The sequence below is a fragment of the Podarcis pityusensis genome (assembly GCF_964106645.2).
Source record: "Podarcis pityusensis genome assembly, chromosome: 7".
Taxonomy (NCBI): Eukaryota; Metazoa; Chordata; class Lepidosauria; order Squamata; family Lacertidae; genus Podarcis; species Podarcis pityusensis.
The window spans coordinates 1,413,104-1,468,131 of record NC_138031.1 but is presented as its reverse complement, the minus strand read 5'-3'; the positions used below and the strand labels follow the sequence as shown (position 1 = coordinate 1,468,131).

The 55,028-nt window shown below is 50.1% G+C and overlaps 4 protein-coding genes across 4 annotated transcripts in view; 2 read left to right on the top strand and 2 right to left on the bottom strand.

The window, feature by feature from the left end:
* Positions 1–4,735, top strand: part of LOC308480911 (fucolectin-like) — a 7,678-nt gene extending 2,943 nt beyond the window's left edge. Inside the window, exons 3-4 of the mRNA XM_081012892.1 lie at positions 15–306; positions 2,432–4,735. Of these exons, the coding sequence (XP_080869018.1) occupies positions 15–306; positions 2,432–2,588 (449 nt within the window). The 3' untranslated portion in view covers positions 2,589–4,735. The remainder of the gene's footprint in view (positions 1–14; positions 307–2,431) is intronic.
* A 6,393-nt stretch (positions 4,736–11,128) lies between these two features.
* Positions 11,129–15,474, top strand: LOC308480897 (fucolectin-like). Its single transcript, XM_081012866.1, has 5 exons — positions 11,129–11,223; positions 11,536–11,627; positions 11,972–12,049; positions 14,107–14,410; positions 15,226–15,474. The coding sequence occupies exons 2-5, from the start codon at positions 11,537–11,539 to the stop codon at positions 15,389–15,391; spliced, it is 639 nt and encodes a 212-aa protein (XP_080868992.1). The 5' UTR covers positions 11,129–11,223; position 11,536; the 3' UTR covers positions 15,392–15,474.
* A 7,494-nt stretch (positions 15,475–22,968) lies between these two features.
* LOC308480903 (fucolectin-like) lies at positions 22,969–27,462 on the bottom strand. The gene is made up of 4 exons (XM_081012875.1): positions 27,149–27,462; positions 26,762–26,853; positions 24,764–25,058; positions 22,969–23,195 (listed from the first exon to the last, which is right to left on the bottom strand). The coding sequence occupies exons 2-4, from the start codon at positions 26,850–26,852 to the stop codon at positions 23,036–23,038; spliced, it is 546 nt and encodes a 181-aa protein (XP_080869001.1). The 5' UTR covers position 26,853; positions 27,149–27,462; the 3' UTR covers positions 22,969–23,035.
* A 17,126-nt stretch (positions 27,463–44,588) lies between these two features.
* LOC308480910 (fucolectin-like) lies at positions 44,589–51,424 on the bottom strand. Its single transcript, XM_081012891.1, has 4 exons — positions 51,331–51,424; positions 48,976–49,064; positions 46,556–46,847; positions 44,589–44,790 (listed from the first exon to the last, which is right to left on the bottom strand). Exons 2-4 carry the CDS (start codon positions 49,061–49,063, stop codon positions 44,634–44,636), a joined length of 537 nt encoding a protein of 178 aa, XP_080869017.1. The 5' UTR covers position 49,064; positions 51,331–51,424; the 3' UTR covers positions 44,589–44,633.
* Positions 51,425–55,028: the final 3,604 nt, after the last annotated feature.

Genomic DNA, 55,028 nt, shown 5'->3' with positions numbered 1-55,028 from the left:
TCCTGTGACTCTAGTACTGAACTTGGCCAAGGGACGACGAGCTTATCAGTCCTCCGTATATCCACATACGATCCGTGGATCAGCAGACAAAGCTGTGGACGGGTTCTATGCTGGGGACTTCCACCAGGGCTCCTGCACCCACACCAACGCTGAGAAGAACCCCTGGTGGCTGGTGGATCTGGACTCAGAGTACGCCATCGCAGCTGTCTTGGTGAAAAACCGTGGCGACTGCTGTGGCGACAGGCTGCTGGGAGCCGAGGTCCGTGTGGGGAACACCATTGTGGACCATGGCAAATCCAACGCTCTGTACAGTTCCAGCTGCCAACCATCCCTTGGTCCCTGAACCTGAATGATCTCTGGGGGTTCACAGAACACTTCAGGAACACTGGCGGGGAGGGGCTCCTTCTTAGTCTCCTCTTGTATTTGTGATAACAGGGAAGAAAGTAGGAAAGAGGCAGGTGCTGTGCGCATACCACCAGTGAAAGCACCCTGTTATGTACTGAGTTGAATAGGATCCAAAAGGCAGCAGTCTGATTGGTCCTAGAACAATAGGATTCAGAATGCAGTAGTCTGATTGTCCTAAAACAATAGGGTCCAGAATGCAGCAGTCTGATTGGTCCACAGGAGCCACCCAATCCAGCTCCAGTTGGAAGTGAACCCGCAACCTGATTGGCCTACAGGTGAATCCCGGAATTAGCCAATCACGTGGGGCCCATTGTGAAAATAATGTATATAAAGCAGACATTCTGGGGGAACTTCCATTCCTCCTCACCACTATGAGCTCAGTAAAGAGCATGAAATCCACTCTCAACTCCGAGTATATTTCACCCGCCCCAAAAAAATCATGGGAACTGTAGTTTGCGAAGTGTACTGGGAATTGCAGTTCTGTGAGGGGCAAACTATCATTCCCAGAATTCTTGTGAGAGGTGGTAGGAGCTTTAAAAGGTAAAGGGACCCCTGGCAGTTAAGTTCAGTCGCGAATGACTCTGGAGTTGAGGCACTCATCTTGTTTTACCTGCCGAGGTCCCTGGGCTGGATAAGGCCCAAGGGACTCATTTATCCAGCCTGCGGCGACCCCCGCTGCCACCGCCCACTCTTACTGGTGCTGCGCTGCCACAGCTGCCCACCTCTGGGTCGGAGGGAGCACTGGAAATAGCTTGTGTGCATGCGCAAGCGTTGTTTGTGCATATACAAGTGTTATTTCCGGTGCACATCTGGGTCGGAGGAGGTGCATGCACATGCACACAAGCTATTTCTGGTGCTCCTCTGACCTGGAAGTGCGCCGGAAATAGCGGCCCGCCATGCAATCAGCACTGGAGACACCGGCCCGAGGTGCGGTAAGTTTGCTGACCTCTGGCCTAGCTGCACCACTGGGTTTGGGGCTTTAAAGATAATCTCCAGCCCCTTCAGTTGGGCCTACAAATTGGCTGCCCTTGTAGCTGTTGCAGAGCTGGTGTCATATAATCCCAGGGACACTATGACATCCTTGCTGCGGCTCCTCCTGGGCCAGCTCAGTTCCCAAAGACTCTTCCATGCAGAGCCCATTGCAGTGACCCAACCTGGCCGTCATAATCAAGGCATGTGCTATAATGGCTAGGGATGCGGGAGAAATTCGATTCAAGTGGCATTTAAAGGCAAACTTACCCAATCCACACTTTCTGAGGGAATAAGGGACTCCTGACCATTAGGTCCAGTCGTGGCCGACTCTGGGGTTGCAGTGCTCATCTCGCTTTATTGGCCGAGGGAGCCGGCGTACAGCTTCCGGGTCATGTGGCCAGCATGACTAAGGCGCTTCTGGCAAACCAGAGCAGCGCACGGAAACACCGTTTACCTTCCCACCAGAACGGTACCTATTGATCTACTTGCACTTTGACGTGCTTTCGAACTGTTAGGTGGGCAGGAGCAGGGACCGAGCAACGGGAGCTCACCCCGTCGTGGGGATTCAAACTGCCGACCTTCTGATTCGCAAGTCCTAGGCTCTGTGGTTTAACCCACAGTGCCACCCGCGTCCCAGGGTGGCTTAGACCAATTTAAAAACAAAAGGATCTCATTAAGAACATCAAAAATGAAATAGGCTGTGTCTGCACTCTCAGGGAATACACGGACCAAAACTTAGCCCTCTTTTGGAATTTGAACTTTTCCAAATTTAGCAACAAATTTAGTTCTCCCGCTGAGTAATGTGCACATCCTATGGGAAAGTGTGCATAAGAAAGGATAGATAAGTGAAGACAACATACAAAACTGCGTGCTGTTAGGGGAAATTGCTTTGCGAAAATGGGTATCTTGGGATAAATTCACACGGAAATGCTGACAAATTTTTGTGATGACTGGGGAAAAAAAGAGATCACAAACTGATGTGAAAATGTGGAGAACTGCGAATGCTTCCTATACACAAACACACTTGTGTCTAACCCTCCTTTTCTCCCTACAGGTGTGGGATCGTCACAGACGTCACACTGGGCTCCGTCAGTAGCTTCAACTGCAACTGGCTCAGGGGCCGCTATGTTAGCATCCACCTTCCCCGCCACGGGCCTATGACGCTGTGCGAAGTGGATGTCTATGGAGCTGTAGCAGAAGAGATGCGTTAGGGACCACCAGCAGTCTCTGTGTTGGTGTGTTCAGGGTGTGTGGCTGTCAAAGACCAAGGCTGCGTCAATCAACGCCATAGTCCTCCTTGCAGCAAGCCCCCTTTCCTCTACTTCTCCAGCAGCTTCTCAGGGCCCTGAGAACCAACAAGGGCTGTGCCACAAAGCGTAGACCAGGCATAGGCAAACCCAGCCCTCCAGATGTTTTGGGACTACAACTCCCACCATCCCTGACCACTGGGGCTATTAGCTAGGGATGATGGGAGTTGTAGTCCCAAAACATCTGGAGGGCCAAGTTTGCCTATGCCTGGCGTAGACCAAGACACTGCTGAAAACCCATCACGGCAAGAATGAAGTCTTTCCCTGCCATAGTGTTGAGCCCCATACTCTAAGGTTACCAGACGTCCCCATATCCTGGGGACAGTCCCCGAATTTACAAATCAGTCCCCTGACAAAATCCATCTATTTAATAGGAAGTTGTAAAGTGTCCCCGGATTCATTGAAAAACATCTGGTAACCTTACCATACTCTGCAGCGCTGCCGCCAGGTCCCCTATGGCACAATATAATTGGCACCAGGCACCAGGTTGGCAGAAGCTAACTAGAACTTAAAAACCTTGCACTGAAGGTGTGTAAAAATTCAACTTTTGTGCCATATGAGCTGTAACCTGTTTCTGCTCCAGACAGTGTAGATCCACCATTCCCAATGCAGAGCCCACAGAAGATGAAGTACCTGCTGTGGTGCTCACTAATTCCTCCCTCTGCCCACCTGAGATTGAATTTGTTGGCTTTTTACTGAGGGATGATGTCAAGCATGTGTCATGGTGTGTGTATGCCATTCTGAACTTTTCCCCATGGTTCAGTACAGAATTCTCAAGGTTCCATGGTTTATTTCTGTAGATCGTGACATGTGTAAAAGTTGGCATGGCATCATATAAAACACGCCCCTCAGTTAACTTTCTTGACCCTGGTGCAAGTCTTTGCCTTGAATGTGCCCTGGAACTTGAGGTCCAGATCAGTGCAGTAATCAGGTGTTGGCCACGACATTTGATTCACATCTCCTGTGAAAAGAATGGGTTCCACACAGACAGTACTAAGATAACCTTGGAAAGAGAACCAGTTTGGCCATTTCTTACTGGGATTATATCGGTTCAACTACCAATGAACAAAATGTGAAACAGACAGGAATTTAAAAGGAAACAATAGAATAAATAGGTTATAATGTGTGCTGGGCCCGGGGTTAACCCGAGCAACGCGGTCCAGGTCCGGTCCCAAATCCAAGGGAGGAGTCAGTCCGACAGGGCCAAGACAGGACCTGAGGCAGGAAACCAGGCAAGGGCAGGCACAGGGTCTCAGGCAGGTTCCAGCAAGCAGCAATGTTGCTCCCGCAAGCTGGGGCGGGGTCCGACAGACTTTTATCTCTGTCAGGGTAATGGCTGGTCCTGATCCCCCGGCGACTCACCTCCCTGTCTCACCCGAAGGCGAGCACTCCTCCTGCGAGTACTCAGGTCTCTCCTTCTCTCAGACCTCAGTCTCTGCAGCTCGGGAGACGTCGGTGGGTTACTAGACCCAGGGGCCGCCTCAGCCTCCCCTGACCCAACCGGTAGTGGAGCAGCTGTAAGTGATGGCCCAGCTGAAGGCAAGGAGGTCATCCCAGCATCTGGAGCCAGGGCAGGCTCAGGCCCCTGACTTGGCCCAGCTGGTGCTTGTTCCAGGGGAACCTGTGCAGACTGGGACTCTTCAGGATCAGGCCCCAGACTTGGTTCAGATGCCGCCTGAGGCAGAGGATCCAGTGCAGACTGAGACTCCTCCAGTTCTGAGCCCAAGCCCGAGTCCCAGGCCATCACATAATGAATGACTTATCCCAAAGACCCCCTGCCCTCTCCATCATCTAACGTTGGCTCAAAAGAATACTTACATCCTAGGTTAACCATGCCTGGTTAGCTCCCACAGGATTAGAGACCTTCTTGTCACCAACCGACACACCACTTTGCTTCTTTAGGCTTTCCATGGGGATCCTTCTTCCTCTTAGACCAAGGAGCATAGGCACCCTAGGAATAGCTGCCTGCTTCTCTTGCAACTTTGCTGCCTGAAGCAGCACTCGTTTGCTCTTGTCGCTTTCCTTTCATGCAATAAACCCGCCTTTGTCCATTCCTCTCGTGAGTGAACTTATTGGGGTCCAAGGCGAGGCTTCTCCTGAGGCCACCGTTCTCCCTCTTTCCCCATGCCAAGCCAAGGATTTTCCTTTCCCTGAAGCTGTGGTGTCCTCTGGGGCTCAGGCCACATTCTTTGTCACACACGGTCACACACCTTTGGGATACCTAGCTGGCCACAGTGAGAACAAGATGTGGGATGAGATGGTCTATGGCCCTTCCAATGAGCAGCACTTGCATGACATGGATCAACCCAGCCCATCAGAAAGGTGTTGACACCACCAGGATCTAGGGATCAAGATCAGGTTTTGACGTCCTTCATCTGAGTAGGGTCTGAGTGGGCTTGTGTGGTTTCTGAATCTGTCCCAAGAGGAAATAACGGCACCTCCTTGGCAGGAGATGATTTTAGAAGAAGACATCCTCGTTCCATTTATCCCATTTAGAGGTCAGATGGGTGCCAGACTTGAGTACTGATACTAGCAGGTCCCAACCACATCAGCTAAGCTCCAAAATGAACACTTTGTGGTCAGCCTTGTGGAGGGAGGGGTGCTTCCCTTTTGAAATGGCCTCTACAAACCCATGGAAACGTCTCTGCCTCCCTCCCCTGGCATCTTCCCAGAGGGTAGGCAAGTTAGCAGCAGACAGTCTAGGTTTTCCTGAGCCCTGCAGCTTTGACCAGTCATGTAAAACAGGTGAGGGTAGCCCATGGGTCACAAACCCTCAGTGAGTAAAGGACTGCATGCAAAAGCAGGCTCAGCAGGTTGACTGGATGAGGCCAAGAGTGGATCCTATGGTGAAGAAAGAGGTTCCTCCACATGCTGTAGAGGGAAGTGAGGGATGGATGGGGGCTCATCAGCTTGGGATGGTAGCTCTCCTTATTGTTGTTGTTTAGTCGTTTAGTCGTGTCCGCCTCTTCGTGACCCCCTGGACCAGAGCACGCCAGGCCCTCCTGTCTTCCACTGCCTCCCGCAGTTTGGTCAGACTCATGTTAGTAGCTTCGAGGACACTGTCCCACCATCTCATCCTCTGTCGTCCCCTTCTCCTTGTGCCCTCCATCTTTTCCAACATCAGGGTCTTTTCCAGGGAGTCTTCTCTTCTCCTGAGGTGGCCAAAGTCTTGGAGCCTCAGCTTCAGGATCTGTCCTTCCAGTGAGCACTCAGGGCTGATTTCCTTCAGAATGGAGAGGTTGGATCTTCTTGTAGTCCATGGGACACTCAGGTCCTAAACCTCTGTTGCCTTGAGGGATATCTTTAGGAGAAGAAAAGTCTAAGGAGTAACCCTACCCAAATTTGGAGTGGAATCACTAAGGCAATTGGATGACGCCTTGTATACCTCCTTCCGGCGATTCCTGCAGCCAAGCTGGTGCAAAATGTATTTCTCTGCTTTCCTTTGGTCCACGTCAGCGAGACTGAAGGGGGGGGTCTTGCTGCCTGGGCAGCCTGGGACCTCCAGACACATTGCCCAGGCTTGCACCCTGAGGAGGTCAGTTTGGTGCTCCTGATGCAATGGTTTGACTTCACCTCCAGAGACTCACTCCTTTGTCTCTTGAGACTGACAGAGGCCAACAATAACAGCAACCATTCCCACTCTCTTCTGTCAGAATTACCGGTATCTATGACCTATGTCTTTGTCCATGGAGTTTTCTTGGCAGGGATACTGGAGTGGCTTGCCGATTCCTGCTCCAGGTGGATCACGTTTAGTCAAAACTCTCCACTATGACCTGTCTATCTTGGGTGGCCCTGCACGGCAGAGTTCATAGCTTCTCTGAGTTATTCAAGCCCCTTCACCATGGCAAGGGAGACAGCATCTTAAAAGCAGAGACATCACCTTGCCACCAAAGGTCCGTATAGTTAAAGCTATGGTTTCCCCAGTATTGATGTATGGAAGTGAGAGCTGGACCATCAAGAAGGCTGATCGCCGAAGAATGGATGCTTTTGAATTCTGGTGCTGGAGGAGACTCTTGAGAGTCCCCTGGACTGCAAGAAGATCAAACCTCTCCATTCTAAAGGAAATCAGCCCTGAGTGCTCACTGGAAGGACAGATCCTGAAGCTGAGGCTCCAAGACTCTGGCCACCTCATGAGAAGAGAAGACTCCCTGGAAAAGACCCTGATGTTGGGAAAGATGGAGGGCACAAGGAGAAGGGGACAACAGAGGGAGAGATGGCTGGACAGTGTTCTTGAAGCTACAAACATGAGTTTGACCAAAGTGCGGGAGGCAGTGGAAGACAGGAGTGCCTGGTGTGCTCTGGTCCAGGGGGTCACAAAGAGATGGACACAACTAAACGACTAAACAACAACAATGACCTATGTAAGTGGAGTGCCAGAGGGCAGCTAAGGCATAAATGCCTACTGGCCAAGATGGCTCTGTTCTTCCTCCTCTGTCATGGACGATCTTCCTCTCAATGCCAATTTCTTGGGCATCACAAGTAGCGAGAGCTCTGTTGCACTGCCCTGCTCCTTGTGGGCTTCCCACGGGCACCTGGTTGGCCATTGAGAGAACAGGACTCTGGACTCTGGTTGGATCCAGAAGGTTCATCTGAAGTTCTTAAGAGAGCCTCTTGACCTCACACAGGTAAACTGATGTTGAGTCTCAGTCCCTCCCCACCCATGACTGCATCACCAAAGCACATCCACGCTCCCTCCACAAGACTGTTGACTCTGGAGCTTAATGGGCAAGGGACACTGCCAAAATAAACACTCATTTTAGGATTTGCTTGTTCCAAACATGCATTAACTGATAATTTGAAGCCTTTCCTTTGGCACCTGCTAGAGAGGAATGTTATTTCCTCCTGTGGGAGGGAGCCAGCAACCCAGTTGGAGATGGGGGTGGGGTGTAGGTGTAGGCCCCAGAGTTCAAAGAGTTCAGAAACTGGATGTTTTGTTCTTGAGGGCATGTTACAAATCCATGAGGACCTCCAGCTCTTTGGAGAATGACAACTGCATGATAATTCAGCAAGTCCAAATCTGAATTGAACAAGGTTTACATGTTGTTGACATGCCAGGCTGCTCAATGGCTCTTCGAATTCGCCTCCCTGCCTGTCTTTAACCTCAGCCCTCCCACTGTCTTTCTTAGAATTCTTCAGGCTGTCGGGCCCTGAGTTCATGGTGCACATACAGGACCAAAGCCCAGTTTTCCATGGTGTTTGGGTGAGGAAACATGCAAAATTCTGTGGCTGTGGAATGAGGATCTGTGGGGATGGAATTTCCCCCACAGACCAAGAGAATTTTGATGATGATGATTCAAATTTCTATATTGCCCTTCAACTGAGAATCACAAGGTAGTTACAATATAAAAACACAAAAATACACAACATAGTAACAAACCAAGTGTTTCATATATATATAATTTTTATTAAATTTTCTGTTTTACAATTTAAAAATACTCAATGACTTCCATTCTTCTCTTCCCATGATTCTAGATTCAGGTAGGTAGCCATGTTGGTCTGACGCAGTCGAAAAAAATTAAAAAATTGTCCAGTAGCACCTTGGAGACCAACTAAGTTTGTTCTTGGTATAAGCTTTTGTGTGCATGCACACTTCTTCAGAAGCAGAAGTCGCCAGACCCTTATGTATACAGTGGTATCTCGGGTTACATACGCTTCAGGTTACAGACTCCGTTAACCCAGAAATAGTACCTCGGGTTAAGAACTTTGCTTCAGGATGAGAACAGAAATTGTGCTCCAGCGGTGCAGCGGCAGCTGGAGGCCCCATTAGCTAAAGTGGTGCTTCAGGTTAAGAACAGTTTCAGGTTAAGAACAGACCTCCAGAACTAATGAAGTTCTTAACCCGAGGTACCACTGTAGTGGAAAGGTGGGGAGAGGTATTACTCAGAAGGGTAGTGGGATATGGGTGATTGACTCAATGGGTACGGTAAACCTGTTGATGACTGTTAACAACTGCAATCTCTTTCCATGGTTCATTTTACATATCATAAATCCCTGCTGTCAGAGCTGCCCGAGGTCCCAGCTCACAAAGGACCAACGCCAGTCCGTTGTTATATACAAAAGTCTTTATTGAAGTTCAGTTTCGCTTTCACAGCCGCAGCGTGCAGCTCTACGTCTGAAACTCTAGACCGCTGAAGCTCCGTCTGAATCTCCTCCCCCCAGACACCAGTTTAAGACTCTAGCCTTGCTCCACCTCTTCCTCTGCTCTTTCCTCCTCTAAGTCCGCCTGTCAGCTGGGGTCTCACCTTTCCTAGACTCTTCTGACGCTGAGTCCCCTGAGTCTTCCCCCTGCCTCCGGCGGGCTTTAGGACCTGGTTCCCAATCCGGGTTTTCTGCTGTCCCACGCGCCTGTACATTCGAACTTGGCGCGCGCGCCCAGCCGGCAACCTTCCTCCTGACCGTTACACTGCTCCTGTCACTGCTTCCCCCTTCGGGGGGGCTAGGTGGACCTGACCTCCCCTCCGTTCCCCCACTCTCCGATAGAGGCGTGGTCAGCCCTGACTCATCTTCTCTCCCTGCTGGAGGAGACGCTGGCCCTGACACATGGGACTCTTCCCCCCCACTACGCTCTGGTGGGGAAGCTGGTCCTGATCTCCCGCTGCTGCTTTGGGAGTCCCCGCTGGCCCCTTGTTTCTGGTGTGTCCCCCCTGGGACCCCCCTTGCCCTGACCATCGGCACCTCCTTCTGGGAATCTTCTGATTCGCTGGAGAAGCTCATGGAATCTCTCGGGTCACTGTCATACTCCCCTACGCTGCCCTCAGATTCTTCCCCTTCGCTCTCCATTTCCTCTCTCCCCTGTGCCTCTGTCCCTGAGCCCCTGGCACCTGCACATTTTATAAAAAAACCTATACCATTCAGTATTCCATTATTATTGCATCCAACATAACTTATTTACACTGATGAATTTATATTAATGCTGCCAGCTTTTTCAGCTGTACACAATTCTTTTCCATATATTCAATAAGCATTTTCCAATCGTCTTTAAATGTATGTTCTTCAAGAAGAACAAACCAAGTGTTTCACAGGGGTGAGACCCCACCTCCAGAGAGAGAGGACAGCCGTGGGAAAGAGTGGTCTTTGCTGCTGTAAAGCAGCTTTGATCTTTGGAGTAGGAAAATCTACGTTGCAGAAATGCTACAGAGCCTGGGCATCGAAGCAGAAAAGTCAACCTTGCTGTGAGGGACTTTTAATTATATTTAAAAAGGTTTTTGGTCGTTTTAAAATCTGTATGACTCCCAAGAGTCCTGCTTCTGTGTGCGTCACGTTCCTTCAGGGACTTGTCCCCTGCACTGGGTGGTCTTCCTTCTCCCTACGGACCCCCCTCACCCTCAACACTGTTTCAGGACAGTGCGCTCTGCTCTGTTGAGAAATTCCTCATATTGACCAATAGCTTGAAATGTGCAGGCCTCATGTTGTCCTACCTTCTCTTTCAGCAACGCAGCTAGGTCACACTTGCTGCAGGTGAAAAGGGACCCCTGACCATTAGGTCCAGTCGTGGCCGACTCTGGGGTTGCAGTACTCATCTCGCTTTACTGGCCAAGGGAGCCGGCGTACAGCTTCCGGGTCATGTGGCCAGCAGGACTAAGCCGCTTCTGGCAAACCAGAGCAGCACATGGAAATGCTGTTTACCTTCCCACCAGAGCGGTACCTATTTATCTACTTGCACTTTGAGGTGCTTTCGAACTGCTAGGTTGGCAGGAGCAGGGACCGAGCAACGGGAGCTCACCCCGTCACGGGGATTCAAACCGCCAACCTTCTGATTGGCAAGTCCTAGGCTCTGTGGTTTAACCCACAGCACCACTCACTGACTTGTGCGCATTTCCAGGTAGGAAGACAAGCATGGCACAGGTGTTGCAGAGCACTGCAGTAGCTCCCTCGCCAGCCATGTCTCTTGGCCCTATGCACACTGTGAGACAGCACTTGGCCAGTCCAGGGATGTGGATGGAGTCTCTCAGAGCAACCATAGAGCCATTTACAGTATAAGGTAGTGATGGATCCAAGGCTGGTGTTTGTGATGCTGACACAGCTGCCCAGAGAACATGGAGGTGAGCCATGGAGTGGTAGAAGTTCAAAACAACTCATTCTCCTTCCACTAGGCCGACCAAAAAGTGTTCATTTTGGAGCTTAGCTGATGTGGTTGGGACCTGCTAGTATCAATACTCAAGTCTGGCACCCATCTGACCTCTAAATGGGATAAATGGAATGAGGATGTCTTCTTCTAAAATCATCTCCTGCCAAGGAGATGCCGTTATTTCCTCTTGGGAGAGAGTCAGAAACCACACAAGCCTTCTCAGACCCAGCTGAGATGAAGGATGTCAAAATTTGATCTTGATCCCCAGATCCTGGTGTCACCATCTTTTTGATTGGCCAGGTTGATTCACGTCAGGCAAGCGCTGTCCATTGGGAAGGGGATAAAACCTGGAGATGCAGGACTCCTCTGGAAGCAGGGAAGTCTCAGTTCCAGTTTGGGGAGAAGAACCTGTGTCTCCTGTCCCACCAAGAGCAACAGACGCTTCTGCAGATCCCGAGAAAGAGAGGCAAGGTAAGTTGAGAAAACCCGCTGGATATGATTATTGAAGTCTAGAACTTCCTCCGCAAAAAAGAAGGTCCTAATCCTTATTGGGTAGATCTAAAGCTGTATATTTACTTTTTTTAAAGCCTGTTAATTGATTGTTAGGGATCTCCAGCACTTTGGAGAAGGACAGTTCCTACAGCCAGCCTAGTCACAGATTCTGAATTCAGGACTCTTAGCTATCATCCAAGTCCTGTAGTGGTGCTAAAGGGGAGCTCCCCCCCCCCCCATGACATCCATTACTGGCTCCTCGCTCACTGCCTTCTGTTCTCCCCCTTGCAGGATGATCCTCACTCGGACTTGGCTGCTGGCCCTGGTGTTCCTGGCCGGATTTTGGGTGACCCAGAGCTGCGATTCTGAAGTGCAACATTCTAGTAAGACCTGGGGAGAGAGAGGGGAAAGTGGGGCGGGTCTGTGGGCGAAACTAAATGGTTCCCCTCCCTGTGATCACTCTTATTCCTCCCCAAACCAGTAGCTTATAAGCTGCTTTGTGATGGTGAATAATAATAATAATAATAATAATAATAATAATAATAATTATATTATTTATACCCGCCCATCTGGCTGGGTTTCCCCAGCCACTTTGGGCAGCTTCCAACACAATATTAAAATAAAGTAATGCATCAAACATTAAAAGCTTCCCTAAACAGGGCTGCCTTCACATTTCGTCTAAAAGTCAGGTAGTTGTTGTTCTCTTTGACATCTTGGCTTCTCACAGGGAGTGAACCGCCAGAAGGTGCTCGGAGCTGGACTTCAGTGTCTGGGCAGAACGATGGGGATGGAGACGCTCCTTCAGGTATACTGGGCTGAGGCCATTTAGGGCTTTCAAGGTCAGCACCAACACTTTGAATTGTGCTCGGAAACATCCTGGGAGCCAATGCAGGTCTTTTAAGACCGGTGTTATGTGGTCCCAGCGGCCGCTCCCAGTCACCTGTCTAGCTGCTGCGCTTTGGATTAATTGTAGTTTCCAGGTCACCTTCAAAGGTAGAGCGCATTGCAGTAGTCTAAGCGGGAGATAACCAGAGCATGGACCACTCTGGTGAGACAGTCTGCAGGAAGGGTCTCATCCTGCGTACCAGATGGAGCTGGTAAACAGCTGCCCTGGACACAGAACTGACCTGCGCCTCCATGGACAGCTGTGAGTCCAAAATGACTCCCAGGCTGCACACCTGGTCCTTCAGGGGCACAGTTGCCCCATTCAGGACCAGGGAGTCCCCCACCCCTGCCCACCTCCTGTCTCCCAAGAACAGTACTTCTGTCTTGTCAGCATTCAACCTCAATCTGTTAGCCACCATCCAACCGCCTCTAGACACTCACACAGGACCTTCGCCGCCTTCACTGGTTCTGATTTGAAAGAGAGGTAGAGCTGGGCGTCCTCTTACTTAATGGGTAGGGGTGTGTGATATTTTCCCGTGATCCATTGCAAAGCCTGAAGGGTGAACCGAGTCTTGAGCCATCAGCTGACAAGCCATGATGGGACAGTGAAATTTCCCCCTGTGTCAAGCTATAGGGCCCAGACTGTTCCCTCCAAGGGGAGAGCAGAAAGTAAACAGAAGGTTGCCTGAGAGCGCGGGAGAAGCAGCAATAATTATACTCTTGATCATTTTGCGTTATGTAATCTCCACTCCCCTACCAGGGCATAATTGGCATCCACAGCAAAATGTAGCCACTGGTCCAAAATGGTTGGCGACACTTGATCTGAGAAATCCTTCACGTCTGTGGATGTTTGGGTTACCTGGCCCAGAGATATTTAGGTCTTTGAATGTTAGAAACAAGACCTTGAACATATCCGCAACCAGAAAGAAGAGGAGACACAAGAAGACTGGAAGAAATTTAAAGAATACTTAGCTAAATATTGTGGTGCAAGATAAATAGAAAATTCTTGGAAGTATCAAATAGGCTTAGGGGTAGAATAAGAATAGGTTTTAGTAAGTATTAAAGATTGTAATAATAGTAAAGGAGAAGAAGTTTGTAAATGAAAGGAGTTAATATTATTAGAAATATATTTGGAGAACTGCTATAAAAGTGATATAATGAAATTCAGTTAGAGGGGATTTGAGGAAGTCACCAATTAATGTGAAGAAGTTGGGTATTAGAAGAAATAATCTTTTTTATATGTGTTTAGTTTATTGTTGTGTTTTCTTTGTTGATTGTTTTTATGTTTGTATGTGTTTGTGGGATGTTTTAAATGTTGAAAGTCAATAAAAAAATTTGGGGGGGAAAAAGAAACAAGACCCTGAACATGGCCTGGCAGGTGACTGGCAGTTCCCTCAGCACAGGTGTCATATGTCTGGTTGAAATATTCTGCACCAGTTGCAGGTTCTGGACCAACATCAAGGGAAGGCCCACATGGGACCCATTACAGTAGTCCAGTTGTGACATCCCCCACGCATGAATCACAGCGGCCCAGCTATCCCTGTCTGAGAAAGGGCACAGTTGATGTACCAGCCTAAGGTGATAATGGGTTCTTCATGCCAGAGAGGTCATATGAGGCTCCAGGAAGAAAGATGCCTTGAGGAATTTCCCCAAACTCTGTTCCTCATCACAACCCCATCCAAAGCTGATGAATTCCGCACCCGGAAACTGGTCACCCACAAATTGCCAGAATTATTGATTATTTAGTGGGGAGTTTTACTGGCAAATGCAATATAAATTTTGTAAAACAGAATGGCATTTATTCCTGGCTTATTGGCATTGCTGTTATCTGTAGGTTAACTGCTAGTTCTTACTACGAAGGAAAAGTAGAAGCATCTGGGTGGCGACTGGGAGAACAGGATGGGCCCTTTTGGCCTGATCCTGCTGCGTCAGGGCTCTTCTTGTGTTCTTACTTCTCCCCGTCTTCTTTCCATCAAGCTGTTGCTCCAGCTGTCAACTTGGCCAGAGGCCGCCCAGCCTGTCAGTCCTCCACTTACCCCCATCCAAGAGATCCGTCAGCCGGCAAAGCTGTCGATGGGAACTCTGACGGGATCTTCTTCCATGGCTCCTGCACCCACACCAACTCTGAAGATGCCCCGTGGTGGTATGTGGACCTGGGGGAGCAGTATTCCATCTCCACCGTGGTGGTGAAGAACCGCATGGACTGCTGCGGCAGTAGACTCCTGGGAGCCCAGATCCGTGTGGGAGACTCCATTGCTGACCATGGCAAGACCAACCCTCTGTAAGTTCCAGTTGCCTCTTGGGAGACACCCTCAAGATCACTTGCTCTGGATTAGTTAACTTCATATATCTATATATCTATATCTATATCTATATATATATATATATGCATGCGAGTGGCACTGTGGGTTAAACCACAGAGGAGGAATGGATGTTCTCCCAGAATGTCTGCTTTATATACATTATTTACACAATGGGCCCCACATGATTGGCTAATTCCGGGATTCTCCTGTAGGCCAATCAGGTTGTGGATTCACTTCCAGCTGGAGCGGGATTGGGTGGCTCCTGCGGACCAATCACACTGCTGCATTCTGAATCCTATTGTTCTAGGACCAGTTGGACTGCTGCCTTTTGGATCCTATTCAACTCAGTACATAACACCTATCTTCCTCAGCAAGCACAAAGCTGAGCTGTTCCCTTTGACACCTCTCCATCCTGCCCCCTGCACCAGTTATTTAGTACATACCCCACTGGTGGGCTGCCCACTTTGACCCTCTAGATGTTGTTGAGCTATAGCTCCCATCATCCATAGCTATCAGCCATGCTGGTTGATGGGACTAGAGCCCAACAATATCCAGAGGTCCACAGATTAGCTATCCTGTCATACAACAACACTGACCATGCGATCCTCCGAGATGGACCGTGTGGGTTGGAATCTGAGGTTCCTACCTGCATGGTCAAGTCCAGAGAGTACCACCAGGGAGTGCTTTAGGAATCCCGGGCAGCTGTTCTACAGGGCTACCACAGCCATAGAAATAGATGGAGTCATTCTGAATTGCTTCCACCGCAAGGCTGACCTCCCTTTTCCCTCTGCAGCTGTGGGAAGATTACAGATTATAATCGTGGCTCCATCAGTGCCATCAACTGCCAGGGGATGAAGGGTCGCTATGTGAGCGTGAACCACCCAGGAGAGCCAGCTATCCTGACCTTGTGTGAGGTGGAAGTTTATGGGACAAAGGTGGAGGATGCGCCTTTGGAATAAGCAGCCATGCGTCGCGTGGAAAGGGGCACAGGCAGAACTGATGGAATCGGTGTTGGTTGTCCAATAAATATCCTTTGAGCAGCCTTCTTTTGTCTCTCCAGTTTGTTCGTCAGAACCAAGAGGGTCTGTGATTTTGCCAGAGCCATAGAGGAGGCCAAGTGACGCCTTGTGGAGACTGCAAGTCCTATTTGCCAGGGATCCCTCACAAAGAGAACTAGTCGCACAACGAGGGAGGCCAGAGAATTCTGCTCTTTGATGACATGGATGTAGAAATCCCACCTGTGTGCATTATTCTTCACTATTCAGGACCAGAACTCCTGATTGCACCCCACATCTGATGATAGTGCAGGGAAGGGTTAACACTGAAGATTATCTCTCTCTCCACCCCAACACACAATTTCCTAAAGCTGTTATCATGAACCTTGGTAGACGTTTAGGACCCATCAGGAAGAGGTTAATTGATGGGCCCTTATTGACTTTGAAAGAAGGAAGAGTCAAGGTGTATATGTAAGACAACACTCTCAAACAAGTTTGTGTTACTGTTGTGGTTAGGAAAAGAAGTGGAGTGGATGGCTTTTTAAATCAAAAGTGCCCTAAAATCAAAACACCATGAAAAAAATGGAATCCAGATGCTTGAAACGCCTGCCACAAGGGAAACAAGCAATACCGTATTTTTCGCTCTATAGGACGCACCCGACCATAGGACGCACCTTGTTTTAGAAGGGGAGAACAAGAAAAAAAAATCTCCCCCTCTCTGCTCAGCGCCCCTTCAGCGAAGCAGCAGGAGAAACGGAGCCCCTTCCATTTCTCCTCCCGCTTGGCTGAAGGGGCGCTGCACAGCTCTCCCTCTCTGCTGAAGCCAGGAGAGTCTTGCTCTCCCGGCTTCAGCAAAAGGAACCCGAAGCCTTTGGAGCGCAGCACGAGTTCCCGGCTATCCCTGAAGCCTGGAGAGCAAGAGGGGTTGGTGCGCATCGACGCCTCTCGCTCTCCAGGCTTCAGTGAAAGCAACGCGAAGCCTCTGGAGCATGAAGGGAGCGCTCCCTTTGCACTTCGGAGGCTTCGCGTTGCTATCGCTCAAGCCAAGGAGCCTGCATTCACTCCATAGGACGCATACACATTTCCCCTCAATTTTTGGAGGGGGAAAAGTGTGTCCTATAGAGCAAAAAATACAGTATATAAGATCTAAGCTGAAACCTTAGATCTTAGAGTGCTCCGCAGGTTGGGAATGCGTGAAGAGTCCTCTAATGTTGAAGTGGGAAGGATTCTGAATCCCGGTGGTTGGAAACCAGGGGAGGGAAGAGTTGCTCTTGCGCTCATGTGCTGCTCTCTGGTTGGCCACTGTGGGAAAAGGAATAGCAGGCCATTCTCCTGTTCTGAACCTCCTGAGCCTATGTCTATGCCTGCTCTAGCTGGAGGGGCCAGGGACTTTCCCTGAGCCCACCTGCCTGTGTTCTGGGCTGTGGCCCCTCCACCTCGAGCACAACACAGTCGGGTGTCAAAACATAAGGGGTGGGGGGTCATCCCAGGCTTTCGGCTTTCCCGCTGGCACCAGGGGAAGAGGACACTGGCCTGATCCTGCAGGCTCTGACGCTGCTACCTAGGAGGTAGCAGGCAAGGCAAGCAGCAGCCGAGTGACTCCGCCAGGTGGCAGCAAAGCAGCTTCGTGGGGTTTAGAGTCCCTGGGATGATCTGTTCAGGGGGGTCTGGTGCTGCCTGCCCTGGCGGCGCGGGGGGGGGGGAAGGCTCAGGAGTCCAAGGTGGGGGGACACAGCTGCCTGGGGTGCACAGCCTGTGGGGTGTGGAAGGGGTCAGAACTCCATCTGAGTCCCCCATCACTAAAGTCGCCACCCTTGCTCTCTGCCCCCCTCCCCTTGTGCCAAAGGGACCCATCCTTCTCTGAGTTGCTCTCTTCTGGCCTCTGCAACTGCCCTGGTCTCAGAGACTTTGGCTTCTTTTCCCAGGCTTTGCTTGGCAGAATTTCCCCTCGGCAGAAACTCCCCTGGAATTGCCCGCTGCGATTCCCATTATTCCAAGGCACCAGCCATGATGTTTGGAGCCAGTGATAGCCTTCTACTCCTTCACTCATTTGCCTTGTCCTCTCCAAAAGCTGGTGGCCATTACTGCCTCAAGTGGGAGGGAGTTTCACAGATTAACTGTCAAGAAATCCCTTCTTTTCTTGAGTGCTTTGGTTAAGAACAAAGGAAGAAAATCTCTTCTCTATCCACTTTCTCTGTGCTATACTTAATTTCCACACACCTCTTATTATGCCCCCCCCTTCTTTTTCTCAGCTAAAAAGCCCCCAACATTATAACCAGCTTGACTTTTGTTATGTACTGAGTTGAATAGGATCCAAACTGTAGCAGTCTGATTGGTCCTAGAACAATAGGATCCAAAAGGCAGCAGTCTGATTGGTCCTAGAACAATAGGATTCAGAATGCAGCAGTCTGATTGGTCCTAGAACAATGCAGCAGTATGATTGGTTGGCAGGAACCACCCAATCCTGCTCCAGATAGAAGTGAATCCACAACCTGATTGGCTTACAGTAGAATTCCAGAATTAGCCAATCATGTGCAGCCCATTGTGTAAATAATGTATATAAAGCAGATACTGTGAGGGGACATCCATTCATTCCTCCTCACCACTATGAGCTGAATAAAGAGCATGAAATCACTTTGCGACTCTGAGTATATTTCACTGGCGACGAAGGTGGGATCCCGCTGAGCTGACTGCCACACACAGCACCGCAGCACCGCCAACTGCCGCACCGCTGCCTCGCACCGTGTATCCAGGCTTCAGCTCCGGAGCACAAGGAACTCAGAATGGCAGCCAACAGCAGCTTCTCGCCATTCAACCCAGCATCTGGAGACTGGGAAGCGTACGCCTCCCGTTTCACCTTCCTCCTAGAAGCCAAAGGGGTCACCGACGAAGAAGACGCCAAGAAGAGGGCGATATTCTTCAGCGTCTGCGGAGAGGAGACGTTTGAAATCGCCCGGGCTCTCCTTGCGCCTGAAGACGTCGCTACTGTTCCATACAAAACAATAATGGAACAGCTGAAGGGGCACTTTTCGCCGCAGCCCTCAGTGGTGGCTCGTCGAAATGCCTTCTACGCAAAGCGGCAAGCCCCTGGGGAAACCATAACTGGGTTTGTGACCTCTCTCCGCCAAGCCGCCCGGTTCTGCAACTTCTCAGAGCTGGAGAACATGCTTCGTGACCGCCTCGTCGGTGGCCTGAAGGATGAGAAGCTGCAACGACGCCTCTACGCTAAGAAGGACCTAACGTTCCAGGTCGCTCTGGAGGAGGCCCTGGCAACAGAAGCTGCCGAGAGGTCGACCCAAGAGGCACGGCCGAGCCTGCCATCCCAACCGAGGGTCCACCATGAAGACCTCACCGACGACTCAGGATCCGACAGGGAGGAGGTGCACCGAGTACAGCAGCGCACTCAAGCAGCGCACAGACCACAGCTGCCTCGACGAGAAGGAGGGAACTGCGCAAGCTGCGGGGAGAGTCACGAGAGGAGGACCTGCCGTTTCCGCAACGCAGAGTGCAGGCAGTGCAGAAAATCGGGACACATCGCCCGGGTGTGTCGGGCTCGGCCCACCCGACACCAGGCATCAGATGACCAATCCAAGAGCCCCAGGTCCCGGGGCCCAACGCACCAAGGCAACTCGACGGAGCTCACGGACTTCCAGGTATACCAGTTGCCCCACCCCAACGTAGAGAAAATTTATGTAGAGGTACAGATAGAGGGGGCCCCATGCCGCATGGAGCTTGACACGGGTTCAACTCTATCCATAATCTCGGCAAGGACCTTAAGGAAACTGTGTCCCACTGGGGGTCCCAAACTCAGGCCGGCCCCATTCACCCTCCGGGACTTCCAGAAACGTAAGGTCCCCACAATGGGGGTGGGGACCTTCAGGGCGCAATACCGAGGGCGGACGCGGCAACTGGACTTGCTTGTGGTCAAGGGCCCCTACATTAGCTTACTGGGATTGGCATGGTTTGGACCACTGGGGCTAGCTGTCACCGGGGTGAACCACACTAGCTTACAAGTGGACGTGGACGCCATATGCAAGGAATTTCCAGGGGTTTTCGATGGGAAATTGGGACAGTATACGGGCCCCCCCATTGCGCTACAGCTTGACCCCGCAGTACGACCGGTCAGGCTCAAGGCCCGCCGGGTCCCGTTCGCCTTGAAACCCCGTATAGACGAGGAATTGGACCGACTCGTAGAGCAAGGAGTGCTGGAGCCGGTGCCTAATGCTCCCTGGGAAACCCCAATCGTCACACCCGTCAAGCCTAATGGTTCGGTCCGCATCTGCGCAGACTACAAATGTACCATAAACAAGGCCCTCACGGCCCACGCATACCCAGTGCCAGTGGTCAGCCATGTCCTTGCCACCCTGGCTGGGTCGAAAATTTTTGGCAAGCTGGACTTGGCCCAAGCATATCAACAGCTGCCAGTAGATGAGGCCACAGCAGAGGCACAGACGATTGTGACGCACAGAGGAGCGTTCAGGGTAAAGCGGCTGCAATTCGGTGTCAGCGTGGCACCAGGCATATTCCAGAATATAATGGACTCTCTCCTTAAAGGGATTCCTGGCATCACCCCCTTCTTCGATGATGTGTTGATTGCCGGCCCCACACCAGAGGAGTTTGAGGACCGCCTCCGCACCGTTCTGCACCGTTTCCAGACGGCGGGTCTCAAGGTGAAGCGGGAAAAATGTCTACTAGGAGTGCCTCAGGTGGACTTTCTGGGATTTATGGTGGACGCAGAAGGGGTCCACCCGACTGGGGACAAGGTACGGGCCATTTGTGATGCCCCAGCGCCCAAGAGCAAGACTGAACTTCAGGCCTTCTTGGGACTATTGAACTTTTACCATTCCTTCCTTCCCCACAAGGCGGCGGTAGCGGAGCCCCTACACAGACTCCTGGACAAGCGGGCCCCTTGGGTGTGGGGCCAGCGCCAGGAGGCCGCATTCCAGGCAGTCAAGGACTTGCTTGTCTCAAACTCGGTCTTGGCACACTTCGACGAGAGGCTGCCGGTGGTGCTAGCATGTGACGCCTCACCCTATGGCATTGGAGCTGTCCTGGGGCACCAACTCCCGGATGGAAGAGAGGTACCGGTGGCGTACTTTTCCCAGACACTCAACACAACCGAGCGGAACTACTCGCAAATCGACAAGGAGGGTCTGGCAATCGTAAAGGGAGTAAAAAAATTCCATGATTTCTTGTACGGGCGGCCCTTCACCGTGGTGACTGACCACAAGCCGTTGCTTGGCTTGTTTGCCCCCGAAAAGCAGACCCCCCAAGTGCTGTCTCCTCGCGTCCTCAGGTGGTCAATTTTCCTTGCCAGCTACCAGTATGCACTGATTCACCGACCTGGGAAGGCGATGGGCCATGCGGACGCCCTCAGCAGGCTACCACTACCGGAAACAGGCCCTGACCCAGCACCTGCACAAGAGGTTATGAGCCTGGAGCTGCTTCCCGACCGCCCCATTCAGGCACAAGAAGTTGCACACCATTCCAAGAAAGATAGGGTCATCTCCCGGGTCCTGGACTGGGTGTGGAGGGGATGGCCCAGCAGCAGCCCCGGGCCAGAATTCGCCGGCTACACAACCCGCAAACATGAACTGTCGGCCCACAAGGGGTGCCTGTTATGGGGAAGCAGAGTCGTTGTTCCCCAGCCCCTCTGCAAAAGGGTCCTCACAGCCCTACACGAGACACATCCAGGGGTAGTAAGAATGAAGGCCCTTGCCAGGAGTTATGTGTGGTGGCCGGGGATCGATGGAGAGATAGAGGCCTGGGTCAAACACTGCCAGGCCTGCCAAGAATCCCGCCCAGATCCCCCAAGGGCCCCAGTCCAGTCCTGGGAGTCCGCCCGAGCACCATGGTCACGCCTGCATGTGGATTTCGCTGGCCCCTTTCAGGGGAAAACATTCTTCATAGTGGTGGACTCCTACACCAAATGGCTGGAAGTCGCACTGGTACCGTCCACTTCCACGTCCGCAGCCATCCGGGTACTACGCAGGCTGTTTGCAACCCACGGGCTCCCTGACACTCTCGTCTCAGACAACGGGACTGCATTTACGTCAGGAGAATTCCAAACCTTCACAGCGCAGAACGCCATCCGCCACATCCGTTCGGCGCCGTTCCACCCTGCCACCAATGGCCAAGCAGAACGCATGGTGCGGACCACCAAGGACACCCTTCGCCGCATGACGCAAGGGGACTGGGAGTACCGCCTTGCCACATTCCTTCTAGCACAGCACAGCACCCCCAGCTCAACGACTGGCCGGAGCCCCGCTGAACTACTAATGGGTCGGCGCCTTGCAATCAGATTGGACCGCCTTCACCCCGATAGAGCTCAGGATGAGGTAGTGGTGGGGGAAGGCAGGAACCCCCGGACCTTCGAGGCCCAGGACCCAGTGTACGCAAAGAATTTTGGGGCAGGCCCAGCATGGGTACCCGCCACAATCACCAGGGTCACTGGCCCTGTGTCGTACGAGGTGCTAACGGATGGGGGGCAATGCTGGCGCCGCCACTGCGACCAGATACGGCGACGATTCCCGGGAGAAAACCAGGAGGAGGACAGGTCAGAGGAGTCCCAAGGGAACAGCGGGGCAGTGAGGCCCATAGAGCAGGAGGGGCCAGCAGGAGAGGCAGAATCAGTAAATACAGAGAGGACCCGTGAGGCCGAAAGGACACCGGAACCAGAACCACGACTGAGCGAGCCGGTTGCACCAGACCAAACAGCCGCATCACAGCCAGCATCCTTGGAACACGAGCCAGAACCCGGAGCCCGGACCAGGGAACACCCCAGGCCACAACGCACACGTAGGCCGCCGGCATACCTTGAGGACTATGAATGCGACCTCCCGGGCAGGACTGGAACTTAGAGGGGAGGGGTGTTATGTACTGAGTTGAATAGGATCCAAACTGTAGCAGTCTGATTGGTCCTAGAACAATAGGATCCAAAAGGCAGCAGTCTGATTGGTCCTAGAACAATAGGATTCAGAATGCAGCAGTCTGATTGGTCCTAGAACAATGCAGCAGTATGATTGGTTGGCAGGAACCACCCAATCCTGCTCCAGATAGAAGTGAATCCACAACCTGATTGGCTTACAGTAGAATTCCAGAATTAGCCAATCATGTGCAGCCCATTGTGTAAATAATGTATATAAAGCAGATACTGTGAGGGGACATCCATTCATTCCTCCTCACCACTATGAGCTGAATAAAGAGCATGAAATCACTTTGCGACTCTGAGTATATTTCAACTTTGGAACGGTCTCTCCTTCCTTGGAGCTTTTTAAGCAGAGGTTGGGCGGCCATCTTTCAAGGATGCTTCAGCTGAGATTCCTGCATTGCCGGGACTTGGATTGGGGTCTCTTCCAACTCTACAATTTTATGATTTGACCCTTTCCTCTCTGTGATGAAGTCTCAAGGCCTGAGTGTGGGTCTAATGAAGACTTGTGGGTCAACCTTAGACGGCAGATGGCCTGTTCTGTGCGTCAGGCCAAGGGACAGCATCTCTCGCAGGGAGGATGCGGGAGAGACAAAACAAGCCAATTCAGAGGAAGTTTACCAGAGAATAATTCTTTATTTCCTCACCCCCCAACACACACGCGCAGAGACTGCTGATCCCTAGCACTGGTCTTCTGCCTTGGTGCCATAGACCTCCACCTCGCACAAGGTCAAGTATTCGGCCCTCCCCGGGATGTGGATGCTCACATAGCGGCCCTTGAGCCAATTGCAATACAAGGTGCTGACGGAGCCAAGGCTGGTGTCTGTGATGGTCCCACAGCTGCAGAGAGAAAGTGGAGGTGAATCCAAAACAGCTCAGTCTATGGGGACATTCATACATTTATTCATACGTTTTATTTCTATGCTGCTTTAGATTTTAAAGGGGAAAATCTCAAAGCTGTATGTGAAAGGACTCCCAAATGCCAGCCCCTCCCATTCCTATCGCTGAAAGGTGGCTTCTCACATTCCCCAATTTTCATTATTAACCGCTGGCGTTGTTCTAAGGGCCCACTGCATGCCCAGGTCTTTACACAGACTGAGGGGCCAGATGGCTGTGCCAAGGCAGGGCAAGGGGCGTCTAACGGATCTCCAAGCGGAGGGATTGGAGGAAGGGCAGCGCCTGGTGGCCAGTGGCTTCTGGCTGAAGAGAGTAGACAGGAGGCGGCCAGGTGGAGTCCGAGGAGGACTCAGGAGGAGGGGGGGCCGCAGGGGTCAAGGGGGGTGAGGAGCTGATGGCGGAGCAGAGCTTTGGCTAAGGAAAGCGCAACTTCACAGAGGAGGGAGAAGCGAAGTGAATTGGCGATGTGCTGAAGAGGTCGGGCAGAGGAGAGGAGACCAAGGAAAGCCTGGACTTCATCCCTGATCCAGGAAGTGGGGTCTTCTGGGAATAAAGAGTGAATGGGAAGGAGGGATTGGGGTGGGGTGGGTGTTTTTATTTATGCCCTGTCTTTTCCCCTGATGGGACTCAGCATGGCTTTGTCAGGTGTGCATGCAGGAACCAGGCCCTGTGACCAATAGGACTCTGCAGGACTGGGGCCTTCCTAAGTTTGTTCTGAAGAGGCAAGGCGCAGCCACACAGGTGAGGCCAATTGGTAACTCACTGCACCTGGTGGCAAGAGCCGGGAAGGGATATAAGGTCAGCATTTTCCTTCGACTCTTTGCCACAGCAACACGCTTTCTGCCTTGCTGCGTTTGGCTTCTTGCTTCCTGATCCTTGAACCTCAGCTTCTTGACTCCCTGCTTCCTGACCCTCGGACCCCTGACTTCTTGACTCCCTGCTTCCTGACCCTTGGACCACTGACTTCGTGACTCCTTGCTTCTTGACCCTTGGACCCTCGGCTTCTTGACTCTCTGACCCTCGGACTCTTGGTTCCTGACTCCTGGCTTCTAGACCCCCATTCCTGCTCCCACCCCGCCATCTTGCCCTCGGTCCCGACGTCCCCTGCCGGGACCTCGATCGCCCGTGAAACGGACCATGACAGGCTTACAGATAAAAAGAAGAACTGCAAAACACATGGAAAAGCAATCATTACCACCCCCCCATTAAACGTTGGTAGAATTAAAACTGTACACATCGTGTTTGCTGGGACCTGTGTAGAGGAGGGCGACCAAGATGGCCAAGAGTCTGGGAACCAAGTCTTAATGAGGAACGGTTGGTGGAATTGGGGATGTTTAGCCTAGAAAGGGAAATATGAGAGCCATCTCCAAATATCTCAAGAGCTGTCACCTGGAAGATGAAGCAAGCTTCTTTTCTCCTGGGGTGGAGGGGTGGACCTGAACCAAGGACTCCAAGTTACAAGAAGGGAGATTACTGGAAGGAGATTTTGGGAAGAGGCAACTGGAACTTACAGGGGGTTGGACTTCCCTTGGTCAGCCACAGAGTCTCCCACGCGGATCTCAGCTCCCTGGAGTCTTTTACCGCAGCAGTCCCCGCGGTTCTTCACCACCACAGCAGAGATGGCGTACTGCTGGCCCAAGTCCACGTGCCACCAGGGCTCCGTGTCCAGCTGCGTGTGGGTGCAGCTGCCCGTTTTATACCAGTCCCCACCGCAGTTCCCATCCACGGCTTTGCTTGCTGTTCCAATAATCTCGTGGGGGTAGACGGAGGACTGACAGGTTGGGCGGCCTCTGGCCAGGTTGCGAGCTGGAGTCAGGGAATGAGAGAAAGAAGGTGGGGACAAGGACAAATAATAGTGCAAGAAGAGACCAGCCCGTCTCATGCAGCACCTGCTCTTGTAGTGGCCACTCAAATACTTCTGGGAAGCCCCCAAGCAGGACAGGAAGGCAACAGAAGGCTCATTATTATTTTTTAATTTAAATTTCTTTCATGCTCAGAACGAGCAGTGACACAAAAGAATACAACACCACTGATGTGGTAGCATTTCTTAATTATACCACAGCCATGTGCCCCACTTGAGAGACGGAAGCCCCAGGTCCCCACAGAAGCTCAGAGAAATGAGGAGGTGCTTACAGAACAAAACTAGACTTTCTATAGACCTGGAGTACTGTGTCCAGTTCTGGGCACCACAGTTCAAGAAGGACATTGACAAACTGGAACGTGTCCAGAGGAGGGCAACCAAAATGGTCAAAGGCCTGGAAACGATGCCTTATGAGGAACGGCTAAGAGAGCTGGGCATGTTTAGCCTGGAGAAGAGGAGGTTAAGGGGTGATATGATAGCCATGTTCAAATATATAAAAGGATGTCACATAGAGGAGGGAGAAAGGTTGTTTTCTGCTGCTCCAGAGAAGCGGACACGGAGCAATGGATCCAAACTACAAGAAAGAAGATTCCACCTAAACATTAGGAAGAACTTCCTGACCGTAAGAGCTGTTCGACAGTGGAATTTGCTGCCCAGGAGTGTGGTGGAGTCTCCTTCTTTGGAGGTCTTTAAGCAGAGGCTTGACAACCATATGTCAGGAGTGCTCTGATGGTGTTTCCTGCTTGGCAGGGGGTTGGACTCGATGGCCCTTGTGGTCTCTCCCAACTCTATGATTCTATGATTCTATTGAATTGCACTCGCTTACTAGCAGTTCCTGTGAGAAGGATCTAGGGGTCTTGGTGGACCACAACTTAAGATGAGTGATGCAGAAGGAAAAAAAAAGTGAATGCTATTCTAGGCTACATCAGTAGACGTCTAGGGTCCAGATCAAGGGAAGTAATTGTTCCACTCTCTTCTGCCTTGGAATACTGTGTCCAATTCTGACCACCATAATTTAAGGAGGATGTTGACAAGCTGGAAGGTGTGCAGAGGAGGGCAACCAAGATGATCAAAGGTCTGGAAACCAAGCCTGATGAGGAACGGTTGAAGGAATTGAATATGCTTAGCCTGGAAAAGAGGAGCCTGAGAGGAGATATGAGAGCCATCTGCAGATATCTCAAGAGCTGTCACCTGGAAGATGGTGCAAGCTTGTTTTCTCCTGCTCTGGAGGGTAGGACTTGAACTGATGGCCTTACGTTGCAAGAAAGGAGATTCCTACTAAACATTTGGAAAAACTTTCTGACAGTAAGAGCTGTTTGGCAGTGGAACAGGCTCCCACGAGAGGGGGTGGACTCTCCTTCCCTGGGGGTTTTTAAGCTGAGGTTGGATGGCCACCTGTCCTGGGTGCTTGAGTTGAGATTCCTGCATTGCAGGGGGTTGGACTAGATGACCCCGGGGTGCCTTTCAACTCTACAGTTATATGATCCTATGAGGCTGACCCAGGGTCTCTCTCTCCAAAAACAGCAGGGCCAACAGACTGAAATGGAATCCTATTTACTTAATAAAGTCTATCTCATGCTTGCTTGTAATAAAACCCCAAAGTGTTGCTTTGACCCATAGACTGGCCCTTGCGTCCCCCATGTCTTACCAATGCCTTGCAGTTCTGGCTTGCAGCTCTGGGCCTCCGCCTGGCCTGCCAGGAGCACCAGGGCCAGCAGCCAAGTCCGGGTGGGGAGCATCCTGCAAGGGCAGAGTGGAGATGGCAGTGAGGGACAGCCGCCTGCAGGAGCCATGGGGGTCTGGCCCCCTTAGCAGCCTCAGAGGGCTTTGCTTGCAGCCAGGAGTGCTGAAGAGGCATTCAGGTCAATCAAGGACCACGTTGGGCAGGAGAACGGTCATCCTCCAAAGATTCCTTACAGTCCTATATAAGACCTGAACAATAACAATGCCATTTCAGATCTGCCCATTCAGGGTCAAGACTTCTAGGCATGTTCTAGGCTTCAAGGCTCACATCCAATGGATTTCCCAGACTTACCTTGGCTCTCTTTCTTGGGATCAGCGCCTGTTGTCCTTCTTGGTGGCTTGGCAAGCCCAGGTTTTTCTCTTGAAACTGACACAGAGACCTCCCTGCTTCCAGCTGAGTCCTGTCCCCTTTTATCCCCTTTCAAGCAGGCAGTTCCTGTTTGACTCAGAACAACCCAACCAATCAGGAAGACTTTGACGGAGGGAATTTGGCTATCAAGATCCACTGTTTACATCCGTCTTCTCACACAGCTTGTGTGGTTTCTACATCTCTGCCAAGAGGGGGAATTTGCACTGCTTTATCACCAGGGGATCTGCCTTGAGTTTAACAACATATCCTTGTTGCATTTAGAGGGCAGGTGGATGCTAAAGTGAGTAAAGTAGTGCCTTTAGTTGAATGTGCTTCGGGTTGAGCGCGTTTGAGTTGCGCTCCGCGGCAACCTGGAAGTAACGGAGCCCGTTACTTCCGGGTTTCACCGCTCGTGCATGCGCAGATGCTCAAAATGACGCCATGCGCGGAAGCGGCAAAACATGACATGCACAGACGCGCCGTCACATCTTGCGTTCCATTTGGGATGCGAACGGGGCTCCAGAACAGATCCTGTTCACATCCCGAGGTACCACTGTATTGGACGCAGCCAGTCTGGGATTTCCTGAGCCCTGCCATGACCACCACACTCTGTGATCTATGGCAGTTGAGTGCCAGACGGCAACTAAGGCCTTCGATGGCTGCTAGTCATGGTGATGATGTTCTTCCTCCTCCAAAGGCCAATTGCTGGGAACCACAAGTAGTGAGAGCGCTGTTTCGCTCCTCTCCTTCTGGTGGGCTTTCCATGGGCACCTGGTTGGCAACGGAGAGAACAGGATTCTGGGTGAGGAGATGGACCTCTGGTCTGATCCAGAAGGTTGCTATGAAATTCTTAAGAGAGCCTCTTGACCTCACATAGGTAGACTTTGTTTACAAAGCTATAGTACTACCAACCTTACTGTATGCTTGTGAAACATGGACCACGCCATGTCCAACTCCTTGAAAGATTCCATCAATGGTGTCTCTGATAATTTTTACACATCACTTGGGAAGACAGGTGAACTAATGCCAGTGTACTGGAAGAAGCAAAGATCACCAGTGTCAAAGCAATGATTCTTCAACATCAACTTCGTTGGACTGGTCATGTTGTGCGGATGCCTGATGATCATCTTCCAAAGCAACTACTCTATTCCAAACTCAAAAATGGAAAGCGTAATGCTGGTGGTCAACAAAAGAGGTTTAAAGACTGTCTCAAGGCAAATCTTTAAAAATGTAGCATAAACACCGACAATTGGGAAACACTGGCCTGCAAGTGTTCCAGGTGGAGAACAGCCTTTGCCAAAGGTGTCATGGACTTTGAAGACACTTGAACTGAGGACGCAAGGGAGAAACGTGCTAAGAGGAAGGCACGCTTGGCAAATCCACACTGTGATCAACTCCTGCCTGGAAACCTATGTCCCCACTGTGGAAGGACGTGTGGGTCTAGAATTGGCCTCCACAGTCACTTACGGACTTGCTTTTAAAACCGTGTTTATGGAAGACAATCTTGCTCAGCTACGAGGGATCGCCAAAGATGCCTCTGAATGGCAATTGCTGGGAACTACAAGTAGTGAGAGTGCTGTTTCGCTCCTCTCCTTCTGGTGGTCTTCCCATGGGCACCTGGTTGGCAACGGAGAGAACAGGATTCTGGGCGAGGAGCTGGACCTCTGGTCTGATCCAGAAGGTTGCTGTGAAATTCTTAAGAGAGCCTCTTGACATTGATGTTATCAATGCTTCTTCAGACTATTGACTTTGTGTTTTAATGGGCATGGCTGGGATGTGGCCAAAATAAATATGGCTTTTAGTGTTTGTTGCAAACATGTGTTAAATGAGAAATTGGAGGCTTCATATATTCAAATCACTTGGCACTGCCTAGGGTCAAATATTACTTCCTCTTGCAGGACAGAGTCTGCGCCCAGTTGGAGGGGACCGAGTCTTAGAGTTCTAGGAGTCCAGAAATTGCATTTTTTTGAAGGCAAGTTCCAGTCCCTTGGAGATTTACACTGCTCAGAATAATTAAGAAAGTCTGGATTTTGCTTAAAGTAGGTTTAAATGTGTTGTTTAGACATGTTAGGCTGCCCAGTGGTTGTCCTAATTCACCTTCGTGCCTTGTCTTTAAACTCACCTCCTTTTTATTATTTTTTTGCCTTGTTATGAAAAAAATTCCGGGGTGAGAGACCACTCAACAGCCCAGCTCATCGAAGTGCAAGTCCCCTGTGGGTCCATGCAGTCAGTAAAAGAAGGAAGTTCCAGCCAAGTAATTTGGAACAAAACAGCAATCAGTAGACCATGATCTTTGCTGTTGCGCAACAGGTCTCCAAAGGAGTAAGAAGCCCGAGTAAGGGGTGACCTCCTCTTTTCAACCTTCCCTCTTTCCCCCAGAATACACTTCGAGAGGCATCACTGATACATCATCACTACATCACTAGCATGTCACAAATGGGGAGGGGGGTAAACAAGTCCAACATGAGGTCACTTTCTCAGACCCTTTCCCAACACCCCTTAAGTCCCCATCACCAAAAGAACAATAAAACTCTTTCCATATCATTGCCCTCAGGACTTGTCTGGAGATGGGCTTTCAGAACACCGGACTTGCTCAACCGCCTCTGCGGATGTCTAGTGTTGCCCCCCTGGTCGCTCCCTGGGTGGGGGGCCATGTCTGTTCTCTCACGCTTGGGGAATTATGGCGGGATGCCCTGTTCCTGCTGCCTACGTGACTTCCTGCTTCTTGGTTCATGGAGGGAGGTGGAGCCCAAATTCACCTTTCTTTAAGGGTTAAAATGGCCTTGGAATGAGGAGAGCCGGTAAAAGTATGGATTTTCTATGAATTTATAAAGCTAGGTATCTTCCCTGAGCTGTCAAGTCGAAAGGATGGTGTTATGTACTGAGTTGGATAGGCTCCAAAATGCAGCAGTCTGATTGGTCCTAGAACAATAGGATCCAGAATGCAGCAGTATGATTGGTCCGCAGGAGCCACCCAATCCAGCTCTAGGTGGAAGTGAATCCGCAACCTGATTGGCCTACAGGAGAATCCTGTATTAGCCAATCACGTGGGGCCCATTGTGTAAATAATGTATATAAAGCAGATATTTTGGGGGAACATTCATTCCTCGCTACTATGAGCTGAATAAAGAGCATGAAATCCACACTCGACTCCGAGTATATTTCAGATACATTCAGGCATAATATTTGTAATGAGTGCCTGCTTCCTCCTGCCATTTTGCCTCCCTGAGGAAGAAGACCCCCCAGAGCTGCTGCCCACCGAGGTCTGGGCTGGGAAGAGGGAGAGGCCACCTTTATAGCCAGGCAACTGACAGGTGCCTTTGTGATATCATAGACAACCCATAGCCAATGGGAGCAGCCAACCAGCTACACATCCACCTAACAGTTACCTCGTTCAACCCACATTTTACCAGATTCCTCGCAAGAATATCATGGAGGACTTTGTCCAAAGAACTTGCTGAAATCAAGATACGCTATGTCCACAGCATTCCCCTGATCTACCAAGCTTGTTACTCCATAAAAAAGAAAGAAATTGGGTTCATCTGACATGACTTATCTTTGAGAAACCTATGCTGGGGCTTAGTAATCACAGCATCCTTTTCTAAGTTCTCATAGACTGACTGCTGAATTATCTGTTCTCGGACCTTTCCTGGTGTCAATGTCAAGCTCACTGGTGGGTGGTGATATATATGTGGGAATAAACCAGATGGAGGTACCCATCTGTTCCATGGCACAGAGCAACTGCATTCCTGCATTGCAGTTGGACTAAATGACCCCTCAACTCTACGATTCTTTGATTATGCTAATCATGGGGTTTAACTACCGGGTAGTCAGCCAAAGCCATTGCCTGACAAGCAGACTGGTTTGCAAGCCTGTTCTTATACATTCCACCCACACAGATGCAGCTTCCAGACTGACCCTGCTAAACCTACATCACACACCAAAACTGACCAGGGCTACCAAGGCCCTAGTCCCTAGCGAATTCTGAACAAATGTTTTCATGATTCACAGTGGGCAAAAATGGCACCTTGTGCTTCTGGGGTGGGGCAGGGGGAGACATTTCCACTTTAATTAAAAAGTTCAACACTGAAGTCTTACACAAGGCTAGTGTTTGCCCAAGTAAGCCTTGCACACCACTGATAAACAGGTCTTGAGCAATACCTCTGCAATCATCAAAAACCCCAAACGATTCAGGACAAACGAAAGAAAGTTCAGGCAGAGTAGCATGTTGGGGGGGGTGCCTTTGGCGGGGGCCACATTTGCAAACATCTAGTCTGCCCCTGCTGGTGCTAAAATCCTGCTTGTGGCTCCCCACAGGCAACTCTTCAGCCCCTTTGAGAACAGGATGCTGGACTAGAAGGGCCCGATCCGGCAAGCTATGATGTTGTTGTAAAATATGACCATCCCATAAAGAAAGATGACTCAAGTGTTCACCATCAGAAGAGCAGCTTCTAGGTCATTGGTTTGGGGAGAAATAGGAGTTCTCCCTGTGTGTGTGTTGGGGGAAAAGACACGATTTGGGTTTGTGTCTGACCCACAGACAAGCTCCCTTCTTGCAGCTCTTCCCAGCACCTGGCAGTTCAGGCTTGCAGCTCTGGGAATCCCCTTCCAGGAGTGCCTGGACCAGCCGCCAAGTCCAGGTGAGTCACCTCCTGCGAGGAGGAAGGGGGTCGTGCTGGAGCCATTGGGGTCTGCCTCCCTCTTAGCATCAGGAAGAGTAAGAAGATGGGAAAGGTGGACTCAGAGCCAGCCAGGAATGCTGAGAGGAGAATCAAGAGCCCTGTTGGCCAGAGAGCTCCATGCACTTCCTCAAATGGCCGTGGCGGGGGAACATGAGTGGCGCAAAAGCGTTCCTGTTCAGTACACACACACACACACACACACACACACACACTTTTATTGGGGGTTTTTAAACATCATTTCCAACAACCATATAACTTAACTTCTTATCTTGTACAATATTCTAGACTTCCGTCAACTCCTCTGATGATTTTTCATTCTTTATCACTTATTCTGCATTTCTTAATTTCTCTATTACTCCTAATCATCATTAACTAATAACTCTCCTCGTAGTCTTTCTTGCAATATTTCAAATCGTCCTCCTTACAGAACTTCTTGCAGTCCTACTAGCGTGATCTGTTCATTACAATTACTTTTCAAATAGTTCACATATTTACTCCAGTCTTCTAAGAATCTCTGGTCCCACAGGTTTCGGACCTTTCCTGTTAATTTATCTAATTCTGCATAGTCCATGCGTTCCTGTTCAGTCCTTGTCAGCATGGAAATGGAGTGAGCGGGAGAGAAAGAGAGAGTTCTGGAAAATTACGAAAAAAATGGCAATGCTTGCCTTAGCATGCTATTGTTACACGTTAAAGAATATGCGGTTGAGTAAGTTGGGGGAAGTCAGTGAGGTGTGGCAGCTGTAGGATTAAATCTGTGGTTCGGTGACCATTGAAATGGGGAACCTGGAAACTAAGGCAAAGGGTTAAAAGGGGGGGCAGGAGACCATTCAGTTGGAGAGAGCATGGCGCTGGTTAGAAACTGCAGAGAAGATAAGAGGGGGAAGAATGAATAAACACGGAGCCAGTGTAACTGCAGATGTGTTCCATGTGGACTCTCGTCCTCTGGAGGCTTCTAAGCAGAGGTCGGATGGGCATCTGCCATAGATGCTTTACTTGAGATGACCCAACTCCCAAATTCTATGATTCTATGTAGGTAAATGTATGAAAGATTTGAATTATATGCGCTTGGGGTCTCTTGCCTGAACCGTGAGGTTGGCAGGACAGCATTCCTGATCTGAAGCTCCCTGCCTTGTTGAGCGACTGTCAGAGATGTCTAAAGGGGCAGCTGCTCTGGCCAAGGGAGCTGAGGACTCTGGGCCCAAGAGGAAAGGTTGGCTGACAGCCTCAAGAGATACCGTACTTTTCCGTGTATAAGACTAGGGTTTTTATTTTAAAAATAGGTTCAAATTTGTGGGTCATCTTATACACAGATACAATCTCCCCCCCCCCCCATTTTCTCAATTTGGAGTCCCCCAAAATAGGGGGTGTCTTATACGTGGGGGCAGGTTATACATGAAAAAATATGGTAAATGCCAGGCCGGAAGGTGAATTAAGGCAGTCTGTACTGCAAATCTTATTCACATTCAGACTTGCTTATTTACCCTGAGACCTTTTTTCATGACTTCCGAAAAAAATACTTCATGGTAGCCAACGAGGTTTTACTCAGAGCTATCATTTAAATTAAAAGACATAACTTAGGGTGCACCACACTTTTGCTTGAGCCATATTTTGATTGCATTGTGTACCAATTAATTTCCCTGGGTCTGAGAGCTTTTCATGGTTCAGCAGCCAGTAATTTTTCAAGGAAACTTGTGGAGTATTTATTATTCTATTCTATTCTATTCTATTCTATTCTATTCTATTCTATTCTATTCTATTCTATTCTATTCTATTCTATTCTATTCTATTCTTTAGAGCCTTAAAGTGCAAGCCTTTACTACTGAGAAGAATTAAGTCTCACTGAGTTCAATAGGGCTTACTCTCTGGTATGCGCCTGATCATCATCACATTTTCTTCTTCATCTTCAACTACTCCTACTACTACTATAATGTGTGTGAGAGGGGGTGCCAAACTGAGTCTTTGACCGGGGTGAAAGAAAGCCTCGTTTCTCCCCTGCAGAAGAGGAAGGTCATCCTGGGGGTGTCCTAGGAGAGCCAGAAATGTAAGGGGGAAGCTGCGGGCAGGGAAAGGGAAGTAGCAGGAGGGGACAGTGGCTCAGTATCAAACCACAATTATCAGCTGGTCAACATGTGTCAGGTCAGGCATAGTCTCAACGAGAAATGTGTACATAGTTATTTACCATATATTCAATCAGCCTTTTCTAGTCTTCTTTCAATGTATGTTCTTCTTGTTCTCTTCTTCTATATGTTAAGTTGACAGAATATGTGCAGCTTGCAGACTTAACATATGGAACATGCATTTCCCAGACATAAGCACTGCTCTCCTAGACCACGTCCGAACGCTCCCCTTTGCACACGCAGACACACGCCATCTGCCATCCCATGAAGAATGTCTGTGGACGCATTCACTCACCAGCCGCTCTCCATTCATAAACACACACAAACACACCAGCTTCAAGCCATGAATCTCCACACCACTTCTGTCAACTGACTTCCAAAGGAGACCTTCAAAAAGCTGACATCTGCAGCACCTTCTGGCACCCACTGAATCCATGAATTTGTCCAGTCTTCTTTTAAAGCCATCTACCATAGTTCTCTATCCTTTCTCACCATCTTTCTACCCCTACGCCCTCCTGCTTTTCCTCTCAGCAATCCATGTCTGTTTGTGACATCACAGAAGTTTTGACATCATCGTAGCCATTACACTTTGACATCATCGTAGCCATTACACTTTGACATCATCGTAGCCATTACACTTTGACATCATCGTAGCCATTGGCAACTACAGAAACAGCTGCACAACCCCTCATGGAAGGGGGCAAGAAAGAACACTAAACATGTATGCATTTAGAAACTTAGCATTGCATTTGTTTTATATGAAATCAGTCAGACACAGTTTTACTTTTTTTTAAAAAAAGGCATGACCTAGCCACTGTGAGCCACCAACGGTCACCTCCAGACTGGATTATTGTAACTCACTCTATGCAGGGCTGCCCTTGAAGCTGACCCAGAAACTCCAGCGGGTGCAGAATGCTGCGGCAAGATGCCTTACGGGGTCCTCACTGCAGGATCACATTCACCCGGTGATATACCAGCTGCACCGGCTCCCGGTGGAGTACAGGATCAGGTTTAAGGTACTGGTTTTGACCTTTAAAGCCCTATACGGCCTAGGACCCTCGTCCCTACAGGACCACCTCTCCTGGTATGTCCCACGGAGGACCTTACGGTCTTCAGACAAAAACATCTTGGAGGTCCCGGGTCACAGGGAGGTTAGGCTGGCCTCAACCAGAGCCAGGGCTTTTTCAGTTGTGCCCCGATCTGGTGGAACACTGTCACAAGTGACTAGGGCCCTGCGGGATTTGACGTCTTTCCGCAGGGCCTGCAAGACAGAGCTGTTCCACCAGGCCTTTGGCCAAGGCACAGTCTGACCCCCTCCTTCTGTAATCCTCACTGAACTCTAGCCCAATGGTTGCCATTAATTTGATCCTGAACTGATTTTAAAATGAACTGATTTTAGAATGTTGCATTACTTTTATTGTTAGCCACTCTGAGCCCGGCTACGGCTGGGGAGGGCGGGATATAAATAAATGATGATGATGATGATGATGATGAAAATAAACTGCCTTGCTTCAGTCCTGCTGTTCTCTTCATTACTTTCACGATCGGTCTCGGGGAAAACCTCACCGGCTTCCTGAAAGGCAAACAACACGTTGAGTGGGATGGCCTCTGTCCAGCAGCCTCAGCCAGACCCTCCACTGGCTGCTGCCTGGCAACTTCACCCCGGACGTCCTGGTCAACTTCTGCTGGTTTCTGCCCATGAATATCCACTGGTTCCATTCACCCTGCGCCCAGAGGATGGCACCTGCCACCCTCTGAGCACGTATTTCCCACAACACTACTTACCTGGACCACGTCCGAATGCTCCCATTCACACACGCAGACACACTCCATTCGAAACCTCCCATTCACACACGCAGACACACTCCATTCGAAACCTCCCATTTGCACTCACAGCCACACGCCATCTGCCATCCCGTGAAGAATGTCTGTGGACGCATTCACACACACACACACACACACACACACACACACACACCCAGCTTCAAGTCATGAATATCCACACGGCTTCTGTCAACTGACTTCCAAAGGTGACCTTCAGCCAGCTGACATCTGCAGCACCTTACGGCACCCGCTGGCTTCTGACTGCAAACTCCACCAGCCACCAACACCTGCCGGCTTCTGACTGTGGAAATTAGCTGCCTTCAAGCTGCGATCCCACCCAGCAAGCGAACTTGCCTTCTGCCAGTTCCTCAGCATCCCATTGCAGGATGAGTGCCTCCTTCCTCCTGCCATTTTGCCTCCCTGAGGAAGGAGACCCCCCAGAGCTGAGTGCCGCAGCTGCTGCCCACCGAGGTCTGTGCTGGGAAGAGGGAGAGGGCCACCTTTATAGCCAGGCAACTGACAGGTGCCTTTGTGACATCATAGACAGCCCCCAGCCAATGGGAGCAGCTGTGGACTCGTCACCATAACCACTTTGAGCATCACAACTGGGGCTGCATCTCAGCAGTGACTTATTTCTTTGTCTGTTGGTTATTAAAAACACTGATAGCCCCCCCCCCCATGCTCAGGTGGGGGAGATGTTTGGCCCAGCTGCTCAGGGTGTCTTCACGCCCACCCCACTGGGAACCCGACACGTCCTCCTGGGACAAATCCTGCCACTCACACCTCATCCTGGCTGGCGCCGTGGGGCACAGGGCAGAGAGGGGGCCGCAAAGTGTGTGAGGAGCTCCCACCTGGCACTGCCCACCAGTTGGGACAGGAAAGAGGGAGGTGGATTTGGGAGCCATGGAGTCAAAAGTGCCCAGCGGAAGCCGTGACCCACAGGAGTGGGTATTTATGCCCTAGTGTGGACACAGCAGCCATGTCACATTGCCTTCTGGGCACCTTTGGACAGAGTTAACAGAGAGCTTGTCCACTGCAGATTTGAAGCGGCTGGTGTCTCGTTGTGCAGCATCCAGACAACATCCTCCTCATCCAAGTGGCAGGCCAGAGCTCCCCACACACCAGATTTGTTAAATGAATTCTAGGGTCTCATATATGTCAGTCATATGTTCATAAATTTACAAGGCAAACACATATGTAAGTATATAAACCACATGTCCAAAATAGTACAGGAGAGCCATCCCAAAGCCATATTGACTCTCCTAAATTGACCCCAAATATTTCTCTGCAAAGAAGGAAGGAAATGGGGAAGCCTCTCCATTGTCTTCTGCTTACCTGTCTTAAGGGCGTCTTTGTGTATGAAGAGGGTGAGCCTGTGACCTGGTTTCAGGAATTGAAGTATTTGCTATCACAAAAGAATGGCCAGGCTGCCCAGGTAAAGCAATCAGTGACCATTGTCAGGTATCCTGGCAGACAGGGTTTCTGCTGTAGACCACCTCCTTCTGTGATGTATGTGAAATATACTCAGAGTCGCAACATCCGTTAGCACCTCGTACGACACGGGGCCAGTGACCCTGGTGATTGTGGCGGGTACCCATGCTGGGCCTGCCCCAAAATTCTTTGCGTACACTGGGTCCTGGGCCTCGAAGGTCCGGGGGTTCCTGCCTTCCCCCACCACTACCTCATCCTGAGCTCTATCGGGGTGAAGGCGGTCCAATCTGATTGCAAGGCGCCGACCCATTAGTAGTTCAGCGGGGCTCCGGCCAGTCGTTGAGCTGGGGGTGCTGTGCTGTGCTAGAAGGAATGTGGCAAGGCGGTACTCCCAGTCCCATTGCGTCATGCGGCGAAGGGTGTCCTTGGTGGTCCGCACCATGCGTTCTGCTTGGCCATTGGTGGCAGGGTGGAACGGCGCCGAACGGATGTGGCGGATGGCGTTCTGCGCTGTGAAGGTTTGGAATTCTCCTGACGTAAATGCAGTCCCGTTGTCTGAGACGAGAGTGTCAGGGAGCCCGTGGGTTGCAAACAGCCTGCGTAGTACCCGGATGGCTGCGGACGTGGAAGTGGACGGTACCAGTGCGACTTCCAGCCATTTGGTGTAGGAGTCCACCACTATGAAGAATGTTTTCCCCTGAAAGGGGCCAGCGAAATCCACATGCAGGCGTGACCATGGTGCTCGGGCGGACTCCCAGGACTGGACTGGGGCCCTTGGGGGGTCTGGGCGGGATTCTTGGCAGGCCTGGCAGTGTTTGACCCAGGCCTCTATCTCTCCATCGATCCCCGGCCACCACACATAACTCCTGGCAAGGGCCTTCATTCTTACTACTCCTGGATGTGTCTCGTGTAGGGCTGTGAGGACCCTTTTGCAGAGGGGCTGGGGAACAACGACTCTGCTTCCCCATAACAGGCACCCCTTGTGGGCCGACAGTTCATGTTTGCGGGTTGTGTAGCCGGCGAATTCTGGCCCGGGGCTGCTGCTGGGCCATCCCCTCCACACCCAGTCCAGGACCCGGGAGATGACCCTATCTTTCTTGGAATGGTGTGCAACTTCTTGTGCCTGAATGGGGCGGTCAGGAAGCAGCTCCAGGCTCATAACCTCTTGTGCAGGTGCTGGGTCAGGGCCTGTTTCCGGTAGTGGTAGCCTGCTGAGGGCGTCCGCATGGCCCATCGCCTTCCCAGGTCGGTGAATCAGTGCATACTGGTAGCTGGCAAGGAAAATTGACCACCTGAGGACGCGAGGAGACAGCACTTGGGGGGTCTGCTTTTCGGGGGCAAACAAGCCAAGCAACGGCTTGTGGTCAGTCACCACGGTGAAGGGCCGCCCGTACAAGAAATCATGGAATTTTTTTACTCCCTTTACGATTGCCAGACCCTCCTTGTCGATTTGCGAGTAGTTCCGCTCGGTTGTGTTGAGTGTCTGGGAAAAGTACGCCACCGGTACCTCTCTTCCATCCGGGAGTTGGTGCCCCAGGACAGCTCCAATGCCATAGGGTGAGGCGTCGCATGCTAGCACCACCGGCAGCCTCTCGTCGAAGTGTGCCAAGACCGAGTTTGAGACAAGCAAGTCCTTGACTGCCTGGAATGCGGCCTCCTGGCGCTGGCCCCACACCCAAGGGGCCCGCTTGTCCAGGAGTCTGTGTAGGGGCTCCGCTACCGCCGCCTTGTGGGGAAGGAAGGAATGGTAAAAGTTCAATAGTCCCAAGAAGGCCTGAAGTTCAGTCTTGCTCTTGGGCGCTGGGGCATCACAAATGGCCCGTACCTTGTCCCCAGTCGGGTGGACCCCTTCTGCGTCCACCATAAATCCCAGAAAGTCCACCTGAGGCACTCCTAGTAGACATTTTTCCCGCTTCACCTTGAGACCCGCCGTCTGGAAACGGTGCAGAACGGTGCGGAGGCGGTCCTCAAACTCCTCTGGTGTGGGGCCGGCAATCAACACATCATCGAAGAAGGGGGTGACGCCAGGAATCCCTTTAAGGAGAGAGTCCATTATATTCTGGAATATGCCTGGTGCCACGCTGACACCGAATTGCAGCCGCTTTACCCTGAACGCTCCTCTGTGCGTCACAATCGTCTGTGCCTCTGCTGTGGCCTCATCTACTGGCAGCTGTTGATATGCTTGGGCCAAGTCCAGCTTGCCAAAAATTTTCGACCCAGCCAGGGTGGCAAGGACATGGCTGACCACTGGCACTGGGTATGCGTGGGCCGTGAGGGCCTTGTTTATGGTACATTTGTAGTCTGCGCAGATGCGGACCGAACCATTAGGCTTGACGGGTGTGACGATTGGGGTTTCCCAGGGAGCATTAGGCACCGGCTCCAGCACTCCTTGCTCTACGAGTCGGTCCAATTCCTCGTCTATACAGGGTTTCAAGGCGAACGGGACCCGGCGGGCCTTGAGCCTGACCGGTCGTACTGCGGGGTCAAGCTGTAGCGCAATGGGGGGGCCCGTATACTGTCCCAATTTCCCATCGAAAACCCCTGGAAATTCCTTGCATATGGCGTCCACGTCCACTTGTAAGCTAGTGTGGTTCACCCCGGTGACAGCTAGCCCCAGTGGTCCAAACCATGCCAATCCCAGTAAGCTAATGTAGGGGCCCTTGACCACAAGCAAGTCCAGTTGCCGCGTCCGCCCTCGGTATTGCACCCTGAAGGTCCCCACCCCCATTGTGGGGACCTTACGTTTCTGGAAGTCCCGGAGGGTGAATGGGGCCGGCCTGAGTTTGGGACCCCCAGTGGGACACAGTTTCCTTAAGGTCCTTGCCGAGATTATGGATAGAGTTGAACCCGTGTCAAGCTCCATGCGGCATGGGGCCCCCTCTATCTGTACCTCTACATAAATTTTCTCTACGTTGGGGTGGGGCAACTGGTATACCTGGAAGTCCGTGAGCTCCGTCGAGTTGCCTTGGTGCGTTGGGCCCCGGGACCTGGGGCTCTTGGATTGGTCATCTGATGCCTGGTGTCGGGTGGGCCGAGCCCGACACACCCGGGCGATGTGTCCCGATTTTCTGCACTGCCTGCACTCTGCGTTGCGGAAACGGCAGGTCCTCCTCTCGTGACTCTCCCCGCAGCTTGCGCAGTTCCCTCCTTCTCGTCGAGGCAGCTGTGGTCTGTGCGCTGCTTGAGTGCGCTGCTGTACTCGGTGCACCTCCTCCCTGTCGGATCCTGAGTCGTCGGTGAGGTCTTCATGGTGGACCCTCGGTTGGGATGGCAGGCTCGGCCGTGCCTCTTGACCTCTCGGCAGCTTCTGTTGCCAGGGCCTCCTCCAGAGCGACCTGGAACGTTAGGTCCTTCTTAGCGTAGAGGCGTCGTTGCAGCTTCTCATCCTTCAGGCCACCGACGAGGCGGTCACGAAGCATGTTCTCCAGCTCTGAGAAGTTGCAGAACCGGGCGGCTTGGCGGAGAGAGGTCACAAACCCAGTTATGGTTTCCCCAGGGGCTTGCCGCTTTGCGTAGAAGGCATTTCGACGAGCCACCACTGAGGGCTGCGGCGAAAAGTGCCCCTTCAGCTGTTCCATTATTGTTTTGTATGGAACAGTAGCGACGTCTTCAGGCGCAAGGAGAGCCCGGGCGATTTCAAACGTCTCCTCTCCGCAGACGCTGAAGAATATCGCCCTCTTCTTGGCGTCTTCTTCGTCGGTGACCCCTTTGGCTTCTAGGAGGAAGGTGAAACGGGAGGCGTACGCTTCCCAGTCTCCAGATGCTGGGTTGAATGGCGAGAAGCTGCTGTTGGCTGCCATTCTGAGTTCCTTGTGCCCCGGAGCTGAAGCCTGGATACACGGTGCGAGGCAGCGGTGCGGCAGTTGGCGGTGCTGCGGTGCTGTGTGTGGCAGTCAGCTCAGCGGGATCCCATCCTCGTTGCCAGTGAAATATACTCAGAGTCGCAAAGTGATTTCATGCTCTTTATTCAGCTCATAGTGGTGAGGAGGAATGAATAAATGTCCCCTCACAGTATCTGCTTTATATACATTATTTACACAATGGGCTGCACATGATTGGCTAATTCTGGAATTCTACTGTAAGCCAATCAGGTTGTGGATTCACTTCTATCTGGAGCAGGATTGGGTGGTTCCTGCCAACCAATCATACTGCTGCATTGTTCTAGGACCAATCAGACTGCTGCATTCTGAATCCTATTGTTCTAGGACCAATCAGACTGCTGCCTTTTGGATCCTATTGTTCTAGGACCAATCAGACTGCTACAGTTTGGATCCTATTCAACTCAGTACATAACAGTATGTATGATGATTTTGGGGGGTGGTCTTGGGCTACAGGGTGGGCAATTTCAAAAGTCCATATAAGAGCTTGTGCACCATTGTTCTGGGTTCTCCTCCCTCCTGCGTGTGGTGAGTGAGGACCCTGTTGCAACAGTTTTAATAAAGATCAGGCTTACTAGCTGCTTTGCTTCTCAATATTCTCTGGTTGGCCTCTGTTATTTTCTCCTACCGATATGGTACCCACTTAAGGACTCTTTACGGGCTCTTGGATACCCCATAAGGGAAAAGGAGCAGTACTTTTCTTATAACACCAGTTTTACCCGAGTGTCACATTCATGACTCCACATGCAGGCACTGGGAAAGAGTTGCCCTGGCTTCATGCAATGGGTGTTGGGAGGTGAATTTCTACTCCCTTGAGCCGTGAAGTGTGGCAGTTAATGACCCCTGGAAAAGTGAGGCCCTTGTCTTGCAGTGGAATCAATGTCCCCAGGGTCAGACCAGTGTGATGAGAATTTTAAAGTCTTAGATAAATAATAAATGTTCATAAATGTACCAACCAAGCACGTACATAGATCAGCACAGGAAGACCGACCTGAAACCATTTTTGATTCCCAAACGGACCAAATGTTTTCTCTGCGAGGTCAAAGGAAAATGGAAAAGCCTCCCCATTGTCTTTTCCTTCACAAATCCTACCTTAAGGGTATGTCTGTGTATGAACAGGGTGAGCCTGTGACCTGGCTCAGGAACTAAGTATTTATCATCACAAAAGACTGGCCAGGCTCCCCAGGGTATCCAACCAAGTGACCATTAAACAGGTAACCTGTCAGACGAGATAAACAACGCACTCAGATTTCTGCAGTAGACCGCCTTTTCTGTGAGGTAGGTATGATGTATCTGGGGTGGTGGTCTTGAGTTACACCCCTTCTGTGATGTATGCATGATGTATGGAGGGGCAGTCTTGAGCTCCAGGGCAGGGAATTTAAAATGTCTATATAAGGCCTTGCGCACCATTGTTCTGGGTTCCTCCTCCTTCTCCTGCGTGTGGTGAGTGAGGACCCTGTTGCCACAGATCAATAAAGATCAAGCTTACTAGCTGCTTTGCTTCTCAATATTCTCTGGTTGGCCTCTGTTATTTTCTCCTACCAATAGGGAACCTACATAAGGACTCTATATGGGCTCTTGGATACCCCATAAGGGGAAAAGGGGCAGATTTTTGTAGACAACACCAGCCTGTCCTGGAGACTGGCCTGCCTGCCTCCTTTGTTTTATGTCCTTTGTAAGCCAGGAGAAGGCGTGAGGAGCGTTGCTGGACTTGGCCAAAAGCGTGTATCTCACCCTGTGTCCCTCTTCCAGTAATGGGCAGCCAGGGGCCTCCTGGTAGCCTCTCAGGGGGGCTTGAAGGCAACGGAATCTCCCAGCAACTACCCTTAAGAATCTGATAGACTGAGCAGATTTGAAATTCACAGCATGTTGTACACTGAAAGAAAATTATATGAAAATGATGTACCGGTGGTATCTGACTCCTACTAAGCTATTCAAAATGTATAGAACAAGCTCCAATATTTGCTGGAAGTGTAAAGAAAAAGAGGCTATCTTTTATCATATGTGGTGGTCATGTAAAGTAACAAAGTCTTTTTGGGAATGAATTGGAAAAATGTTTAAAATAACATTTGTTAAAAAACCAGAAGCTTTTCTACTAGGAATTACAGGTTCCGACATCCCAAAAGACCAGAAAAGACTGTTTATGTATGCGGCAACAGCTGCAAGGATGCTACTAGCCCAAAGATGGAAAGAACCAACAGAACCGACCAAGGAAGAATAGCAAGCCAAACTGTTGGACTATGCTGAAATGGCAAAACCGAATGGGAGACTCAGGAATCAAGAAGATAATGACTTTTAAAAAGAATGGGGGAAATTCATAACTTACTGAGGAGACCATTGTAAACAAATAAAAGCGTTAGCTGGACTTTAAAAATAACTTGTAGAGAAACGAAAGACATGGATAATTTAGAGAGATGAAAGCTGTGGAGAACGTAATGATATGTGTGGGATGTTAAACACAAGAACAGTCAAGTACAACATTCCTAGAGTGAACATGTTTACACATGGGCAAGAATGTTTGTCCAGCCAACAGGTCAACTTCCTGTTTCCTTCTGGCCTGGGACAGACTTCCTCTGCATGTGACTAGAGGTGGGTGTGGCCTCACCTGTGCAGGTAACGACAAAAGCACAGGGCAGGGCAGCCATCTCTCTCTCTCTCTCTCTCTCTCTCTCTCTCTCTCTCTGACTACATGCATCGAAGAAGCAACATCTGCTTAGCTAAAGATGCTTCCAGCCAAGAGAGGACAAAGGGACTGTCTCCTTATGAGATAGTTTCCAGGTGTATGTTACTTTTCTAAGCTAAGTCTGCCTTTTGGGATCCGATTGTGAACAGAATGATGTGTGAGTAAACTCTTTTTATACTTTTATAGAAGACTGTGTCGTGTCTTATCTTTTATGAGGGAATAAGGGGGAAATACCAGAACAGTTATTATAGAGGCTTCAGCGAGCCTGAGCAAATGCATCTGCTGCAAGTTTAAAAGGGGGAATGTTACTCTGCTAAATTGTGAACTTGTTAACACAAGTTGGAAAGGCTATTATCAGACAATATATCCTCTCCCGCATCCCTGAACATTCCCACAATATGTAGTCTGAGAAAAATTATTTTAAGGACCCATGCAGGGGATAGGGGGAAGCAGAGAGATTCAGAGAATCTCATATATGGATATGGTAAAAGTTTTTTCTCTTCATTATTTTAAATTTGTTCTTGCAAAAACCATTAAAAATATTTCACAAAAAAGAAAAGAATCTGATAGACTGTTTCTGAGTCTGGAGATCCCATAGCCATCATGATCAAGAGCCATACAATGAACAAGGATGAATGAAACTGATTAATGCTGCAGTCGCTTCTCTCTGGCACAGGCAAAATCCTAGACTCTCTGGGTTTTCAGGGCCCAATAAGTCAACTGAAGAGACGAAGGAAGCCCACTCAATGAAAATTTATTGGAGAGACAACATCAGTTTCATTACTTTTGCCCTCCCCTCAAAGGTCTGGACCTCTAGCACTGGTCTTCTGCCTTGGTGCCATAGACCTCCACCTCACACAAGGTCAAGTACTCTTCAAGGTCAGGGATCTGGACACTCACGTAGCGGCCCTTGAGCCAATCACAGTTGAAGACACTGATGGATCTAGTGGTGTCTGTGATGGTCCCACAGCTGCAGGGAGAGAAAGAAAGTCATCTGTAGGGTGGGATCCATGTGGAATCTCCATCCTAGGCTGTGGAGAAATGCGCTCCTAAACTTACAGTGTTTCTAATAATACCACAACAATGCGCTCTCCCTCTAACGCTGGCCTCCTGGGTGGATCTCATATCATTCGCGAATGTTGCTGCTACCTGCCATTGTAGTCTAGACTAAATATTCCAAAATAACTACCACCTGCTTGTTCCGTCTCTGTTCCCAGCCCCAAACGGGGACCAGAGTCACTGTTCTGCCCAGAAGAGCATGGTTTAAAAAGGAGGCAGAACCCTCAATTTCTCCTACTCCCTAATTTTGACTACAAATTGGAACTCTTAAGACGTCATCAGTCCACATATCTGCCATGGACTGGCTGGATGCAGAGAAGCGGTGGGAGATATCAGCTGGAGAACCCCCAAGGGAACCCCCAGGGGAAGAAGGCTCCGGGTCAGGGGACTGGTGGTGGGACAATGATACATGGGGACAGAGAGAAGAGGGAGCAGACTGGGAGCAGGAGGAGGAGGTCCTGGAAACTGAAGAGGCAACAGGATTTTGTGAGCAGGAAGAGGCTGTGGCAGAGAGAAGTCCAGACTCAGAGGCAGGAGAGGAGGGACCTAGGAGACAGAGATGAAGCCGGCTGTGGGAGAATCCAGGTGTCTCCCCCTCCTCCTGCAACCGGCTCCCCACCCCCTTGGTCTCCCAGAACACACAGAGAAATGAAAAGAGCAGAGGAGAGATTGGTTGTGCACAGATGCAGTCTCCAATTGCTTGGGGAAAACCCTGGAGTGGAGGGGACTGTGGGAAATCAGGGACCTTCAGTCCTCGCAATTGCCTCCTTAGGGCAAGACCTACTGGGCAGAGTTCCTGAGATCACCAGGCCTGCGCTTTCTTGGTTCTTTGAATAAAAGTGGAACGCTCAGGAACCAAGAGGACAAGAACTTTTTTTAAAAAAATTGGGGGAAATTTATAATTTATTGAAGAGAGCATTGTAAGCAAATGGGAACATTAGCAGGATTTTAATCTTACTTGTAAGGTAACAAAGATTATGGATAAATAGATGGACACAAAATGTGGATAATGGATTGGTGTGCAGTTGCAAGTGTAGGCATTAGACCCATGGAGGGGGCAGGGGATGTCATGAGATTCAGATAAATCTCTTTATATGGATTTGTAAATGATTTTGCTGTAAAATTATATTTGTAAAATCAAATAAATATGAGAGAGAGAGAGAGAGGGTTAACTTCAATGACCATGGTGGTTTTTTTTACAAAATTGCTGACCTACTCCTGACACCAGTTCCTGACATACATCAAATTATATTGGATGTATTCTGGGGTGTCTTTGTTGTCGGAATCTCTGTACGACTGAGCTACTCCTCCGGTTGTGTCTTTGGAATCTCCTCTGACGGTGATTAACGACCGAAGCCTTTGACCCGAGCCTTCAGGCACGTTCCCCCATTCTGCAGAGTACCCGGACAGCAGAAGGAGTCGAAATATGTGCTACGACGCTACGTTTTATTTCTAACTACGCAGGACAGAAAAGAATATGCATCTGCTCTCTGTGAAAGGCAGAGAACCAACTGAAACAAAGAAACAGGAAACCAGTAACATCAACATCCGTCTCCCGTGAGACTTCCAAGAGTCTGGAATGTAAACAGAGTCTTGTGACTCCAAACACTGCACAGTGGCGTAACAGAAACCTAACATTTGTTACAGGGATTGAGGGTGTGGGAAATGGAACTTACAGGGCGTTGGACTTGCTACGGTGAGCCATATTGTTGCCCACACGGATCTCAGCTCCCCGGAGTCTGTCGCCGCAGCAGTCCTGGCGGTTTTTCACCACCACGGCCGAGATGGCATACTCATCGCCCAGGTCCACGTACCACCAGGGGTCCCTTTCCTTCTGCGTGTGGGTGCAGGAGCCCGAGCTGAAGAGCCCATCACAATTCCCGTCCACAGCTTTGATTCCTCCTGTAAAAATCTCATGTCGGTAGATGGAGGACTGGAAGGCTGGGCGGCCTTTGGCCAAGTTGTGAGCTGGAGCATGATGGGAAGGAGATGGAGGGAGAATAAATGGTTAGAGAATTATACAGCCTCCATGGAAGCTCCTCTCTGGACAAGAACAGGGAGCACAGAGACCGGGGGAAGCTTTGCAAAGCCTTTCAGGAGACCCACTTTCAGTGTTCAAAGAAGCTGCAACAGAAGAGGGAGGAATATCGCCACACTGATATTAAAATAGTTGCATTTCCAGATTTCGATTTTTCATGGCCCTCCAACCAAGAGGTGAGGCTCTGCGGTGTTTAAAGGCCTTTAAACTACCTTGGTAGAAAAGTAAGCTGAACAAGCTCAGAGACGGGCCTTCTGCAACCTTGGAATGGCTATCAAAGGAGGTCAATGTTCATGCCCTCTTCCCACCTCCCTGCATTTTGGGGGAAGCCCAGTCCTGCAATAAGCTGGTGGTGCTGAGAGCCGGAGGCTGAGTTTGGTCCTTTCTCCTGCAGCCTGACACCTCGCAGGGCTCTTGTGAGGATAAAACGGGGGTTGTCATTGTGCAGTGTAAGGGCAGGACAAAATCGCGGTGACAACAAAGAGGTTACGCTCATTTACTCCCAATGAAAATTACATCTGAACGTGTTGTTGGAGATTTCAAGAGTGTGTTGATCTTCTGCCATCCTTGAGTATCTCCCAGCACCTTCCTCCTCATTTCACCTCTACCAAGATAGAGGTCGCATTGGGCAAATCGGAAATGTAAAAGTGCACCAGTTCCTCCTCCTTCGCCCCAAGCAGTCTTGAAGGATAATGCAGAATATAGTCCTACGAGGACCATCTTGGTACTGAGTATGAAAGCACACTGAACATACTCAGAGACTGGTCCTCTCCAACCTTGGCATTGATGTCAAAGGATGGCAATAGTCATGGCCTTCCCTCTCCCCAGACACATTTTTGAGGGTGCCCAGTTGTGCAATGGGTTGGTGGTTCTGAGAACTGGAGACAGCGCCATCAGGGTGTCTCTTGGAAACAGCAGCCACCTCAGTGCTTCATCCACTCCTCTGCCTGGGGATGGAAGAGCCTCAGTCTGAACACATAAAGGGAGGAATCTGCTGGATGGGGCCCTTCCCAACCAAAGGAATGCACATGACAGATGGTTAACTCTTTATTATCAAAGAGAACATGGTTGCTGCTGCAGCTCTGGAGACCTAGGCGTGCCAGTTGAGCATCTTAGTAGGGATTTCCAGGTCCGCGCTTTAGGGAGCGATTGCAGCAACAGCAACTGCCTCCGACTCTTGCCTCCTGGTGGGAACAGTTCCTACCAAATCACTGACCCCCTCCCCTTCTCCTGAGTTACGCAGCAGTCCCTCTTCCCCTGGCTCATGGTCAGCAACATCATGCCAGTCCCCGGCACGAAATCCCTGTAAGCCTCTGTCAAAACAAAATAAAAAAATTCCTTCCAGCAGCACCTTAGAGACCACCTAAGTTTGTTATTGGTATGAGCTTTTGTGTGCATGCACACTTCTTCAGATACACTGAAACAGAAGTCGTCAGCAGGTTTACCACACCTATCAGGCAATCACCCATTCCCACCACCCTTCTGAGTGATACCCCTCCCCACCCTCTCACTATATATAAGGGTCTGGTGACTTCTGCTTCAGTGTATCTGAAGAAGTGTGCATGCACACGAAAGCTCCTACCACGAACAAACTTAGCTGGTCTAAAGCACGCCAGTGCAAGTAGATAAATAGGTACCACTCCAGCGGGAAGGTAAATGGCGTTTCCGTGCGCTGCTCTGGTTCACCAGAAGCGGCTTAGTCATGCTGGCCACATGACCCGGAAGCTGTACGCCAGCTCCCTCGGCCAATAAAGCGAGATGAGCGCCACAACCCCAGAGTCGGCTATGACTGGACCTAATAGTCAGGGGTCCCTTTACCTTTTTAAGTTGCTACTAGAAGGAATTTTTTTATTTTGTTTCAACTACGGCAGACCAACACGGCTACCTACCTGTAGCTGTAAACCTTTGGTTAACTTTTCCATGAATAAATTTGATTTCCCCACTGGATGAGATGTCACCAGTTTGGGGAGGAATAGGAATGCTTTGGTGGTGGTGGAGAGAAGTATCACTTGGGTTGGGGTCTAACCCACAGGTAAGCCCTCCCTTAGCAGCTCTTACCACTTTGCCATGCATACACGCAGTACCAGGCATCCCCACGTGCTGCCAGGAGCGCCAGGGCCAGGGGCCACGTCCAGGTGATGCGCATCCTGCAAGCGGGGAATGGAGACAGCCGTGAGGAGGAGCCATTGCTGAAGCCATTGCTGAAGTCTCTGCCTCCCTTTTGCATGAGGAACAGGAAGAAGGTGGGCTGAGAGCTGGCTAGGAATTCTAAGAGGAGGCCTTCAGATGAATCAAAGGCACTCCTAGCCTTCCTCAAATGGCCAGGAGCATTTCAAGGCAAGTGGTGTTTGTGGTCAGTCCTCCTTGGTAGCATGGATGAAGGAGACAAATCCTCTGTTTAAGGGGGCAGATCAAGGGTGCTGGACCAAGAAAGAAGGTTAGCTGATAGCCCTAAGAGGCCTAAGAGGGAATAAGGTTAAAGACAAGGCAGGCAGGTAAATTAGGATTGCCAGCGGACAGTCTGGCATGTCTACACTACACTTTGAAGAAGCACAAACTCAGGACGAAAGGGAGAAACATGCCAAGAGGAAGGCACGCTTGGCAAACCCTCACTGTGATCAGTGTCCCCACTGTGGAAGGACACGTGGATCCAGAATTGGCCTCCACAGTCACTTACGGACTCACTGTGAAGACCATGTTTTCATGGAAGACAATCTTAATCCTCTACGAGGGATTGCTAAAGAAGAAGTATTGCTTTATTCTAGTTCCTTCTTGCTTAACTCCAATAATAATAATAATAATAATAATAATAATAATAATAATAATTTATTATTTATACCCCGCCCATCTGGCTGGGCCTCCCCAGCCACTCTGGGCGGCTTCCAAAAAAATATTAAAATACTGTAATACATCAAACATTAAAAGCTTCCCTAAATAGGGCTGCCTTCAGATGTCTTCTAAAACTCTGGTAGTTGTTGTTCTCTTTGACATCTGGTGTGGGCGTTCCACAGGGAGGGCGCCACTACCAAGAAGGCCCTCTGCCTGGTTCCCTGTAACTTGGCCTCTCACAGTGAGGGAACCGCCAGAAGGCCCTCGGTGCTGGACCTCAGTGTCCGGGCAGAACAATGGGGGTGGAGACGCTCCTTCAGGTATACTGGACCGAGGCTGTTGAGGGCTTTAAAGGTCAGCACCAACACTCTGAATTGTGCTTGGAAACGTACTGGGAGCCAATGTAGGTCTTTCAAGACCAGTGTTATATGGTCTCGGCGGCCGCTCCCAGTCACCAGTCTAGCTGCCGCATTCTGGAATAGTTGTAGTTTCCGAGTCACCTTCAAAGGTAGCCCCACGTAGAGCGCATTGCAGTAGTCCAAGCGGGAGATAAGCAGAGCATGCACCACTCTGGCGAGACAGTGTGTGGGCAGATAGGGTCTCAGCCTACGTACCAGATGGAGCTGGTAAACAGCTGCCCTGGACACAGATTTGACCTGTGCCTCCATGGACAGCTGTGAGTCCAGAATGACTCCCAGGCTGCGCACCTGGTCCTTCAGGGGCACAGTTACCCCATTCAGGACCAGGGAATCCTCCACAACTGCCCGTCTCCTGTCCCCCCAAAACATTACTTCTGTATTGTCAGGATTCAACCTCAATCTGTTAGCCGCCATCCATCCTCCAACTGCCTCCAGACACTCACACAGGACCTTCACCGCCTTCACTGGTTCTGATTTAAAAGAGAGGTAGAGCTGGGTATCATCCGCATACTGATGAACACCCAGCCCAAACCTCCTGATGATCTCTCCCAGCGGCTGCATGTATGGTAAATGTTGAAAAGCATGGGGGAGAGGACAGAACCCTGAGGCACCCCACAAGTGAGAGCCCAGGGGTCTGAACACTCATCCCCCACCACCACTTTCTGAACATGGCCCAGGAGGAAGGAGCGGAACCACTGTATGACAGTGCCCCCAGCTCCCAGCCCCTCAAGACGGTCCAGAAGGATGTTATGGTCGATAGTATCAAACGCCGCTGAGAGATCCAGCAGAACTAGGAAACAGCTCTCACCTTTGTCCCTAGCCCACTGGAGATCATCAACCAGTGCGACCAAGGCAGTTTCAGTCCCATAATGTGGCCTGAATCCTGACTGGAAGGGATCCAAATGGTCCGCTTCTTCCAGGCGTGCCTGGAGTTGTTCAGCAACCACTTGCTCAATCACCTTGCTCAATCACCATAAGAACTGTCCCTCTCCAGAGGAATAGAAATACCTAACAGACTTCTAGCCTGCCTTCAAAAAATACTTTTTTCTGGACTCAAAGCCTTGAAAGTTATATTGGTTTCAAACCAGATTGAACATCCAGCATAGATATGCCCATTCAAGCTCTGGACTTCAGACATCACATCCAATGGGTTCCCCCAACTCACTTTGGCTCTCTTTCTTGGGGTCAGCAGAAGTCTCTGTTGTCCTTCCTGGTGGGTCAGCAGCCACAGGTTCTTTCCCCAAAACTGGCTTAAGAGATCTCCTTGCTTCCACCTGGATCTTCTATTTGGCAGTCCTGGTTTTATCCTCTTCTGAAGGGGCAGCTGCTGCCTTGCTCAGAATTACCCAGCCAATCGGAGAGATGTTGATACCAGAATTGAGCCCATCAATATCAGGTTTCTGTATCCTTCTTCCAACTGGGCTTATGCGGTTGCTGACTGTCTCCCAAGAGGAAATAACATTTTGTTAAGGGTTGTATTACTTAATCCACAATAGCCAACAGCCAAGAGCAAGGAAGAAGTTGCATATTTATGGGCAGGTGAGAAGTTTATCTTGATGCCCTCAACTGCTACAAGGTGTGCATCTGAGCCCACATGCATGTCCAGCCCTCGCGGGTATTCAACAACAGCTTTGGGAGGACCAAGATCTTTTGCTGGAATTTGTATGTGTGTCCAGTATTAATACGTGTTTGTCATGGACTGGTTGGATGCACAGGAATGGTGGAGGGAACCAGCTGGAGAACCACCAGGGGAAGAAGGCTCAGAGCCAGGGGACTGGTGATGGGACAATGAGGAGCGGTCAGAGGGAGAAGACTGAGAGGAGGAGGTGTGGGAAGCTGAAGCGGTAACAGGGTTTGGTGAGCAGGAAGAGTCTGTGGCAGAGAGAAGTTCAGACCAGGCCAAGAGGCAGAGTTGAGTCAGGCTGCTGAAGAGTCATGGGTGTCTTCCCCTTCTTGTGCTGGTCCCGTGGGTTACCCGAGAGGCAAGATCCAAGTCCAGTCCTTGGTCAAGGTGCAATGGGGAGGCAGTCCGTAGTAGCAGAAGCTGGGTGCAGGGCAGGGAGCCGGGTGAAGTCAGGAACAGGCTTGCAAGCAGGGAGCCGGGGCGGGTCAGGAGCTCAGGCAGGAAAGCAGGACAGGGTCCAGGCAGAAACAGGCAACCAACAATTTTGCTCCCACAACTTGGGACTGGGGCTGGCTGGCTTTTATCTGCCCCGAGGCATAGGGCAGCCCCGGTCCACAGGTGACTCGCCCCTCCTGGCCTGGAGGCGAGCACTCCTCCTGCGGGAACTTAGTTCCCTCCACCTCTCTGCCCTGAGCCTCTGCAGCTCAGGAGAGGCTGGAGGGTTACCGGACCCAGAGGCAACCTCAGCTTCCTCTGACGGGGCTGAGAGTGGAGCACCTGCCGGCAATGGGTCCTCCATCACCTCAGGAGCCAGAGCAGACTCAGCTGATGCCTGCACCTGAGGATCCAGCACAGGTGAGGACCCTTCAGGCTCAAGCCCCAGCCCTGGCTCAGCTGGTTCTGGAGGTAGGGAATCCTGTGCAGGCTGGGATTCCTCGGGTTCATCTGAATCTGAATCCCAGGCCATAACACTTCTGCTGTGACAAGCAGAACTAGAAGAGGGATGAAAAGGGCAGAGGAGATGTTGGCTTCACACAGGAGAAGTCTCTCATTGCTTGGGGAAAGCCCTGGAATCATAGAATCATAGAATTGGAAGAGACCACAAGGGCCATCGAGTACAATGGAGAGGAGGGGACTTCTACGGCGGGGGGGGGGGACTTTCAGTCTCTGCAACTGATGTTCATGGGAATGAGCTGCCTCTCTGCTCATTGGGCCTGGCATTCAACCAAGTCTTGCTTTTGCTAATCAAGAGTTAACTCCAACTTTGAACTGTACAATTGCTGACCAGCACATTCTGTAACAGTGTTTACCCATCATCTGATAACCATGAAGATGTTGCACTTACCAGGAACTGAAGAAAGCTATCTTTATTACACAAAATAAAAGAAACAGAGTATTTGGACACTTCTTCAAACAGCCCAATGTTGTAAAAAATAATAATGGGGTTGGCTTTAACAGCCCATATCCCAATCAGGGTCCGCTACCCATCAGAGAAAAACAAACAGAGGCTACAGCCAGGTAAGAGGAAGCAAGGCATCTTATTGGATCTGTTGCAACAGAGTCTCTTCCTGCCCCTCACTTTCAAGGAGCTGAGGAGCCCAGAGCAAAGTGTGCAGCCCCTTTTAAATCTCAAGAACTTGTAACAGAGAAATTGTAACGCAGGTGTCACAAAAACGGGTTGTCCCCAAAAACAGAGTTTGCATGAAGTTCATGTTATTCCAACTTATTTTCCAGCCTGACAATCAAAATACCTGATAATGGCCCTTTCTAGCTTGTTTTTTAAAATATATATTTTTATTAGTTTTCAGTTACAATCCAATAATAGCCTCATTATAACAATACCAATTTATAATACAATTATTAATACCAATCGTTCAAATAACAAATTAAATAATTTAGATAAAGTGGCCCCCACATACTAGATTTGATAGATTTCTTTATTTATGCGTTCCAAAATCTTATTAATTTCCACTACATTCTGGTCATAATAATAATCCCTTATTCAACAACTGCAATATTTATAACTTCTATTTATGTTGACACATTAAATGATTTATAAAACTGCAAGTGAGGAACTCAGAGCCAGGGCTTTTTCGGCCGTGGCCCCGACTTGGTGGAACGCTCTGTCACAAGAGACTAGGGCCCTGCGGGACTTGACATCTTTCCGGAGGGCCTGCAAGACGGAGCTGTTCCACCAGGCTTTTGGACAGGGCACATCCTGACCCCCTCCTTGGGTAATCCTCACAGAACTCTAGCCCAATGGTTGCCATCAATTTGATTTTGAATTGATTTTAGAATGAATTGATTTTAGAATGTATTTCAATTACTTGATTGTGATTTTATGTAAACGGTGTTATTTTTACTGTTGTTAGCCGCTCTGAGCCCGGCTTTGGCTGGGGAGGGCAGAATATCAATAAAATTTTATTTTATTATTATTATATCCTTGTTCTTCCTGTGTGTGGCAATTATTCTGTCCATGGTATTTCTTCCTGTCCTTGTAAGATGTTATGTCTTTCTTTCCCCTGATTGTTGCTGATATCCATCATGCCTTGGGCAGAGCTGCTATCCCATTGTTGTTCCAGAAATTTCCATTGCTCAGTCCCAGGCTTCGTTGTTTTGCAACTTTAACAACAGCAGCAAAAGTCACTCTGTCCCAATAAATAACCTGTTTTCACAATTTTCCCTCTCAGCCTGGGAAGAAGAGTGGTCTGTCGAACTGCAGATGACTCAATAAAGAACCTTATCAGTTCCTTGGCAGCTCACAGACTCCTTTCCTCCTTTCTTCCAACTGAAGATAAATGAGCAATTATACTTTCAATTAAATTAAATTCCAAGTCCTCTTAGCATTATTCAGTTCACTCCGTAAATAATAAAGGATGGGGAAGAGTCAGCTCTAAGTTTCCATTGTAAACCTTTTGCAAAATAGAGCTTCCCTCTCTTTTTCCTTTTTTTACACACATAGTTCCATTTGGTGCTATATTCCATATTTATAATCCAATTTCTTCCATCCTCGCTTGGACGAATATAAGTTGAACTAACATCCAGAGGAGGGTTGCCGAATCATAAATTTAGAGAAGAAAACTTTAAATAAAGAAACCCTAGGCTCCTGTCACCCCACCGTCTTTTCTCAAGTTCAGCCCTTAAAGTCCTTGCTGTTTGTTTTGTTCTGCAGTTTGTGATCTCATCTCTTCCAGCATGCACCTGTACTTTAGTTCAATTAAGCTCTAATTAACAGGAGA

Bases quoted from the DNA above. Each gene is read 5' to 3' on its own strand.
- LOC308480903 (XM_081012875.1), bottom strand. From the start codon at position 26,852: ATGCTCCCCACCCGGACTTGGCTGCTGGCCCTGGTGCTCCTGGCAGGC. The intron at 25,059-26,761 runs GTAAGACATGGG...CCCTGACTCCAG, and splicing joins GCCAGAACTGCAAGGCATTG to CTCGCAACCTGGCCAGAGGC. The intron at 23,196-24,763 runs GTAAGTTCCAGT...TTCTCTCTGCAG, and splicing joins CAAGGGAAGTCCAACCCCCT to CTGTGGGACCATCACAGACA.
- LOC308480897 (XM_081012866.1), top strand. From the start codon at position 11,537: ATGATCCTCACTCGGACTTGGCTGCTGGCCCTGGTGTTCCTGGCCGGA. The intron at 11,628-11,971 runs GTAAGACCTGGG...GGCTTCTCACAG, and splicing joins TTCTGAAGTGCAACATTCTA to GGAGTGAACCGCCAGAAGGT. The intron at 14,411-15,225 runs GTAAGTTCCAGT...TTCCCTCTGCAG, and splicing joins CATGGCAAGACCAACCCTCT to CTGTGGGAAGATTACAGATT.
- LOC308480910 (XM_081012891.1), bottom strand. From the start codon at position 49,063: ATGCGCATCACCTGGACGTGGCCCCTGGCCCTGGCGCTCCTGGCAGCA. The intron at 46,848-48,975 runs GTAAGAGCTGCT...ATCATGCTCCAG, and splicing joins CGTGTATGCATGGCAAAGTG to CTCACAACTTGGCCAAAGGC. The intron at 44,791-46,555 runs GTAAGTTCCATT...CTCTCCCTGCAG, and splicing joins CGTAGCAAGTCCAACGCCCT to CTGTGGGACCATCACAGACA.